This window comes from Amblyomma mixtum, chromosome 4, assembly GCF_055824585.1.
Source record: "Amblyomma mixtum isolate Tamu chromosome 4, ASM5582458v1, whole genome shotgun sequence".
NCBI lineage: Eukaryota > Metazoa > Arthropoda > Arachnida > Ixodida > Ixodidae > Amblyomma > Amblyomma mixtum.
This window is the reverse complement of record NC_143015.1, coordinates 12,484,963-12,557,051: the sequence shown is the minus strand read 5'-3', so window position 1 is coordinate 12,557,051 and position 72,089 is coordinate 12,484,963. Positions and strand designations below refer to the sequence as shown.

Here is a 72,089-nt window from a genome sequence, read left to right as displayed (position 1 = left end):
GTATCTTCTACCCACAGTGAGACAGGACAAAAACACAACAACCGCGATAATCAACCCAAAACACAATCACCCACTATCCCTTCGCGTGCACCGTGATGCACCCGTCAATTACACTTCCATAAAACTGCGCACAAACAAAATCACGACCACCTTAACGGTCACGCTGATGTCACGCCAAAGACCCATATCGCCTGCTCGCCTTAAGAAATCTGGCCAAAAAGGTTATCTCCCTGTCAAGCAAGGCCACAGATGGTGATGCCACACAGGAATCCGAGTCTTTCTTGATTAGGTAAGCCTCCACCATCTCCCTGCATACCTGATCGCTATGTTTGAACAAGACGCTGGTCCTGTTCAAATCAGGGTAGCATTTTTCGCAACCCTTGCAATGCACGGCGAGATTGGAGGAAGCCTTGCTTGACAGGGAGAAAACCTTTTTGGCCAGATTTCTTAAGGCGAGCAGGCGATATGGGTCTTTGGCGTGACATCAGCGTGACCGTTAAGGTTGTCGTGATTTTGTTTGTGCGCAGTTTTATGGAAGTGTAATTGACGCGTGCATCACGGTGCACGCGAATGGATAGTGGGTGATTGTGTTTTGGGTTGATTATCGTGGTTATTATTTATTTATTTATTTATTAATACTGCAATCCCAGGAAGGGATTTTTGCAGGGTGAGCATACAGAAAATAGGTAAGTGCAAATATTAAGAAAAAAAAAGTACAAAGGCCACAAATTAATAATAAGCAACGAAAACACAACAGCAAAAATGAAAGGCTCAATGACCTAACACAGCAAAAAAGTACAATAAGGTTTGGGGCATATAAATACACTACTATCAAGTCATCAGTGAACCTGGTCAACAGGGAATTAATTAAATGAAGAAAGAGCACCAAAACGATCACAATATTAAAATCAGGTCATAAAAAATGGGAAACGGGAATGCATGACAGAGGACATTATTGTGTACTGAGGTTGCCGATGAATGATGTTACAGATAGCTGTAGGACTTCGTCGTTAGTAAGTTGATTCCACTGTTGTGTTTTTGTGCTGTCTCACTGTGGTTAGAAGATACATATATAGGCCTCTTCATTGAATAAAAATTCAGTTGATAGTCTGCGCCCGTGTCGTGCCTTCTCGTTCTGTGTCTTCGTTTTTTGCGCAGTTTTCAGTATGAATTCCTACCAACTACCCCAGTTTACCGTTCTTATTAACGAGACTCTCGGATCTTGAAGTCTCATGCCATAGGTAAAAAAAATGTTCTCGCACAGCGGCTGGTCTGATCTTTCAATCATGTTCCGCTTTGCGCATGCGCTGTTTTACTTGACGTCCTGTGTACAACGCTATGCGCGAATATGCTCCCGAAAATAGAAAGTAAGGCAGCCGGCTCATTAGCTGAATTTGTAGAGCACCACCCGCGGCATACGGAGGTAGTGCGTTTCGATTCAAGTGGCGAGCGCATGGGCGTGTGGTTGCTTTTTCTTCTTCTTTCTAATCAACATATTAGTTCGCCATCTGTTTTCACCGATTTTGAGAGGGATATTTTAGATACGCCGCATAGAAGTGATCATGTGCCTGTCAGTATCAGCCAATCATCCTCACCGTCCGTTCTCGTGACAAAAACTCACTGTTCGAAGTTCCATGCAGCTGACTGTTCACTTTTCAGAGATAGAGCGAGTCTGGAAAAAAATTCTCAGATGATCACAGTATAGACGAACTGAATGAAATGTTCGCAACTTTTATAATCACTGCCGCACAGTTGTCTGTTCCTCAATCCTCGGCAGTGGTGCGACAGATTCATAAAAGAGGGCATAAACAGTAATGTCGGGAAGCCAAAAGAAAGGAAACAAAGCCTGGGGCATTGTTCGTAGATACCCAACACATGAAAAGCTTATAAATTTCAAAAAGCGAGAGTCAGAGCCAGGCATATCCGTAGCTGCGCTAAGACAGGTACATGCCAACACTATACATCTCACACAAAGAGTTCATACACATCGAATAAAGTGTAGAAGCGAGTGTGTAAACTGAATGGTCGTTACTCCCCTTCACAGCATTTTTTCTCAGTGCCCCAGGTACACAAACAACTACTAATGAGCAGGCAGACATACTAGCAGAGCATTTTAGGAGCTCTCCAGGTCTTCACACTATATGCATTAATTTCTAAAGCACAAAAACACAGCTGAAAAACAAATCGTCCTGTCAAGTGCCAGTTCAAACGATCCTTACACCAACTTAATTACACTTGAACAAATACATAGACAACACCGCACCCCGATAATATACATTACGAAATGTTGGCTCACTTCTCCGAGGCTACCGTAAAGTCCCTCTTGAAATTCTCCAACAAAATATGAAAATTAGGAAAATTACCCGACGCATGAAGTAAAGCTCTTATCGTGCCACTAATGAAACCTGTAAAGCCGTCAACCTCTCCTGGTAGTTATAGACGGCTAGCGATAACGAGCTTTTTGGCAAAACCGTTTGAAACTGTCTTGAATATTCGGTTAATGTTATTCCTCGAATGCCGTCAGCTTTTGGACATCCACCAATATGAATTCAGGAAAGCATGCTCTGCAACTAAAACACAGTACGAGAAGCATTAATACACAAACGACAGCCTGGCAGATTTTTTCGACTTGGAAAAGGCGTGTGATACCACCTCGAGGTTTGGGATTCTTCTGGACCTAGCGAACATAGGTATCCGTAGCAGGATGCTTAACTGTTTGAAAAACTTCTTTCGGACCGCTCATTTCACGTACGCCTATATTCTGCCCTTTCGAGAAAATTCATTCAGGAAAAAGGGGTATCGCAGAGGTGCATTGCAAATACCACGCTCTTTATAGTAAGAATGAACTCCATTGCCAAAATAACTCCTAAATTCGTTTATTCCGCATATATGTTTGTGACCTTCAAATAGCATCCACATCCTGCCGCCTGTCAACGTGCCAAAAACCGACATAATTGACTCTAAATACTTGCGGTTTGGGCAGCGAGAAATGAGTTTAAGTTCTCTCCACAAAAAAATAGTCGCTTTGTTTTCTCACTGAAAAAGAGGTTTGCTCATTGATCCCGCCCTGCACCTAAATCAAATTATAATTCCAGTGAAACAAGAACATAGTTTTTTAGCCATAACATTCCACAAAAAACTCATATTCCTACCCCATATAAACACGGTGAAAAAAGAAGCCTCACAACCTCTGAACATACTCAAAGTGCTCTCAACAAAGCATTGGGGATCTGATAGAGCATGCCTGTTGCACATTTATCGCTCTTTGGTACGGTCATCCTTAGATTATGGATGTATTGTGTACGGTTCAGCAAAACAGTCGTACCTAAAAAAAATGAGATCCATTGCACAACTCAGGCCTCCGCCTCTCGTGCGGCGCATGCAGAACATCTCCCATAGTGAGCCTCTATGCAGAGAAAAATGTACCTCCTCTTTAAGTTAGCGGAACAGCTCGGACTTGAAAAGTTTGAAAAGTGCATATATGCTTAAAATGAGGTCTCTACCAAAACACATCCGCTATCCAATTGTAAGGAAGTGTCCTTCCAGATTAATATTCAACTACAAACCGCAAGGTTCCAGGCCACTACTCTTGCAATTTGAAGATATGTGCCAGGTCTCGACGTACTCGACACATTACATAGTGTTGCACAAAAGCGACATCCACTACCTCCATGGTACCATTTTCCTGCAATATGGATGTCACTCTTAAACAGTCCCGCAAAAAAAAAACTCCCCACCGACATATCATACAGGAATTCCTTGCACTCGAAGAAAAATACCGGGGCGTCGCGGACTTTTTACACATGGCTGGAAAACAAATGTTTACGTCGGAAGTGCAGTGGTGCGAATGAATTGGGGGGAAATAGCACGACTTCCGCAGTGTGTGTTCATCTTCACTGTAGAATGTTACGCACTCTCCGTGGCCGTAGAAAAAAAAATAAATGAGAACCTTACAATCAGCATTACTTACACAGATCCCCTAAGCGAACTTACAGCTCTTCATGCATTCCTTTCCATCCAATACTGCTCTTACATGATAATGCCATTGTTAATATACCTTCTATTTTTAACTTTTTAAAAGAAGCAGGCTTACTCGAAAAACTGTAAACATTGAACCACTGGCTCGCTTTATTGCATGATACACCTCAGCCGCTTTCTCATTCCTGAGAAGAAGGCTGAGGCTTTTATTTGATTGGTTGGGATCCTCGACATCCTTGGCCAGCCAAGGATATCCGCTGAGGCTGCCTGACCTTTTTTTTAAAGCTTTTACTATTAGCCGTTTTCAAATCTCGTTTTGTCTGTTATTACTAGGTAGTTAAACTTTTTAGGCCCTTTACACCACATTTTTATTAAATCACACAGAAAACATTCCCTATTACCTTCTGTTTGGCGCATGATGGCCTTAGATGCCTATGTGCCATCAAACCCAACACAACACCACACAACACTAAGAAGGACTAACATTTTAGGCGCTGAGCCACCGATGAATAATCACATTTAAAAAAAAAAAACTCAACAGGCAACTTTTCTCAAACCTTGAGCTTGGCGCATGATGGACTTAAATGCTTATGTGCCATAAAACTCAACAAAACATAAACACACGACTAATCAACATATCTTTTCGGTATAAAATTTTTGCGCTACTGACTTTTAATTCATCAACGCCACAAATAGTAAAACTAAGGATGTTCACCAGGGTGCAACGCGAGATTTAGCGACGGCTGCTGAAGCACTTTTATTCGCCTATATATTGAGGCAATCGAACAGGGAGCGTCATGCATACGTGTACACAGCGCTGTTTCATTATTTTACTGAGCAACATGCAATAGTCCTTTATTCCTCCCTTTCGTGAGGTCTTTTATGTCTTCCCTCTCAAGAATAAAGTGGTCACCGTTTATTAGCGTAAGGATGGCGGAATCGCTTGCCTGTTGAATTACAGACTAGCCAGGGCGTCATTCCTGATGCAGGTACCAACACCGGCGACTTCTGCTGTCCATCGCGGAGCATGGCCTTACTGCCCACTACCGTCAGCGAATGGGAAGCGGCCATTACAGCGTGGCCTACGACGAGGGAAGGGAGCAGTTTCATTTGTACTACGCCATATACCTCGTGGGCTGCGCCCTATCGTGTGCGGCTCTGGCTGGGGAGCTCCTCATACACACGTGCTCTTTCTCGCATCGGCGTCTGGAGATATGCGGTCGAGTACATAGTGAAGGCAAGACTTGAAATGAGACATGAAGCTTTAAAGAGATATGAAGCAACGTTACTCGAGCTAAGAACTAGCGGACACTTACGCATGCTACGCCGCACTAAAAGCATTTGCTAACCGCTGAAAGGCGTACTGGATAGTTTATTTTCACTTGAAAATACTGTTGGCAGCGCGGCTGTTACAGTGGTGGGATGTGATTTGAAAACAGTATTATGAGCGCTTCCAAATGCTGTACAAAAAGTACAAAGTTCACCGCAAACTATAAAAATTATATGTCATGCACCGTAATCCGTGGGGGCTATTTGTAATATTTCTTTGAAGGTAACATTACTAATGAGTCGATCACTTTAAAATTCGACTCCCTTTGGGTCACTGAAAAAGAAATAAAAATAAGAAAGAACGTTTTCCAAGGAGAATTGTCGGCAGCCTGAAGCGCAGCAGGGTGCCTGGTAGAGTCCGTAGCTGATATTTTTGAGGATGGAAATGTCGCTTAAATCAGCTTTCCGAAGAGGACATTTCTGTTTTCAAGACTATGCGAAGAGCACATGTAGAAGTCGCCATCCTGAAATTACACAGCAAGCGTTATACCGATCTTAAGGACGTGTCAGACAGCTTTTACAAAATGAGTTTCTAATTTGCAGTCTACATTTTTTGCATCATTTTATTGCTCCGCGACGTATATTTGCCGAAAAGCATTGCCCCTAACAAAGCTTGTATTAACCTTGGCGGACTTGCAGTATTTTGTCACCTGTCCCTTTCTTTCTTGTGCTGCTAGTTAGCAAGTAAAGGGAACATATATAACGGTGTGAACGAGAGAGATCAACCGTCGCGGCATGGCACTAAACTACCATTTTGCTGTGCGTAGTAGAAAGCAGTCTGAAAGCCAAGGAAAAGTGATAGCAGCTACAGTGCTTCGTTTTCACTGTAGTGCATATAAATACCCCTAAGCCTTTTTGTGCGCGCTCAACCACAAGTAGAGTACGTTTCTGAGCAGAAAGCACATGCTAAAGAATCATCATTGTCTCAGAATGGCTTATGAAAATGTGATCTTTGCCGTTTAATTCACATTCTTTTATGTTTGTGCGGCGGTCTCAACATTGCAGACGACAGCAAGCAGCACTCTAAGAGTGAAACCTTGACGTACACAGATTTCTTGCATTCTCTTATTGGGGAACGCGAAAAGAGGGGGTAGCCTTAAGCTGCACTTGCTTCACTTTGTGGCCATCCCGACCGCGACATAACTAGTTAGCGCGCGTGTCCTACCTCGTCCCCCACCCTTAGCGTCACTATCGACGCGACTCCCGTCCCTTCTGTCTCCTGCCTCCATATTCTGTCTCCCTCTCCAAATCAACGGCAAACACACTACCCTCATTTCCCGCCTTATAAAGCCGTCCACCAGACCGTCCGACTTATCCGCCGGGTCGCTAACCAGCACCACGGCATGCGCGAGCACGACCTCCGTCGTCTCGTGAAGGCCTTGGTCGTCAGTCGCCTTGTCTACTCCCTCCCCTTTCTCCTTGTCTCTCGCGCCCAGGAAGACAAGGTGAACTGCCTCATACGCCAAGTCTACAAGTGGGCTCTCGCGCTCCGCACCTCCACCCCCACTTCTCGTCTGCTGTCGATGTGCGTTCACAATACTCTTTCAGAACTTGCGGAGGCCCCTGGCAGAGCCCTTCTCTCTTCCCAACCACTTGAGACCTACGTCCACTGCCTGTGTCATCCACCCCTTACTCGCCTCTATCTTCTGCATGCTTACTCTCAACCCCCTTGGTGCAAGTATGGCACACAGTCCTATGCTGTGTATGTTGATGCGGTACCATAATTTTCTCACCCTGCTTGTGACCTGGCCACCGTCTCCATACAATTTCCTCCTTCTTCGTCGCCACTTTCCCTGCTCGCACCTCCACTGTCACAGAGAAAGCAGCCATTGCCCTCGCCATTGCTGCCACCCCGTCCTGTTTCATATTAAGCTATCCCAAGACCATGATGAGCAACTTTGCAAAGGGTCGAATCTCTTCCTCTGCGCTCAGCATCCTACAGCAGTCCTCAACCCTTACTCTCCTATCCAACTCCTGTGGGTTCCGGCTAACGCGAGGAACCCTGGAAATGAGGCGGCAAATTCCATCGCTCCCGTGATGACAGACTGAGCTAGCACCCTCCACTCTGGGATGGAGACGCGTGACTCCCTTCTAATCTTCCTTTGCGTCACTATTCATCACCACAATACCACATATATCTCCCTCCTCCTCACAAGTACATGTCTAAGGTCCATCAAAGCACTTGGCACCATTTACAGGCCCACACTTTTCTCTCTCCTGCCCGCTTTGCCCTAACTCACCCTGGCGCCTTCTCTCCCGAATGCACGTTCTGTAGCCATCCCCGAGAAGGCTATGCTCACATTCTTTATTCATGTCCGGCGCTTTCTCGCCCCACCTATTGGCGCCTAAGTAGTCCGCAGCTGTGGGAGGCTGCTTTGGCCAGCCGGGAGCCGTATGTTCAACTGCGGCTTACGACTTGGGCAGCGGAAGTCGCCGCCAGGCATGACACGGAGGCCACGACCAGCAACCGCAAGGCCACAGCGGCGGCATCATAACTTTCTTTTCTTTTTGACCTTCGGTAAATAAAGTTTTCACAACCACCACTACCACCTGACTGAGAAGCGTACGCTATATGGAACGAGAAATCATATGACACTGCTCGCAATGGCGTGCGAGGAACGGTTGCCTCAGAATTTTAATACCAAAATTGATTTTTTGCGGAAAGGAAACGGCGTAGAAACTATCAGACCTCGGTGGATACCTCAACGGTGCCTTAAAAGCAGAGGTAAAGTCTGAGAAGGCACACAATTGAAGGTGCTGCGTTGTCGGTTCGAGCCCCTGTTATAGGCTAGCCTCCAACTGGACTAGAACAGTAAGCTATGTGCAAAGAGTAATCGTTAGTCACCACCGCGAACGCTACAAGACGAACGGTTGTTCAAATTCTGGTACGAATGTAGTTGCGAACACTAGCACAGGGTGAGAGAGAAAAATCAATTTAATGAAAGGGAAGATGGAGACGTCGGCCGGCGGTAAGGTGCCCTGGCCTGCTACTGCAGACTGGGGAAGGGGAAAGGGTAAGTGAAAGGAGAGTGAGGTTGCGAATGGAGGGGGATGATGCCATAATACTATAGAGAATGGAAGGTTTACCTTCTAGCCTCTATAATAATACAATGAACTGCTTGAAGACTGGTCTTGGTTGCAGGAGAGTACGCGCGCGCGCACACGCACGCACACGCACACGCACACGCACACACACACACACACACACACACACGCACACACGCACGCACGCACACACGCACGCACGCACGCACGCACGGTTTCTGAGAAAGGCTATGCACACACTCGCATCCCTGCGCAAACCGGTTTGCACTCAGAGCACGCACAACTGCTACAAAAGCCGCAAGTACACAGGCACGTGTCCCCACACAAACGCGTAAGCAGATGTGTGGTCCGCACTCTGCGCCGTATAGGCACGCACACTCAATGGTACAAGGCTCAAGAGTGGACAACGAACGAGGAACGAACACGGACAAGGCGCTTACTGCAACTGTGGTTTATTGCACAAGCTGGCCTTTTATAGCAATGTGCAAGGGAAAAGGATCTAGGCACTCAAGCACTCGCATGACTCTGCGACAATAGCTGTGTCGCTATCAGTTCATTGCCTCCGCCAAATATACAAGATCTCTTTCTGTCAAAGCTACAGAGGAGGTGCAGACACATACGTCACTTGCTTTTCTGATTAGGAAAGCCTCAACAGTCTCTTGGTGTCCTCCTCATTATGCTTACTAACGGCACGTGCAAAAACATGGGAGTACAATATTGGCACGCTCTTGGCACACACACACAGCACAACACATTTATTTATTTTATTTATTTAAAACATACTGCAGTCATTGAAGACCAAGCAGGAGGGCAATACAGGTCATAAGTAAACGCAATTCAGCGCCACCATTAGCAAGCAATCACAAAAAAAAAACAAAAAAACAAGCAATCATAAGCAATCAACAGGTCAAAGCAATCAAACGCGCAGCATGCAGTGCAAACACAGAAAAAGAAAGAAAAAGAAATGAATCAGCAAAAAGCGAAGAGTAACATCAACCCAGAGCTTTTCGTACTCGTTCTTCGCAAACATTTACATCATGCGCGGAAAAAACTTCTATTGGGAGTGCATTCCATTGTGAGACAGCGCGCGGAAAAAATGAGTTCTTAAACCTGTTAGTACGCGCAAAGATTGGTTCCAGGTTGTAAAGATGGGTGTGCCGAGTTTGACGACCCTCACGTGGATGAATGAACAATTGCACGTTGATACCAAGTTGGTGATTGCAGAGCCGATACAGAAACCGCAGCCTGGAAATCTTTCTTCTGCTTTCTAAGGTCAAAATGTTGTTAGCACTCATTACAGACGATGGAGAATCTAATCTGCGGTAAGAATTGAATATGAAACGAACTGCCTTTCTCTGTACCATTTCTAGTTTATTTACGTCTTTTTTCAAGTGAGGGTCCCATACTGCACAGCCATATTCCAGTTGAGGTCTGATAAGGGTATTCTATGCAAGCAGCTTAACATTGGAAGGGGCCGACCTTATTTTGAAACGAAGAAACCCTAGTTTCCTAAGGGCTGATGTACAGATTTTATTAATGTGGCTGGTCCAGTTCAAGTTTTTAGTTATCGTAACACCTAAGTATTTACACTCGTTGACCTGAACTAATGGATATTCGTTGATTTTGTACAAAAACTGAGCCGGAGATTTCTTGTTAGTTACCCGAAGAAGGACAGATTTTTCTCTGTTTAATTCCATAGACCAAAGATTACACCACTGGTTCACAGCATTAAGCTTATTGTTCAAAACGATTTGGTCATTGGTACAACGGATAGTTTTGAATAGGACACAGTCATCTGCAAACAGCCTTATACTAACGGATGCGGTGTCAACTGAGGCAACGATGTCATAAATGGGGCCAAGGACACTTCCCTGGGGGACCCCAGAGCCAACCGGTAGAATTCCAGATGAGCAGCCATTGACGTGGACGAACTGTTTTCGGTTATTAAGGTAGGCTTGAATCCATTTCACAATCGGTAGAGGAAGACCAGTGTTCTGGAGCTTTAAGATTAGTTTGCTGTGTGAGACGCGGTCAAACGCTTTACTGAAGTCAAGAAATACCATGTCAATTTGCTCGCCCCTATCAAGTGAGTATGCCACTTCGTGAATGGTAGTTACTAGTTGAGTAACAGTTGAAAGACCTCTCCGAAATCCATGCTGGAAACGCGTTAAAACACTGTGCTTTTCAAGAAATGCGATTATGAAATTGGACAAGACATGTTCCATGAGTTTACACGTACTGGAGGTTAATGAAATTGGGCGATAGTTACTAACATAAAGGCAGTCACCTTTTTTGAAGATTGGAATAACTCGGGCTATTCGCCAATCGTCAGGAAGAACACAGTCCCGCAATGATAGCTGGAACAGATGAGTAAGAATATGGGCCAGGGGTTCCGCATAGCGGCGCAGGAATACGTTGGGTACATCATCAGGTCCTACAGAGGTCTTCACTTTAAGGTTGAGTAGCATATTAAAGACACCTTCGTACGTAATGAAATCAGGTGACAGATCCGGGAGGAAAGAATCAAACTGAACGTCGTCGTGAGTCGTGGTGAAAACAGAGTGAAAGTAGTGATTAAAGTGGTTGGCAATAACTGACGCGTCATGTGTAATACAATTATTAACAGATAACTGGTTCGGTTCTTTCTTAGATTCACTGAGGTATCGCCAGAACTTCTCAGGACTGTCCTTTAAAAACTTCGGGAGAGAATGAGTGAAGTATTTTGGTTTTGCGTCGGATAACTGACTGGCTAGCTTAGTTTTAAGGGCTTGATGGGTGCTATTGAAATGACCTCTACGCTTGACACGTTTTAACTTGCGATGGATATGAATAATTTCTCGTGTCATCCATGGGTTCCTTTTGTTAGTTTGGGCACGTCTGCTTGGTACATGATTTTCTAGGCAAAACTGAACAATCTCCTTAAATGACGTCCACAAAGATTTCGCATTATCACATAGATTGTCAGAAAAATGCCACAGGGTGTCCAAAATAGCTTGGTCATTCGCACGTGAAAAATGTTTAAGAACGCGTACAGATTGTTGCTTGCGGCCTTGCCAATTTTCAATGGGAAAAGACAAGTTTACGACATGGTGATCAGAAATACCAGCGTCTACTGATACCGTGTAATCTGACACACTCCTGTTGACAAAGATTAAATCAAGAGTAGAACGGGCATTCCCGATTTCACGAGTATAATCAGTCACAGTTTGCGCAAGATCGCACGCGAGCATGATATCAGTCAAAGGGTTACCAATGACATCAAAGACAGATTTTGGGTTACTCCAATTGATTTCAGGTAGATTAAAATCGCCAGCAAGAATAAGGCGATCTGTGGCATAAGTGACAGGCATAAGTGATCGTAAAGTCTAAACAAATAATCAGGAGAACACGATGGCGGTCTGTAAGCAGCACACACTGTGAATACATGGCCCCAACAATTTACTTGGACAATTAAGCTTTCATGATCTTTGATTTGATTAAGGACTACTGCATTTAGAGGGTTTTTTAATACCACTGCTACACCACCTCCTCGTGTGGGTCGGTCCCGACGAAAGATTTGGACATTCAATGGTCACAGACGGGCACGTAGGGCTATTTCATAGAAAAAGCTGAAAAGAGCCTTCCCTGCACACCAGCCGTCAGTTAGGTTCGGTTCAGGAAAGGGCGTCCCTCCAAGTGTCTGAGAGTATCTTCCAGAGCCCTCCTCGCATTACTGTAGCGAGGGCACTTGGAAATAATCGGATAAGTTGTCTCTGTATGGCTGCTGTTTCAGCTCCCTCCTTGTGTAAGTAGCTCTTAGCGTACTGTACACCGAGCCGCAATCGGTGGAGCAGAGTTCGTTGGCGTCGCATAACATCCATCGTAGGGTGAAGTCGCGAACCATCGTCAAACCGAGAGATGAGGTCCCGCTGGTGGTTCACGTCGTTCCAGTGCATTTGCACGCCAGCCTGGATTGAATGAGCCAGTAAGGCTGCTGCGTCACTCCTTGAGAATGAGACTTGGCGGGAAGTCCGATCACTTTGAGCCAGCTTAGCTACCGCATCAACTCTCTCATTTCACGCTACACCGCAATGGCTGGGCATCCACTAAAGCCTGATGGCGTGGCCGCGTTGGAACGCCTCAGCTAGCATAATTAGTAATTATGCGAATTAATTTTAATGCGATAGCATTCAAGGCCCCGTCACCCAGAAAATCCGGTGTCGGCGTTGTTGACGTCAGCACTGTGAGCGAAAAATCACGGGCATGACTCTGGCAGGTGGTCCCCAGACAGCAACCTAGGAGGCAGGTTGGCCACCTAGGAAACGTGACCTTGTGGCGTCATCACAACCTGCCCAACGAATAGCGAGAAATCTGCCCACCGTGGCAGGTGGAGTTCAATTAATCATTTGTCGCTTGGGAAGAGCAACACATTCCGCACCAGGCCCACCGCTGGGAGCACCTGCTATCGCAGGACAGTGGAGCTTCGATTAACCGTTGCACCACTCCGCTAGGAGAGGTACCACGACTCCCAGGTATCTATGAATGTAAAGTAGAGAAAGGCCTTCTGCATATACGGGAGTTAACCCATTACGCTATAGCCTCATACCCTTAAGGCGGATTTTAAGTCTCCTCGCCAGTTTTGTAGTGCTGTTGACAAGCGCACAATTTTAGAAAAAAGCCCCAGCTTCCGCAATGCAAAAGCGGCTCAATTTAAAAGGAGTGAAATACTCGTAGATACGCTAACTCGCTCGCTGGTGCACCAACTGCACTACGGACATCCTAACGCACGTGTAGATTAAAACGTGTGCTTATATGAGAGGTGTATGCATTATTCACGTGACACTTCGGGAATTAATTTTGTATACTTCACCACTGCAATTTTCGATGAAGGAATGCGGTTTCAACCGGTGACATGCCGAAAACGAACAGTGCGAAAGATATATCATTTAGATGTGAATAATGACTAGGTTCGACTAGGAGGCCAAGTAAGCACCTGTGTTACTGAGCCTTGTACATTCACGGGGTTATTATTCCACACGATTAATTAAAATGAACATAACTAAAGGGAACAAGGTGCTGCCCACCTTCGGCAGCCCATTAAAAGCAGTGGGGCAGGATACGTGATATGATCATATCTTCATATTAATGTCTGTCCAAGCTGTGAAGCTTCCATAATGTTATATCTTTTGTAGCGTCACCTGATTTTAGTTCCCTCGATCAAACGATTCCCTTGGAAAAAAACAGCAAAACAGGCTGTGCACCTACCATATTTGTTAGTGAATAAATTCTTCACATTTCATATATTCTTGTCGCTTGTGAAAAAAGAGAGGAGTTCGAGTAGCTTAAGCGGGATTGCCAATTGTGAGGGTAAGTCGGATATGCTGCATTGCTGGTAGGCGACTGAAGTTACCAAAAGAACAAAACACTGTGCAGAACGCATGAATCAAAAAGACAAAAAGCTTCCTTTTATTAACCACACCCTCCCCTGATTCATGATTACAGTAAATTTTGTGGTTTTACTATGCCTCAGGAAGTAAGCTTTCACCAAAAAGAACAGCGCTGTTTGGAGAGATTATATATTTTTTTCTTTTCGGTTTGGACAGCAACAGTTGTGAGTTCTTAGAAAATTTCAAATCGTACAAATGTGAGTATGAATACTCCGTAATTAAGCACGATTACAACAGAACTTCTGGACGATACATTTATTTCAAAACAAGTATCTGCAACGTAGATATCTCAGGCGTATTTTACTCACGAGGGACGTGCCTACACGCATGCAACGGTAAGTACTTAAATGGTATTCTGAAGCAGTACGTCTACATGGAACTACCGCAGCCTTTGAGTGACTGTAAGAATGATGGTCTGCCTTCTGAAGAAGAGCCTTTACGGGCTACGACAATCTGGAAGGGAGTGGAACCTTGCTTCGGACAAAATGCTCAAGTCAGAAGGGCTGACAAGGTCAAAAGCAGACAAGAAGAACCTCATCGTAGGAGTCTACGTTGATGACTTGCTGATCATCGCAGAAGATGAGAAAGATTGCCGACTTCAAGAGCCGCTTGGGTCAAGTGCTCGATGCAAAATACTTGGGTGAGGCTATCTACATTCTTTCCATAAGACTGAAGAAAGAAATAGATGAAAAACTAACACTGGACCAGATGGCCTACGCTAACGACATATTGGAGACGTTTGGCATGTCAGACGCAAAGGGAGCATCGTCCCCTTTGGATCCTGGAAACAAGTACCAAAGAGGAGACAACAATAACTCAAATGAGGACCTACCTCGCAAGTACTGACAAGCAGTTGGTGCATTGCTTTACCTCGCCGAAGGCGCAAGGCCGGGCTTGGCTTTTGCGACTACTTACATGAGCCAGTTCAATGAACATCCCACAGAAGAACATTGGAATGGGATAAAGCATATTCATCGCTATGTGAAACATACAAATAATAATGCACTAGTCTACCAGAGAACTGGGAAGTGCATACAAGCCTTTTGCGACGCAGACTGGGCTAGTGCTGCGATTTCCTGGAGTAGCAAGAAGCAGCGAAGCACTGCATTGTCAACATTCGAAGCAGAATATGTAGCAATGTGTCATGCTACAAAAGAGGTAATGCGGTTCCAAAATCTCATGAAGGAACTTAATGCACACAAATTCACGCACGAACCACACATTTTAATTACTGACAACCAGGGTGGAATTGCGCTTGCGAAAAGCCAAGTTACTTCAGATTGAAGCAAACACATTGACCTCAAGTATTATTTCCTGTGAGAAAAGGTCGAAGAGGAAAAGTTACAATTCCAGTACGTCGAGTCGTCGAAGAACTGGGCTGACCTCTTCACTAAGCCCTTAAATGGAAGAACGACTCTCAAGCACTGTGAATGTTTGGGCATCAAAAGTGTGGGCGTGTTAGTAGTGTAATGGCCAGTCACGAGATGGCGAAATATATCAGTTGGTGCGCCCTCGCCGTTTCACCTTTCCTTTTCTCTGTATGTGTGAATAAAAAAATGGCAGCTTGACAGTGTGTGTCGTTTCGTTGGCTTCGTGCCAAATCCACTCAATCCGCGACTCCCAACGATCTGGTCACCCTGCGTACTCAACAAAACCAACAGTGTCATCATTATCTGCAATGCTCCTTCGGCATAGCCGCTTCCAAGAGAACGGATGTCTAATACACCTTCCTTCTTTCTTTCTTTCTAATTCTTTCTAATAAACCTTAGTTGCGAGTCAGCGCTTGTAGTGTCTTCCCTCTTTCTGTGTTTTCTGTCTTAGTTTGCGCTGTTTTTTCCACCATGGATGTCTAAAACTTCGAACGAGATCTCGTGTCCAGGAGAACAAGAAGACGACGTTCGATGTTTAGCTCTTCTTCTTTTTCATATGGTGAAGAAGACGAAGAAGAAGCTCGTGAGCCAACCCCTGCCGTTACTCAATCGAAACCCAGCACTCGAGCTCTCCGGTTGCTGTCTCGCCTGATCCTGCTACGACTACCCGTCGGTCTTCTCTCTACCCAGGTGCACCCTTACTTGGCCGAGGTCCACCTACCCATCCTTGCCCCTCCAGTTCTACCCAGCTTAGGACCATCCACTCGACAGCGGCCAGTGCCACCACCACCCCGTCTCGACTTCTACCAGGTAACGGTCTCAGAGAAGGCTTAGGAGCGACAGCTTTAGCGCGTATGAGGTCCTGGTCGCGGATGCCGCTCCCGCACATTATTGGAAGTTAACAACCAGCTCTGTCTTCATGATCGCTAAACCAAGTATTAGCTCGAATTTTATCGAGCCCTCCGCTACACCGTTGTGTTTCATCAGTCCTGTAATTTGAGATTTTAAAGTCCAAAGTAGAATACGTCAACGAACGTGACTTGACGGAAGATGATCAGTCCCTGTAGATGATAGTTGGACGATCCACTGGAGAAGCGCATGTACCAACACCAACCCGGTCTCGACTTCTCCCAGGTAACGGTCTCAGAGAAGGCTTAGCAGCAACAGGTGTACCGCATATGAGGTCTAGTCGCGGACGCCGCTCCCACAGTGGTGAAGGTGGCCTAGTCCTCTGTGCCACAAAGCTGTGTCTGGTATTTGCCGTCTTCGTCGACATTGTTTCTTCCTTAACAGAGTACAGTCGTCCTTCTCGAGTTGCAGTAAGCATCAGTTCACCAGTGTCCTTTGTAACTTCGGCTTTGCCCCCGGCGAACGTCACATGCAAACCTCGCTCTTCAATTCTTCCGACTGATAGTAGGTTGCCATTCAACTCGGGCACATAAAGGACATCTAGCGTGATGAATGACCCACCACACTCTTCAGAGAGTTCAATCTGAACTCTTCCTTTCCCCATGACACTCATGGATTCTTTGTTTGCAGTTTCCACTCCAGACTCGCATGGCTTGAAGTCGGGGATCTTTGACTTGTGCGATGTCATGTGAACTGTAGCACCGCTATCAAGATGCCACACATGAGGAGGCGGTGTTATCACATTTTAGGCACATAAAGCAATCTGTGTTGCAATCTTTGCCTGTGATGAGTTTCTCTTCTTCTGGTCACCCCCTTCATCTTGAAACTGGTGACAATCTTTGGCTATATGAACAATTTTGCCACAAGCAAAGCATCGCACCTTCTTCTTTTGCATACTTGAGGTACACTGACGAACTTTCTCGTCCTTATTGACAGTGAAGAGATGATGCACCTTGTCACTGCGTTGCTTGCTGTCAGTCCTTAATCGAGCTTTAGTGACTAGGGCCTTTGTCTGATTTTCTTCGTCGCTTAACCGATCTTGCTCAGGACGCAGCTTTCTCTTTTCTTCGAGCAGCAGCCTTGTATTCACTGCTTTGGTCGAGAGGGTTTGTTCGTCTTGCTCCAAGTCCAAGTTGCCAAGTTGCCAAAGTTTGAAGGCAGTAGCGTGAAGAAACGGGTTTTCTGACGGATGATCACCATCATCATCAGCCTGACTACGCCCACTGCAGGGTAAAAGCCTCTTTCATATCTGTCGAATTATCCCTGTCCTTTGCCAGTTGTGGCCACCGTAACCCCGCAAACTTCTTAATGTCATCCGCCCACCTATCTTTCTGTCGCCTTCTGCTATGCTTGCCTTCTCTTGGAATCCACTCCGTTACCTTTAACGACCAGCGATTATCTTGCCTTTGCATAACATGCCCTGCCCAAGCCCATTTCTTTCTCTTCATTTCGACCGTTGGAAGCCATTACCCAGCGTTTCGTCTCTCACCCACTCCGCCCGTTTCTGATCTCTTAACTTTACGGCTAGCATTACCAGTGTCGGCAGCACAGACATAAGCTGTGGACTGTAGCATTATCATCACCATTTACAGGCTCGCGCTAAGATTCCGAGCGGCGGCAGCCTCAAGAAGACACGCGGCACGAGCTTCTGGGACAGCTCTGACCTTTTCTGCTGGATTAGCGAGAATGGGACGGCGCCATGCAGGAGATCCCGACGCCCAAGCCCGACGAGTCGACGCTCATCATCGACGTGAATCCGCTGCACAGAGTCCCTCTCGTGTTCCTCAACCTGCTCATGTTTGCCGTGAACTGCATGGTCGTCTTCGTATGCGTGAGTGAACACAAATACGCCTCTGCGTCGCGAAGCCACCGCCGTGGTGGCCTAGTGGCTTGAGCACCCACTTCGCATGCGAGAGTTGCGGAGTGCGAGCCCAGTGCCGAAAGGTTTGGTTTATGTGGGTTTAACGTCTCAAAGTGACTCGGGCTTTGAGGGACGGTGTAGTGAAGGGCTCCGGAAATTTCGATCACCTGGGGTTTTTTAACGTGCACTGACATCGCAGAGTACACGGGCCTCTAGAATTTCGCCTGCGTCGAAATTCAGCCGCCGCGGCCGGGATCGAACCAGCGTCTTTCAGGTCGGTAGCCGAGCACCGTAACCACTGAGGCACCGCGCCGGAGCATCCCAGTGCCGAAAGGTGCCCAGATGTTTCCACTGAGTGCGTGCTTTGTCGCCACAATGTCGCCAAAAGTGGTCGACTTCATTTTTGAGTGGCATTCGGCTATAGCAGTTAATTAGGCTTCCAATTTCTAAGGGGTCCAGAAGTGGAAGGAAAAACAAGGGGCATGCTGGCTACGGAGTGGGAACTCGAGAATGGGTGCCTTGAATGATCATGTAGCCCAGGTGGGCACAAAGGTCAGTGCCTTCAGTGTGGACTGGCAGCATGCATCTATCGAATGAATCCGGAAGCCATGCTAAAAGGAAAGCGAGGAAAAATTGAAGTTTGCTTAGCTGCATGATAGTTTGCCGCCTTCAAGGACAGGGTTAGAAGTAGAGGTATGGGAGAAGCATTTGCTCCGCAGTGGAGGTAGTTAGGCTGGTGATGACTGCGAATGAAAAAGACGCTACTTTTACTGTTAACGGTGGTGATAGAAGCTAGAATAGGTGATGAAAGGAAATACATTTCTCGCGGCGACACCTGCATTTTAAAACAACATCGTTAAGGGTCCCGACAAGCGCAAAACCTGGTGTCATCGGCGTCGGCGAGATGAGGGGAAAATCCCATGAGTAATCCCCAGGAGTGGTCATGTGACGTCATTGCATTTTGCACACCCGAATATGTACAAACTGCCCCGTGGCAGGTGACAGTTAAATTACCGACTTGTCGCCAGAAGTTGCTCGGGAAGAACAATCTGGGTCTCACAAGCCCTAGCGGTGGCTGTATTTGATACAACCACCTGCTGAGGCAGGGGCGCATCGCTTAATCGCTGCACCACTGGGCTAGAAGTGGTATGTGGAGTCCCAGCCATTTAGTACTGTAAATAATGACCAATTCCGCACACAAGTGCATTAACCCATTAACTCTACCACGCCATACCCTTTATACAGACCCTAAGTGTCCCCTCCAAATTATAACACGGAAACCACTGTACGTCAAGACAGTTTCTACAGTGCGAATCCTTGAGGGTAAGCTGCGCCGCTATATTATCTTCCAGACGGTGATTGCGGAGTCTTTTTCTGTCTTGCCATCGCGAGTTTCAATCGAAAGATGGGGTAGTTTTCCACCCATTTTTCTCAGCGATACATGCATCTTTTGCTGTCGGACAAACACCAAAATATGCAGAAATAGCCACAGAAAACAGATATATAGAGAGAACGGAATTTAATGAAGTCGTTCTTAGTGTCCTTATAAGCTAAAAACGGCCGACAAAAGAACGATGACGGACGTGCTCATCGTTGCACAGAGTCTGTCACACGTTCCCTGTGTCACAGGTCGTCTCCATCGTGGATCGTCGAGATGAGATCTCCTTCAGGAATCGCTCCCTGCTCGTCAGCTTCATGGTGAACATCGAGGTGACGGTGCTGTTCGTGTCGGGCATGCTCCTCTTCATCAGCTTCATGGTCTTCATGGGGGCCCTGCGCGAGAGCGTGTACTTCCTCACCTGGTACATCCGGGGCATCCGCGTGCTGGTGATCTTCAACGGGCTCTTCATCCTCGGCGCCTTTCTCATCAACTTCTCCGGCGGCAGTGTAAGCGTAGCTTTGTGCATGTCCGGGATGTCGTAGCGGCTGCATTTCTGTTCAGAAAAAGAATATTAAAATTGGCTTTTTAGGGTACGACACAACGCAGTAACACACATATCTCGGTGGATGCACAATCCAGGTCGTAAAGGAAGGAATAAAGCAGGGAGTGTGAGAAGAAAGAAAGAAAGAAAGAAAGAAAGGGGCGCAATAGTGGACGTTTCCAGAATAATTTCGACCACCTGTGGATCTTTAACGTGCACTTGCAATGCGCAGCGAAGGTTTTTTTTTGTTTTTGAGGAAATGAAACGGCGCAGTATCTGTCTAACACATCTTGGTGGACACCTGATCTGCGCAGTAAGGGAAGTGAGGAAGGTTGGAGTGGAAGAAGAAAGAGAGAAAGAGGTGCCGTTGTGGTCGTATGCGGAATAATTTCGACCACCTGGGAATCTTTAACGTGCACTGACATCGGACAGCACACGGGCGCCTTTTGCGTTTCGCCTCTATCCAAAAAGCTGCCGCCGCGGTCTGGTTCGAACCCGGGTGCTCTGGCTCGATAGACGACCCCCTTAACCACTGAGCCACCGCGGTAAGTCAGCACACGGGCGCCTTTTACGTTTCGCCGGCAGTCAGTCATAATCTGGTTCTTAGTGAAGTGAAAGGAGTTGGAATAAATCCAACTGTTTTTTGCTCTCAGTCTTCGTACGACCTCTCTACCTTCTCTCGTCCTTAACCTTAAGCCAACTATTCGACGATGGACAACCGCGCCGCTTCGAGGAGATAGCTGGTAATGCTTCCCGACTCGGGATTGTTCTCGAGGTACTTTGAAACCGCGGGATATGAGGTGGACTACATGGCTGATCAGTTGGGGAGAGCTGTATAGAAGAACGTTTATTTGCGCGAAATGGTTTGTTGATGGGTTCTGTGGAGTCTAATTCTGGACCCCACTCTCTCTTGTTGCCTTCACTTACAAAAGTTTAGTCTATAGACTGTGTATAGATTTCTGCCCGTGAAGTCCATAGACTGTATAAACAAATCATAGAGAAGAGTCTGCAGGCAATACAAATGCAATGGACAGTCTTTAGATAATCTATAGGTTTATGACCGTGGACTTTTAGCAAACTTTTATTTATAGGTAGTCTATAACATTCATATAGACCATATTTATTTAATTTTATTTCATTTATTTCATCCTTAAAGGTACGAGGGCATTACATAAGGAGGGGCTGCAATTCATATAAAAGAAGCACAAAAAAACACACGCACAATGAACACACACTACAACCTTCAAAAGCTAACTTGAGAAAAAAAAACAAAAAAAAGCATAATGGGTTTACATGTACAGTGAAAGCATGCAAAGAAACAAATTCGCTTGCGGCAGCGAGCACAGATGAAAGTTAGTTATCAATACGTGGTAAAAATGACAAGGAATTCACTTATTCTGAAGATGACGGGCCAGTTCTGTACGAAAGGATTTTGAATCGTTGCATAAAACTATGTCGTTAGGTAGGGCATTCCAGAGTGTTATTGCATTGGGAAAAAATGAACTATTCATTGGTAATGTACGGGTCTTGATTCCGGCTATGGGGAGGCTATGGCTGAGGCGACTGGAAGTTCTTATCGGGGATTTCAGAAGTGGGTGTCTTGAAGCGTGAGGGTGGAAGAAGTGATGAAGCAGGCAAAGACATGAGATTATGCGGCGTGATTCAAGTGATGGCAGGGAAAAAGAGCACTTGAGTGCCGTGATAATAACTTCTTTGGAATATTCTAAGGTGATAAACCTGACGGCGCGATTTTGGATGGCCTCGATTTCGGCGGAAAAGGTATTCTTGAGATGGATGCCGATAGATGATGCGAATTCAAGTTTAGGGCGCACGAATGTTTGATAAGCCAGTTTTTTAACATCAGGAGATGCTGATTTCAGGTTTCGCCGAAGATAACCTAAGACACGAGAGGCATCGGAATATATCGTTTGGACGTGAGTTACACAACAGAGTGACGATGTCAGATGTAAACCAAGGTACTTGTAGGATATTGTTGGAGCAATCGGAACCATGTTAATGCTGTAAGTGTGCTGGATTACAGTGCGCTCGCGAGAGATTGACAAGAATTGGCATTTTTCAAGGTTTAAAGGCATGAGCCATCGGTCGCACCTTGTAGCTATTGCGTCAATGTCTTTTTGCACGAGGTGACTGTCGGTGGGATGACGAATGGGGCTTTGTATGACACAGTCGTCTGCAAACAGTCGTAGCTTGGCATTTATGTTAACTAGAAGATTGTTTATGTAAATTAGGAATAGCAAAGGTGTTAAGCCTGCGCCCTGGGGGACGCCTGATGTAACATTAGTGAGGGGTGAGCGGTAACCATTGTTTGAGGCAAGCTGCATGCGTCCGTTAAGAAATGTCTCAATCCAGGTGATAAGGTTGTCAGGAATGCCTAGGGAAGAAAGGTTTGTGAGCAGGTGTGAGTGGGGAACACGGTCGAAGGCCTTTGAAAAATCTAAAAAGATGGCGTCGATTTGAAGATTGTCGTCCATTAAGTGAAGGATGTCATCGGTGAATTCAGCCAATTGCGTTTCACAGGAGTAGTGTTTACGGAAACCGTGTTGGTGACGATGAAAGAAGTTAACTCAATCCCGATGGTTCATTAGATTGGATGGTTGTGAGGACTCTGAGATTGCAGGTCTTATTTTCAACAAACACCAAAGTACAAACAATAAACGAGGCGGCTTTTAACGGAAAGGAAACCAATTACAATATGAGCGAGAAGAAAGGAAAGGAACAAGAGAACAACGCAACAATACACGGGAAAAACACACGGGGGAACAGAACAAAGTGCTTATGATAAATGCAGGAAAAAGAGTCAAAGAGGAAAGTTCACACTACTTGTCTTATTCGAGCAACGAGCGGGGAGGACTGGCTGGGTGTCGGGCAGTCAAGGAGTCTCTTGGCGTTCCAACGTCGATGAAACGCTACCGCAGCGTCAGCGTTCGTGGGCTCCCGGCACGGTTCCCAGGTCTGGTATCCCGGAAAAGGTCACGTAGGCGCCCGAAGCGGCCTATGTAGAGCAGCTGACGGATGGACGGAGAAGAGTGGCGCCTGGGCCTGGTGGTTGAGGCTCTCGACGATGGATGTCCAGGTCTGGTGGCCCGGACGTCTGCGGCTAAGGCCCAAGCCCGGAACTCGGGGAGCCAGCAGAACTCGTCCACGTCCGTCGCCCACCGCGCTCTTCTCTTCTCTTCACGAACGCCGCTGGGTGGCGCTATCTCCTTACAGAAGGCCCCCTCTTCGGAAGTTTTTTCCAAGGGAAAGAACTCGACTTCAGGAGAGCGACACCAGATGCGTTCGACGATCGCAACACAGAACACCGCACCACAGCGCGCACACTACACACCACACACAATACGAGGGTCGTCAATGTTCGAAGCGTTCACAGACCTTCGCACACACAGCACAGAGAGCACATGGAAAGACAACGTAAAGCGTCCATAGAGGGCGAAGAAACACGGAAAGCATAAAAAATAGATAACCGACACTCAAAAACAAACATGAACAAACAAAAACAATTCCAACAAGAACAGGTGTGGGCTACATTCTTCCGTATTCCATTGTTCACATCAAACCACTTCACCGTCGCGAGAACTTTTCTGGCAAGTACTTCCGTTTTCCTTTGTGAAACCGTTTTCTCCACACCGACCTCGGTTTCCACCATGATTTTACATGTTCCCGTCCTATGATGTTATTCACTCTGTTCTCCCTTGCCTTCGACACAGTCTGCTGACACATATCACACGATCTGAAATAACTCTTAATGTCAGCCTGTACACCGGGCCAGTAAAACTCAGTGAGCACCCTAGCTATTGTTTGCCGTATTCCATGATGGCCGGATAATGCACTCTTATGTGCCAACTTAAGAACTTGCGTGCGTAAGCCCTTCGGTACCACCGCTTGCTCAACGACTTGGCCGGGACACACTTGGTACGACCGGAAAAGAACCCCGTCATCTGTATCAAAGGAGTGGGCGGTCTGTCCCTTGCCATGAAATATTTGCCCCAACTTCCTGCGACACACCTCTAAGCTCGGGTCTTCTTCCTGTTTGAGGCGAAACTCCGGCCGTGACAAGTGGAGTGTGTTCAGAGTGGGGCTTTTACTACTCTCTGAAACCTTTGCTGTCACCATAAGGGAAGGAACATCGACCGCACCCGTCATGGCAAGGGAAACTGCCTGATCAGTGAGAACTGGCGGGTCAACCGGGAATGGAGGTTTAGCCCCGGGGACATTGCCTATTATAATGTCGTATAAGGGTGTAGACAAGCAGCGCGCGATGGCCTTACCCGAGAAGTATGGAGAAGAAATCACCACCTCCGCTTCCGGAACTTCTACACGGGTCCCATTGGCCAAGAATAATGTAGCCTTTTTCCCTGTTAGTGCCGCTGGCGGTACAAGAGACTCACGCACAACAATACCGGTGCTGCCCGTATCCCGTAATACCGAACCAGGCTGGCCGAACACCTCACCGTGCGCCACGGGCATAGCATTTTCCACCGGGTTGGAAGGACAGACCATCTCCCCCAACTGGCCCTCTACGCGCGTTACCACTGCAGTGCTATCGGGATGTGAATATCGAGGTGTCATGCAACAGCCGGACTCCTCACGGTCTCCTGGCCTCTTAGCCTTGCACGACTGGGCATCATGTCCTACCTCGCGGCACCAGGTGCAATACGATTGCTTCGGCTTCGTCCGACAATCCGCCGCCTTGTGCCCAGTCTTCTCGCAAAGAAAACACCGCAGGCGAGATTGTGAACCTGAAACCTCGTCCTTGGCTTTATTCATCGTATGCTCCCCCTGTTCTTTGAAGAACAACAAGTTATTTTGCCGCTGTGCTTCAAGAAAATGATCGGCAGCCTCCGCCAGCTTGGCAACTGTCTTGCCCTCCCGCTCACGTAAGAAAAGGGCTAAACGAGAATGACAGTTGTTCAGAAATTGTTCGCTCACGACCATCTCGCGAACCACCTCAAAAGTGCGGCCTGCTCCCCGCATCTCGACCCAACGGTCAAAGAAGCTAAACAACCTGGCAGCATATTGCGAGGCCGTTTCTCCATCCTGGGGCTTGCTCTGGCGAAACTTCTCTCGGTACCCTTCCGCGGTGAACCTAAACCTCTGAAGCAAGGCAAGCTTCGCTTTGTCATAATCCACGGAATCCTCAGGCGAGAGCCGACCGAAGACCCTAAGTGCTTCGCCGCCAAGGCACAAGCTCAACGCCGTTGCCCACTTTTCTTTTGGCCAACCCTGCCCCGTGGCCACATGCTCAAATCTCTTTAAGTAGGCATCGAGGTCATCCCGCGCTTCATTGAACTGTGGTATGAGGCTGTGCGGGTTAATGGAGCTGGTCGATGAGACGCTACGCTCTCCACGGTCACTCGGAGGATTTGCGCCACCCTCCATGAGCCTTATTTGTAGCTGCAAGTTCCGCGCCTCTAACTCCAAGCGTTCCTTCGCAGCCTCTCGCTCCGTCTCTAAATTCCGTGCTTATAAATCCAATTTCTGCTTCGCAGCTTCACGCTCCGCCTCTAAATTCCGTGCCTCTAATTCCAATTTCTGCTTAGCAGCTTCACGCTCCGCCTCTAAATTCCGTGCCTCTAATTCCAATTTCTGCTTCGCAGCTTCACGCTCCGCGGCTCTCTCTTCCCGTGCCTTACGAAGCTCGTCCTCCACCCACGCTCGTAACTCCGCGCCGCACAAGCCCATGCGCTCGCCCAAAGCAACCAAATCTGACGCGCTCATACTGTGCCTAAATTAACACAACAGGCAAAGAAATAATAACCGACCTCGTCCTGTCGTAGTGGACGCCAAATTTGTGAGGACTCTGAGATTGCAGGTCTTATTTTCAACAAACACCAAAGTACAAACAATAAACGAGGCGGCTTTTAACGGAAAGGAAACCAATTACAATATGAGCGAGAAGAAAGGAAAGGAACAAGAGAACAACGCAACAATACACGGGAAAAACACACGGGGGAACAGAACAAAGTGCTTATGATAAATGCAGGAAAAAGAGTCAAAGAGGAAAGTTCACACTACTTGTCTTATTCGAGCAACGAGCGGGGAGGACTGGCTGGGTGTCGGGCAGTCAAGGTGTCTCTTGTCGTTCCAACGTCGATGAAACGCTACCGCAGCGTCAGCGTTCGTGGGCTCCCGGCACGGTTCCCAGGTCTGGTATCCCGGAAAAGGTCACGTAGGCGCCCGAAGCGGCCTATGTAGAGCAGCTGACGGATGGACGGAGAAGAGTGGCGCCTGGGCCTGGTGGTTGAGGCTCTCGACGATGGATGTCCAGGTCTGGTGGCCCGGACGTCTGCGGCTAAGGCCCAAGCCCGGAACTCGGGGAGCCAGCAGAACTCGTCCACGTCCGTCGCCCACCGCGCTCTTCTCTTCTCTTCACGAACGCCGCTGGGTGGCGCTATCTCCTTACAATGGTATAACATGTTCAAGTAATTTCAAAGGAATGCTCGTTAAAGATAGTTAGAAGGATTTGTGCGGTCACCTTTTTTAAAGATTGGTACGATTTCGGCTATCTTCCAGTCGTCGGGGATTTCTCCGGATTCTAATGATTGTGTAAATATTAGGTGCGGTATCTGGCTTGAGACTAGACTAGTGTTTTTCAGTAGTTTACTGTTTATGTGGTCACAGCCAGATGATGAAATCTTAAGAGAACTGATTAGATTTTCTATTCCCGTCACGGTGACTGTGATTTGAGGCATGGGCATTGTTAATGTGGTAGGGGAAATATTCGGACTGCAACCAGCAGAGGAGAAGACTGAACAAAAATATTTATTATATTTTTAATTCAAGATCAAATTAACTTTATTTCTGGTAGAAAGCAAGTATACATCATGAGCAAGAGAGTTTAAAAGTATTCTACCAAGGAAGACGAGGCAAAAGGCGTTTCATCTACGTCTGGCAAGGCCTCGCCTCCTGGCGAGAAACATTGCACTCTCTATGCTACAAAAGCCGTTGAAAAAATATATTGTGCCGCCGCGGTGGCTAAGTGGCTATGGTGCTCGGCTGCTGACCCAAAAGACGCGGGTTCGATCCCGGCCGCGGCGGCTAGAATTTCTTTGGAGGAGAAATTCTTGAGGCCCGTGTACTGTTTGATGTCAGTGCACGTTAAAGAACCCCAGGTGGTCGAAATTTCCGGAGCCCTTCACTACGGCGTCTCTCATAGCCTTAGTCGCTTTGGGACGTTAAACCCCACAAAACCAAACCAAACCAAATCAAAAAATATATTGCACCTTTCATTACGTGCAGAAAACAGAAGCATTGTGAACAAGCATTATATGAAATTAAAATTTAGAATTGTTCCGTACTCTTTACCGTCTATTGGATCACGATCAGCGTCTAAAAGTTCAATTCGGTTCGTTCGCAATTTAGGGGAAAGAATGCGCCAGAATTTATTCGGGTTGGATTTGAGGATAGATTGTAGATCGGTAGAAAAAAACTTCTTTTTGGCGGAGGCTAATTTTTTCTTATATTCATTCGCGCATTGGTGGTACCGTTCCCACGCTGCGGGCCGGTTATGCAAGTCAGCAGTTCTAAAAAGTCGTTTTTTCCTATTAACAAGCCTTTTCAGTTGTCTGTCAAACCATTCATGGTTAGAATCGATTTTACGCAAAACGACGGACTGTGCTCATTTTTCAACGAAAGGACAGTGGTCTTAAAAAGTTCCCAATTGGTATTAACCGAGCGAGTTTGATAAGCAGTCTGGAAAGAGCTGTAAAATTCAGATAAAGCATGATTGATAGCATCGAAATTAGCTCTTTTGTAGTCGGTGATTACTTTTTTTGATGAGGATCGTTTTATAATGGGTAAAAAGACGGATATGAAGTAGATTGTGATCGCTAATGCCTGGTAGAACGGTTATACCTTTTACGTCGTCGGGGCAAGTTGTCAGGAGTAGGTCAAGAATGTTGTTTCCTCTTGTGGGGCATGTAATGATTTGGTGTAGGTTGAGGTCAAGTGTTAAATCAAGGAATTGTTTTGAATCGTTGGAAGATGACCTACTGAGCACTGAGAGTAAGGGCCAACTAATGTTCCGGAAGTTGAAATCGCCAAATAAAAAGATAGGGGAGTTAGGAAATTTATGTTTGATGTTTAAGGCACGGCCAAGCGTGTCACAGAAGGATGATTCGCTATGCGGTGGCCTGTAGCAAATGCCGAGAACAATTTTCTTTGCCTTGTCGTTCAAGCATACCCACATGAGTTCGAGGCTGTCGTCGGTGCTGATGTGAGACGATGATATGTTCTTAATAGCTATGAGGACGCCACCCCCTTTTCTGTTTTCCTATCGTGCTATAAGGGTTCTCCGCCCGAGTCACCAACATGCGCTTCACTGCTCCGGGAGTCCCATCGAGAGCGCCTGCGATAACCCCGATCGCACATGAAATGTCCCGAGCACTTATCGGAGATGCGTGAGTGCGCGCCCGACCGAGGCTCTCGACGCGAGACTCAGGTGTCATGTGCATGGCATGAATGGCACGTATAAATTTTAAGAAAATGTTCTGCTATCTCAATATAATATGAAAACAGTTTAGGAACTGCTGTACAAACCACCGCCACACATATTTCCCTCTCCCTGGGCCTAGCAATGTAGCGGTGCCTGTACTGTTCGTCGTTTTGTTCGAAGCATCTCGCAGACTACGGATGAGGCGGTGCCTCTCGCCAGGAGAACAGGGCTGCGCTTCAGCCGGACTGGCGCGAAAGTCCTCACGTCATCCAGGAGGAATGAAATCATTGAATGCTCTGCTTGCCAAGTACAACATTCACTTTTGAAAGCCTGAATAATGCAGGTCTCACTCCAAAGGGTCCTTAGACTGATAGTCGACTGCCTTAACAGGGGTGTGCCTCATTGCTACTGCTGAAGGTGGGGACATGCCATCCCGAAGATGTGAGGTCTTTGAATGTTCAGCTCGCACAATACGGCAGTAACTTCGCAGAATGCACCTTGCTGTCATTGTAAACTGAGTTTATTGTGCCGGTGTTCTCAGCGTTGGTTGTGGCTGAGGCAGTGCGCAGCAGTATTACACTAGACTGCTGTGGCGGCACTGTTTTTGAACAAGAGTCCGACCTAATGTCCATACCCTTTCCGGCTTCCCCCTTTTCTCGGGCTACCCTGGGGTCTTCGCAGAAAGCGAGCAGCGTGTTCACCATCGACCTGATCGTGAGCTACCGTGACAGCCCCGACTACGCACGTCTCGTCGATTATGCCCAGGTGAATTTCCCCATGCGGCTCTCATCGATGTTCTTCCTCTGCTTTTACTTGTTGGCGTCCAGTCCGAGACCGGTTACTAATGAGTTTTAACGGTTTCTCGGGTTTGTTTTCATCACATGAGTTTTTGTTTCACTTGCTTCACTTTTCTTTTTGCTTCGTGTTTATATATCATTCAATCCGCACTGACCATGTGCCGTAGTCTGGTTTCATGTCATTGCCATCATGTCAATATTAATGCGGAACGACTCGGGTAACGTACTGACCGTCAATGTGTCCTCACTTCTTTGTCAGTTTTACCGAGAGGTGTGCTGTCAGGTATCCAGGGTGGTCACCTAAGAATTAAAAAAATATTTAAAGATAGGCTTTCTTAGTTAGAAGAACGCTTTTTTCGACATAGCATTGTCAGTGGTGTAGCACACCAAAATGCAGCTGAGACTTGCTAAATAGTAAGCTGGTTAATAGTTAGCTTTCTAACTGTTATTGCTACGGTCCTTGATTACTGAGAGGAGTGTAATCCACCATAAGTAATGTCGATAACAATTCAGAGTTTCAAAAATGCGCTTGCCCTCGGGCTGTGGCCCGACAAATTTTCGCTACATCGCGACAGAATACATGCGCTTTCAAGAAGCCTGCAGGCAAGGTATCCCCCCCAGTGCACGTAACTCGCAGAAATAGCTGAAATTTGTTGGGCCACAGCGCGGAGGGTATCAGGATATTGCGAAATTCCAAAAACTGATATGTTTATTACTAAAGGTGGGCTGGACGCCACTTAATAATTAAGGAGCCTAACAGTAGTAATTAAAAAGTTAACTATCCCCCAATAAATAAAGAGCTTAACTTAATACTTAAACCAACCAGATAGTAAGCAAGCCTTCGCGGTATTCTGATGTGCTACGCCACTACAATGCTTTGCCGAAAAAAGCGCTGTCTCAAAAATCCTATCTTTAAAAATTGTGTACAGTTTTAGGTGAAACACCATGCAGTAAAGTTGATAGTTGGCCCTTGTGGGCGCGTTACCTCTCGTACTCGTCTTTTTTTGCCGTCACTTCATTCTTCGCTTAACATGTGTCACCGACTTGCACAAATCTTTTGGGTGGTGGTGGTGAAAATATTTATTAGAAAGGGACAGAACGTATGTTTGGATCAGCCCGTAAGGGACCGATCCCTACAAGCACTAGGTGGAGGCCCCCTAGTTTGGGACCCCAGTGGCGGCGGCCGCCACCCGGGCGCGGCCGATTAAGGCTGGTTGGGCTTGTAAGTAGTGGCAGCCGAGCAGGGTCGCCTCCTAGACTTCCCGCGTTGGGTTGGGGAAGGGGGCAATAGCCGGATTGGAGGGGCAGGCCCACACCATGTCATGAGTGTCCGAAGACACCGCTCTAGAATCCGGGCAGCTGACGTTAAAGGAGCGGTCAAAATGTTTTAGTGCTGCCGGGCATAGCAATGTATTGGTGAGAAGGCGGAGAAGGAGCCGCTCATCCGCCTTCTTCAGGCCTTTACATGGGCGAGGGTATATGCGATGACTATCTTGATAGTAGGTTGTAACATCTTTGAAGGCATAGACCGGACAGAAATCGGGTTCCTGATCAGGTGAGGAGGAGAAAACAGCCCGGTGAGAGAGCACGCGGGCGGCTGCGTATGCTGCCTCGTTTCCTGCGTACCCATCATGAGCAGGGGCCCATATAAGGTAACGGTGTGCGGGGTCCTTACCCCGTATGCAATTTTGGTAGATTCGATAGGCTAGGAAGGGAAGGCAGCCTTGTTCGACGTTCCGACTGTGTGTGCTGCAATGCGGGCTCTGATGGTGAGGCCGTTAATTGTGTTGCTGCTGTGAACTACCGCGACCGCGTACCATCCCCCGTGGTGAGGGCCGGAGGCGTCGACGTAGTATCCACCTGTTTTGTTGCCATGATGTCGGGCTAGGGCTTCAGCTCGTGCAAGGCGCCAATCAGTATGGTCTTCGTGTGACATGTTGGCTGGAAGAGGTCGCGCGTGGAGGGCGCGTCTCCATTGTTCTGGGAAGTGAAACCTTGCGCACAACAGCAGCTTAAAAAATTACGAGCACAAAGGAAGAAACACCTACGACATGGACAAAGGAGCGTTTGTCCGAGTCGTAGGTGTTTCTTCCTTTGTGCTCGTCATTTTTTACGCTGCACTTATGTGGAAGCAAAGCAACCAACTTGTCCAAAAGCTCGTTTTACTAAAGTGAAAGCTGTCTTCCATGGGAGTGACGCATTGGATATAAAGTCGAGCAAGCAGGCGGCGACCCGACTCCATTTGCTACAAGCGCGTGTACCGGTGTGTAAGGTTCGCCTCCTGGAGCTCCCGGAAAGTATTCACCACCCCAAAGGCCATAAGCTGGCTTTTTGTTTATTTATTTATTTATTTACTACAATACCATCAGGGCCCCAGTGGGGCGTTACAGAAGGGAGTGGATAAAAAAGTAAAGACACTGCAGCATAATGAAAAAATGTAAATGCAAAATGTAATGTAATACAGCAAAGAAAGAAAAAACGTAAGCTTGAACAAATTACAAATCAGATTAGGTAACAAAACAGCCTAGTCAAACACAGTTTTGCGCGGCATTTTTAAATAAACAGTTGTCAGAAATATCGGCAACCAAGGTGGGCAGGTTGTTTCTATCGCTCGCCGTCTTGGGTATGAACGAATTAAAGTATGCATTGCTTCGGCAGTATGGAATGCGTACCTTGTGGCGATGATCCGTGCGAGGTGATATGAATGATGGTTCAGATAGATCCCGTTTTAGCTGATGATTGTGGTAGTAAATCTTGGGAAAAGTTAGCATTCGCGCGAGTTTTCTACGAAGGGAAAGGCTAGGAAGGTTCAAAGTATTTTTAGTTCCACTTACACTAGCAGTGCGGGAAAAGTTAGACAAAATAAATCGGTCGCTACGATTCTGTACTGGCTCTAACTGAGTAGTAAGAGTTTCATGTCCCGGGTCCCACACAGAGCACGCCTATTCTAATTTCGATCTAACTAAGGTTTTATGAAGTAGTAGCTGGAGAAATTACGACGAAATGGAGAAATTACGACGCAAGTAGCCAAGCATGTGGTTAGCATTGTTAACAATATAATCGACATGTGCCTGCCATGAAAGGTTAGCAGTTATATGAACCCGTAAGTATTTATAAGTGGTAACTTGCTCAAGGAGGGAACCTGAAATATTGTAGGGAATAAGATTTTCGTAAGCAGATCGGTGTGAAATACGCATGACCTTACATTGTTATTATCCAGTCTCATGAGCCAACTATTACACCAATTAGATACCTTATTTAGGTCACTTTGAAGTATGGATAAGTCTGAAGCGGATTTGGTTACTCGATAAATAACGCAATTATCTGCGAAACGCCCAATTGTGGAGTTAATAGAAATTGGCAGGTCGTTAATGTATATTAGAAACAGTAGCGGCCCGATTACGGAACCTTGAGGCACGCCGGAGGTAACAGAGCATGGTGAGGAATCAGCGTTATTTGCTGTGAAGAATTGAGTTCTGTTACGCAAAAAACTTTCGATCCATGAAAGAATGTTTGGGTCGATGTTCAGTTTACCGAGCTTAAATTAAAGTAGTAGGTGATTAACAACACCAAATGCTTTCTGGAACTCTAAAAATACGCAGTCAATGAAAAGTCCCTTGTCTAATGCAACAAATAAATCAGGGGTGAAGGAAATGAGTTGCGTTTCACAAGAAAATGACGAAAGCCATGCTGATGGGGGAGAAAGAACGAGTTATCTTCTATAAATTTAACCAGATTAGAAAAAATGGCATGTTCAAACAGTTTGCACAGGACATTCGTTAATGATATGGGTCTGTAATTAAGGGCACAATGAGTATCACCCGACCTTCTGAAGCGGTGATGGGGAGGACAAGGGCAAGCGTAATAATTTTGTGAAGGATGACCTCAAGGGCTTCCTCCTCTTATTTCCGTTGGTAGAGATAAGGAGTCGAATAGAGAATTCGACTGGCTAAGAAGGCGTGTGCCAGCCGCAACGCATCCTTACTTTGTAACGCCCCGCGTTTGTTACAAACCTTTGCGTTTCTTATCATATCATTACAGACGAATTTAAAGTTTTCTCCATTCGCCCTTTATTCCCTGCGAAATTTTCTTTTCTTCACCAAAGTCCTTAAAAAATTCAGGGGGCACTTTGACTGTCTAAAGTGGGTAGAGGCGGAAGCGTTTTCCGCACCACCTTCGCTGTTTCTGTGGCACTGGTGGCGTCACATATAATTGAGTACTAATTACTAAGTGATGACAAATCACTAATTAATGGTTAATTACTGATTAATGCCTGAATACTAATCAACTGCTAATTAATGACGCTTAAGCTTCGCCTTTAGGAGTGGAACGCCACAGCGCTTTGTAGCGCTGCCAGGGAGTCCACGGAACCCCACCACCCGTTTCGGCGGATGCCCTGCACTTTGAACGCAACGCTTTTTGAGGAAAGGAAATGGCGCAGTAATTCTCTGTCATCTCGGTGGACACCTGAACCGCACCGCAGAGGAATGGAGGAAGTGGGAGTGAAAGAAGATAAAGAGGAGCCGTAATGAAGAAAATGAAAATTGTATTTGAGGAAAGAAAATTACGCAGTAACTGTCTCACAAAATTCAGGGGGGCACTTTTTTGACCTAGTGTGTGGTCACTGATGTGTGGTTAAGATGTTAAGCTTCGCCCCTCAGAGTAGAACGCGACATCGTCTTGCAACGCTGCCAAGGAGTCCATAGAACGCCATCGCCCATTCGGTTCTACGCCTCGCTCGTCGGTAAATTGGTTTTTGAGGAAAGGAAATGTATCTGTGTCTCATTTGTCGGTGGACACCTAAACCTCGCCGGAAGAGAATGGAGGAGGATGAGAGTGAGTGAAGACACCGTATTCACTAGACGCGCCTTTGTTCATTCCAAACCATCGAGCTGGCATGGCGGAGTGGATAGCATGCTCGTCTCTCACGCCGAAGACCGGCGTTCGATTCCTGAGCTCGACCAATTTCTTAATCGGTTTTATTTATTTATATGGCCTGACTAGTAAAGCTAATTAGGCTAATTGGGTAATTAAGCAATTAACTAAGCTCAGTCCCACTTACTTGGAGCATCACTATACGATCCCTTCAATTGGTTGCATGGTTACTAGCCAAAGTACAATTGGCCCCATTTGAAATTCCCGCACTGTGCCGTCACGACCGTTTCCACCAATTGAAAAGCGTGACATTTTCTGTCGACAACTGCTGCTTACAACGATGAGAAATTAAAGGCTTCCGCCTTAAGGCTTTCTGTCATTGCTGATCTCACCGATCGCAGCGACTGATCTCCTGGAAATCGCCGAACAAAAATTGGAAATCGGATTTTAAGGAAAGGAGAAATAGGGCAGTATCTGTCTACATCTCGATGGACACCTGAACCACGCCGTAAGAAGGTGTAAAGGAGGGAGTGAGAGAAGAAAGGAAGATGTGCCGTAGTGGAGGGCTCCGGATGACACAGTTTTAAGGGAAGGAAATGAGGCAATAACTGTCTCACTTTTCTGAGTGGACACCCGAACTGCGCAGCAAATGAAGGGGCAAAGAGGGACTGAAAGAACAAAGGAAGAACGAGATGCCGTAGTGGAGCGCTCCGGATGAATATCGACCACCTAGGGAGCTTTAACGTGCACTGACGTGACGCACCACACAGGCACCTTTTGGCAACACGGTGACCATTAGGCGGCAGAAAGGAAACACTGCAGTCAAGATCGGCAGTTGGACGTGATTGGGTGGATTGTGTCCCGCGGCGGTCTTAAAATAGCTGTTGACTGCAAACGGAATGACTGTGGAGGTATTATTGGGGATGATGGCGACGAGACCGGTAGTAGCAGCGACGATGATGATTGTGGTTGTTAGGTTGTTGAAGTTGGTGACGGTAAGTATTACAATTTCGGTGGTTGTACAGGATGATACCCATGGTGATGTTTATGTACGTGCGGTGCAGACTTCCTTCAAGTGTTGCGGCGTGACGAAGGAGCGCTACCGCGACTGGGACTACAACATGTATTTCAACTGCTCCAAGGACAACCCGAGCACGGAGCGGTGCTCAGTTCCGGCCTCGTGCTGCAAGGCGCAGGAAGGGGAACACCTCGATTTTGAGACGAGGCTCAAGCACCGCTTCTGCGGTCGTGGTGTCCTGAGTGTCAGCGAGCAGGAGGCCTGGAAGAAGGTACGCCCTCTCACCGCCAAATAATACCGCCACATCTCTCGGAGACACAATAAGACTGCGGTACCGCTTCCTGTAAAGAAATTCCGCAATTCCAAGACTATAATAGAGAAAGCAGGCCTGACGGAACCACTTATTTCTCGAAATGAATGGTTAGTCAGAGAGGAGACGTACTGTGCCTGTTGGACCTACGGAGTGGGCTTATCGCGATACCGTAAAATTCACTCAGTGATACCAATTGGCACAGTTGTCTTCATCCTGAATAGGGAAGCTGAACATGAAGGTTCCGTCATTTTAAGGGGTACTGGTACTAAGGCATCTTGAGAGCGAATACGAATCTGCCACCCCGCGTTGCGTTCTATTCCAGAAATTTTCCTTTTTTCATAGAATTCGAGGGATGAAATTTGGCGAAAGAATTTCTACTGTTACATATAATTTTAGGAATTCAAATTATGTAGCTTTTTCAAATTGACTGATTTCTCATGATGGTGGAGGGAAAAAGGACCTGAAATAGGCAATTTACCTTGGCGTGTATGTTCAGAAGGCGAGGCCATGCAGAGAGGCATGCAAAAAAATCATTTTGTTGTTCGTCTTCTATACACTTCAAGAATAATGCTATATAAAATCCGGAGGGTAAATTGAGCAGTGTATATTGTGGTAAGCATCTATTGCTCCTCCTGGTAAGAAAGTCTCCATTGCTCCTGACACAAGGCAGCAATGGAAAGGGGGAAAGCAGCGGGTGAGGATCATGTAACGCTAGATTTATTGAAGGACGGAGGGGAGACTGTTACAAGAACTAGTCAGCCTGCATACGCAATGCCTTGTAACCTCGAGGGTACCAGAAGCTTTCAAAAACGGTAAAAGTATCTTAATTCATAAGAAAGGAGACTTCAAGGACTTGAAAAATTAGACCGACTAGCGTACTGTCCTTTCCCTACGAGTTATTTACTAAGGTAATCGCTAATAGAGCCAGGGCAACCTTAGACTTCTATCAACCAAACGATAAGGCAGGCTTTCGTAAAGGCACTTGACAATAGACCACATTCCCGCTATTTATCAGGTGGTAGAGAAATGCGCAGCATATAACCAAACCATATATATATAGCCTTCATTGATTACGAGAAAGCATTTCACTCAGTGGAAACCTCAGCTGACATGCAGGCGTTGCGGAATCAGGGTGTAGAAGAGTCTTATGGGAAAATATTGGAAGATATCTATAACGATTGCACAGCTACCATAGTCCTCCATAAATTCAGCAATAAAATTCCAATAAGAAAGGATGTCAGGTAGGGAGACACGATCTCGCCAATCCTCTTCTCCGCCTGTTTACAGCAGGCATTTAGAGGCCTACATTGGGAACAGTTGGGGATAAGACTTAATAGAGAATACCTAAGTAGTCTGCGATTCGGTGAAGGCACTGCCTTGCTAAGTCACTCAGGACATGAACTACAAAGATTGACCAGTGAGTTAGGCAGAGCAGAACGAGGGGGGGGGGGGGGGGGCTAGAAATTAACTTGCAGAAAACCAAAGCAATATTCAACAGTCTATCAAGGCAACAGCAGTTCGCAATTGATAGTGAGAGTGAGATGCTGGAATTAGTAAGAGAATATGTCGACTTAGTGCAGGTAGTGACCGCTGATCCGGTTCATGACAGCGAAATAAGTAGAAGAATAATAATGGGGTAGAGGTTATATGGAAGGTTGTCTCAGACGATCAATGGCAGTTTACCTATATCCCAGGTGGTCGAAATTTCCGGAGCCCTCCACTGCGGCGTCTCTCATAGCCTGAGTCGCTTTGGGACGTTAAACCTCATAAACCAAACCAAACCTCCTTAGAAAAATATACAAGAGCTGTATCTTACTTGTACTTACCTATGGGGCTCAGCTTAAGGACAACGCAGTCAGTTGTGGACAGAAAAACGATAGGGTGTAACGTTAGGAGATCGGAAGCGGGTAAAGTGGGTGAGGGAACAAACTCGGATTAATGACATCCTAGTCGAAATCAAGAGGAAGAAATGGGCTTGGGCAGAGCATGTAATGCGAAGGCAAGATAACCGCTGGTCCTTAAGGGTAACGGAGTGGATTCCAAGAGACAGGGGAGACAGTTAGGTGAGCGGATGAAATGGTGGCAGCAAAAGGGAAAAAACAGGATTAATTGGAGAGACATGGGAGAGGCCTTTGCCCTGCAGAGGGCATAGTCAGGCTGATGATGATGATAACTACCTCTACAAACAGAGCAGAAGCACTACCGCACTATCACTGCAAATAGATGAAAAACAGTACTGCACTACCACTACAAATGAAGCAAAAGCGATACCGGCCTCTTTGCCACCAGATCCACTTCTGGCACATCTAAAATCTTCAGCCTCCCTCAGGCAGCGTACACGTGCTCTTATTCCCCCGTGTACCTATCCCCTTCCCCCCAACCTCTGACGGGTAAAGGAGATCTCTCTGAGGCGGCTGCGTGTCGGAGTGGCCCTTACTCCTGCAGTTCGCAACCAGTGGCAAAGTGACAAGATTCCTGCGCCGCAAAAATGCCCTCACTGCGAAGCACCCGCTTCCGACACCAATGTCCACCACCTTCTGTGGACATGTCCAGGAACTTTCCTGGTGCGCTCTCGAGTTCTTCAAGAGGCAGGCCTGTCTGCCAACAATGACTACTTTGCACGTGTGGATAACGAAAAACATTTACGCCCGAAGCTTATGTGACTTTTTACACGCAACCGGGCTTCATGCGTTTTTGTAACATATTCTACCGTTAGTCACTAACACCACGTTTTATGCCGCGCGGCGCACTCAGCGTCACAAATAAATAAATAAATACTGCACTACCGCTACAAATAGAGCAAAAGCTCTACCTCACTTCCACTCAAAAAGCAATACCGCACTACCCCCCACAAATACAGCAAAATTACCCCACTACCGCTGCAAATAGACAGTTAAAATGTCCCCTCTATCGGCTGCGCCAGTTGAAATCCTCTCTTAAGATCTCGTAGAGGGGAATTGATGTTGAAGATGATTGTTGTAGGATTCTTGACGTCTTGCAGATTCGAATTGCTCAATCACATTGCAAGAGGACACTTCAGGAGAGGTTAACTTTTTATAACAATTAAAAACATAAAGGAAGATACAAGCAAGGAGAAAAGATATTGATGTGGGTGGACGACGACGATAAAGAGCGATGGCACGAGTGGGAAGAGTAGAAGACGACAACGAAGTTCGGACTGTGTTCTCGGTGCCGCTCGCAGCTGTTCTTGTCTATTTGTAAATATCTGTAAATATATTCTTTCCCGCAACATATTTGGTGGAGGTGCGGATTTCCCCTACGTCTACCGGCGACGGAGCTCCGCAGCGGCCCCCAGTTGCCTTCACTCATCATGACCCAAGACGCCGCCCAGCAAACCTCAGCCCCGGCCATGACATCACTCGTTCTTTCTCTCTCTCGTGACCCTGGAACATTTTCTGGTACCGACAACACTGACGTCGACGACTGGATCAACATGTACGAGCGAGTGAGTACCTACAACCGCTGGGGGATCCGACCCTTATGCTCGCAAATGTAATATTCTATCTAAAAGACACCGCCCTGGTCTGGTATGAGACGCACGAAGACCATCTGACCAGCTGGGACGTGTGCAAAGAGAAACTCCGCGAATTGTTTGAACGGCCGCTCGGCCGAACGCTTGCCGCTAAGACGGACCTCGCCTCCCGAGGTCAAACATCTACGGAGTCCTATGTGTCGTACATTCAAGATGTGCTGGCCGTCTGTCACAAAGTTGACGCCAACATGCCCGAGTCTGACAAAGTCGGCCACGTGTTGAAGGCAATTGCCGACGATGCCTTCAACTTGCTCGTATACAAGAACTACACTACAGTCGACGGAATTATTAAGGAATGTCGACGCTTCGAGGAAGCCAAAAGCAGGCGTATTAGCCAGCCGTACGCACGCCTCCCCAACACGGCTGCAACTTCTTCATGTGAAGACCTGCGACACCGGGAAACTCCAGCGCTCCCAGAAAATGTGACCCGCATCATCCGACACGAGCTCGAAGCTATGTCCCCAGCCCCCCTGCATCTACATGATGGCGACAACCGCTTGCCTACCATCTCTCTGGTGCAAGCTGTCGTCCGCCAAGAGTTTGCAAACCTTGGTTTCCAGCCCGTCAGCCCTGTACGGTCTTAACCACCACCCGAAATCACTGCGATTGCTCCTGGACGACCTTCGTACTTCTCTCCACGTCGCCGAAACCCTAACGATTGGCGGACAACCGACGACAGGCCCATTTGTTTCCATTGCCAACGCATTGGCCACATCTCCCGCCACTGTCGAAATTATTGGTCCCGTCGCAGCACATAACGTCCTCTCAGCTCCCACCGCGACGACGAACAGCCCAGCCACTACACACCCCCTCCAGCCCAGCACAGTGCTACAGTCGACGGCCAGATTCCCCGCTCCAGCCGCTCCCCGTCCCCCCTGCGTCGACAGTCTCGTTCGCGCCAACGCCGTCGCTCCTCTCCTGGCTCCTACGGACGCTCGCAAGCGGAAAACTAGACGCTGCAGTGTCTGGAGGTGATGATGCAGTACAGCCCCAGTCCCAAAATCCTCGATTAGCCCTTCGCGCACACCATAATTTGCTCACCATTCATGTCGATGGAGTGCCTGTGCGGGCCCTGATCGATACAGGCGCGCACGTATCCGTCATGAGTTCAGCCCTACGACGCCGCCTCCGAAAAGTACTGACCCCTGCACCCAAAGCCGTTCTCCGCGTTGCCGACGGCGGAACGCCTCATGTTGTTGGACTATGCACAGCCCGTGTGACCATATCCGGCCGCCATACATCCGTTCTGTTCTCTGTTCTGGACCAGTGCCCTCATGAAGTCATTCTTGGCCTCGACTTCCTGTCGGAGCATTCAGCCCTCATTGACTGCGCCACTAATGTTGTTCAGCTTGACCTTCCTCTTTCTGCTGAGTCGCCGTCCCCAGTTATACACCGTCTTTGTGCTGTCGACTTTGTCCGTCTACCGCCCCAAGCCGCAACTTACATTTCTTTCTCATCTGTTCCCCCTGTACCTGATGGTCACTACGTAGTCACTCCGGAACTTGACGTCGCCCTGACGCGCAGCATTGCGCTTCCACACATTGTATTTACAATGTCGGCCAACCGAGCGTACCTTCCGGACCTGAACTTTGGTTCATCCATCCAACCGCTCCCGCAAGGCATCTCACTCGCCAAGCTGTACCCTGCTGCCGAATGTGTGATATCAGTGGTGGACAGCTGCTTACCTTCCACGCAGCAATGCCGGCTGCCTGCGGCCCCATCAACAGTGAACCCAACGGACGACTACGCCGACATGATCGCTTCTGACCTACCGCCGATGCAAGCTCGCGATCTTAGGTGCCTCTTATCATCTTTCCGCGACATCTTCGACTTTGATAGCCGTGTTTTGGCTGGGACCTCTGTGGTGACGCATCACATAAACACCTGTGATTCCGCTCCTCTCCGCAGACGTCCGCACCGAGTGTCCAGCGCCGAACGCACCGTCATAAATCAAGAGGTGGACAAGATGCTCGCAAAAGACATCATCGAGCCCTCGTCAAGTCCTTGGGCTTCACCAGTCGTCCTGGTGAAAAAGAAGGACGGCAGCTGGCGCTTCTGCGTTGATTATCGGCACCTCAACCGCATCACAAAGAAAGACGTATATCCACTCCCAAGGATCGATGATGCATTAGATTGCCTCCACGGCGCCAAATATTTCTCTTCAATTGATCTCCGATCGGGGTACTGGCAAATTGCCGTTGATGAAAAGGACCGCGAGAAGACCGCCTTCGTGACGCCTGATGGCTTACACCAGTTTAAAGTCATGTCGTTCGGCCTTTGTAACGCCCCGGCTACCTTCGAACGAATGATGGACTCCCTTCTTCGTGGCTTTAAATGGTCCACTTGCCTCTGTTACCTAGACGATGTTGTGGTTTTCTCGCCTACTTTTGCCACGCACGTCGAGCGCCTCTCCAATATTCTGACAGTGTTTCGTAACGCCGGACTTCAGCTGAACTCATCAAAATGCAAGTTCGGTCGTCGCCAACTCACTATTCTCGGACACCTCGTTGACGCTTCTGGTGTACGCCCAGATCCCATCAAAATTCAAGCTGTGAAGGACTTTCCTCTTCCAAGGTCGTCGAAAGATGTGCGCAGCTTTGTCGGCTTGTGCTCGTATTTTCGCCGTTTTATCAAAGATTTCGCCGGCATCGCTCGTCCCCTCACCGATCTTCTGAAGAACGACACCCCCTTTACCTGGGGTCCTGCTCAAGAGAACTCATTTTCATCCGTCGTCCATTTGCTGACCACTCCGCCCATCTTAGCACATTTTGACCCGTCGTCTCCCACAGAGGTTCGCACGGACGCCTCCGGATATGGCATCGGCGCCGTCCTAGCCCAACGTCAACAGGGTCAAGATCGAGTCATCGCTTATGCCAGCCGCCTACTTTCAGCCGAAGAGCAAAATTACACCATTACTGAGCGCGAGTGTCTTGCCCTTGTCTGGGCTGTAGCTAAATTCAGACCCTACCTGTTCGGCCGTTCATTCGCTGTTGTCACTGATCACCACGCTCTCTGTTGGCTGTCTTCACTAAAAGATCCCACCGGTCGCCTTGGTCGCTGGGCATTGCGTCTCCAAGAATACTCATACTCCGTCGTGTACAAGTCAGAGCGCCATTACCAGGACGCTGACTGTTTATCCCGATACCCTGTGGAACCACCTGACCTAGAGGACGCTGAGACCCTGCCCTGCCTCTTAGCTATCTCCGATCTTGCCGATATTGCCAACGAACAGCGCCACGACTCATCTTTACGTCCTATCTTTGATGGCATCCGTTCTGTAAACCGATCTCCGTCTCTGAACCTTTATGTGCTCCAGAACGGCATATTGTATCGCCGAAACCTACGCTCCGGTGGCCCTCCGCTCCTGCTCGTGATACCCCAACGTCTACGCTCTTCTGTCCTTGAAGAACTGCACGATCTGCCGACAGACGGTCACCTTGGTGTGTCCCGCACGTACGCTCGGGTGCGGCATCGCTTCTTTTGGCCTGGTCTCTATCGTTCCGTCAAGCGTTACGTGGCCGCTTGCGACCTGTGTCAACGTCGGAAAAGGCCCTCCACTTTGCCTGCCGGTCTTCTGCAACCCATCGACATACCTCCGGAACCTTTTCACCGTGTTGGCCTCGACCTTCTTGGCCCTTTTCCGACGTCCCTCTCCGGCAACAAGTGGATCGCTGTCGCAACTGATTATACGACTCGGTACGCCATCACTCGTGCTTTGCCGTCCAGCTGCGCTACCGATGTTGCCGATTTTCTTCTGCAAGACGTCATCCTTCACCACGGCGCCCCTCGTCAACTGCTCACCGACCGCGGTCGTTATTTTCTATCCAGAGTAGTTCACGACATTCTTCGTTCGTGTGACACGCAGCACCAGCTTACGACAGCTTACCACCCACAAACCAATGGGCTTACGGAAAGGTTCAACCGCACGCTCACCGACATGTTAGCCATGTACGTATCACCAGACCACCGAAATTGGGACGCAGCCTTGCCTTATGTGACATTTGCATATAACTCTTCCCTTCATGACAGAACAGGCTATTCTCCTTTCTACCTTTTGTTTGGTAGGCATCCCAACTTGCCTTTGGACACACTCTTGCCGCCTTCTTCAGCCCCCACCACTGCTTGCGCTCGGGACGCCATCTACCAGGCCGCGCTGGCGCGCCAAATAGCACGTAGTAGGCTCCAAGCCTCTCAAGTTTCCCAGAAGTCAGCCTACGACCGCCGTCACCAGGCCGTCGAATTTACCCCAGGATCACTCGTCCTTCTATGGACGCCCTCTCGCAGCGTCGGTCTCTCCGAGAAGCTCCTTTCGCACTACCGTGGCCCTTACCGTGTCGTGCGCCGTGTTACCGACGTGAACTATGAAATTGCTCCCCTTGAAACCTCGCCATCGGCCTCTGGCGCCACCACCGACATCGTCCACGTCTGTCGCCTTAAACCTTATCACGACGCTCATACGTCGCCGCCCTAACGCCGAGACGGCGTTTCAGCAGCCGGGGGTCCTGATGCGGATGGACGACGACGACAAAGAGCGATGGCACGAGTGGGAAGAGTAGAAGACGACAACGAAGTTCGGACTGTGTTCTCGGTGCCGCTCGCAGCTGTCCTTGTCTATTTGTAAATATCTGTAAATATATTCTTTCCCGCAACAATATTTACACTTGACTGGCTTGTACTTCTACGTGACGAAACCAGCCCTCGGTCCTGCCGAAGCAGCGGGTTTTAAATCCTATGTCCCCGCCCTCGGTGAGAGAATAACCAATCCGGTACAGTACAAACATCCACCCAATAACTTATTGGGGAAAGGAAAATACAACCAATGAATGATTGGGGAAAGAAGGTAGTCCCTCGCGACACCGTACACATATCGTATGTACACTTTCCACCATCACGATTTTGCTTTCCTGCAGCGAGCTTCGCGAACACTCTCATTTTCCCATGATGCAGATTACTTCAACGTCCGGTCGACCCAAGTTCCAGGAAAGTCACTTCAACTCATCCGTTAAGCATTGCCGCTCCTCATGCCTGCAGCTAGCGTGACAATATGTCAAAGCACGCCGCTGCAGACATGGCACAAAAGCCCACGCACTGCGATGCGGCCTAACGACTCCGTCCATGAGGGGAGTTTGACGTCTCCCGTAATCCCCAGCTGTCCGGCGCCCCTTTTCTCCCGCTGGGTTGACTGACCCCTTTCTGTGCGGTTGTGCGGAGGGCCCAAGAAAAGGAAGTAATGGGCATTCCACCATCGCGAACCGGATGCGGCAAACAAAATACAGCACCGCAAACTTCACTTAGACCAAAGCAAAAGCACTACCACACTACCACTACAAATAGGGATTCCGCACTACCACACTACCACTACAAATAGGGATTCCGCACTACCACTAAAAACACAGCAAAAGCGACACCGCACTACCAATACCAGTATAGAGTGAGTATTATCTTTCTGGTTAGGAGATGGCAGCTTGCCCCCCTTTCATTTCGTCGACTGGCGCAGATCCATACACGCAACTGCGTGGACTCCATGGTCTCCTACCTGCGCTCCAACACTATCGCGATGGCCGTCGTGGGCATCGTGCTTAGCGTGGCGCTGAATGTGCTGCGCAAGATGGCCACCACGGTGCACGACGAGGTGATCTCGCTGACGCGACTCTACGACCGCTACTACCAGCGCATGGCGAGCGGCTGCCGGCCGTCGCTAGCGCGCCGAGAGGCGATGTATGAGGTGGCCGCAGCTAGAAGCCGCCTCGTCACCAGGGAGGCCAAGCCGGGGTGAGTACGGGAGGCAAAGCTTTCGGGACGCCTCAGTCGTTCTCATATCAGACGATAAGGATAGGAATGGAGGAGCGAAGTAGGGCGGATTCTACCCTTCCATCATAAATCAGCAGAAGCGAGATTGGCTACTGCTTATCCCTCTTATCACCAGCCGCAGCGATAGCTCAGTTGTTATGGCGCTGGACTCAAGACCAGAAAGACGCGGGTTCAATCCCGCCCGCGGCGGTCGCATTTCGATGAAGGTTAAATGCTAAAGGCCCATGTGCTCCATGATGTCAGTGCATGTCAAGGAACCCCAGGTGGTCTAAATTATCCGGATGCCTCCGCTACGGCGTCCCTGACAGCCTGATTCGCTTTGGGACGTTGATCTCCATAAACCGTAAACCCTTTGATCACCAATACTTTAAGCCCGTGCTGCGCCAGCCGCAGTCAACCCCTGCCCCGGAAAATTTCCTTATCTCCCTTTCTTACGCTGTCTTTTTTCGTACTACGTTCTCTCTTTTTGGATCCAGCTCTGCTATGAATACGGATCGGGGGTAATTGTTTCTCTACGTTACATCTCTCACTTTGCTCTCGTGGTCGGAACATTTCAGTGCTTGTCTCTTCTCAAAAGCAAGTGTACGCAAGTGAATATCACAAAAGTACTCAATTAGTAAAACCGCGCCGATAATACCCATCCACAGCCATCATCAGCAGGTGCATTACCCAGGCTACGGCTACGTCCCCTATGGGTTCAAGGCCTTTCAAATTTACCTTGCAATGTCTCAGTCGGTCGTCAGCCGCGGCTGTCCTATCCCATCGGGTTTCCTAATATCATCTCCTTACCTAATACCATTGTGCACTTTCCTTTCTTTCGAATCTATTCTGCTACCCTAAGAGACCAGCATTTATCTCTTCACCGAATAGCATTTTCACTTTAGCTCTTCCCACTCTGGACCGCTCCCCGGTTGACCACTTCCTACTATAAGGGGAACACCTTGAGCTGGAATTAAGAATGTCCAGTAGTCGAAGCAGGTTTTGGAACGTGGTCATGCAGTGGGCCCTATTCTCCCTGACGTCAGGAGGTTTACTGAGTGGGATGTGAGCATTCATGCTGCCTCACTTCCTTTTGCCGATTTCTTAATTATTACGCGACCGCGTGTGCAGCTCGTTCGATCCCAAAGCCGTCAGCGTAGTAATAGTCGGCACCGCGTGTCGGAAATAGTGGGGAGCAGCGTAAAACAAACCGTATCATGGTAACCTGTGGTTCTAGTTGTTGATGATTTATTGCTGTGGGTTAGGCGATGACGAGTTAGTGAAATCATTGAAACGAAACTGATTAAACAAACAAATGAAGAATTGGAAATGGGGGGTTCAAAGGTATCAGAAAGCTCATGAGAAGCCAATGCTTGATGATGGTAGTTAAGAGAATTTAGAGTGTGTGATTGATAATTTTAAATGACACAATAAAAATGAAAAATGCCTTCATTTAGACGGCCACCACCTGGAACACGCCGTCGCATTTCACTCTTAAAGAGGAAGCATATGTGTCCTCCATTTTTTTTGTTTGCTTTATTATTGCAATTTTGTAATTTTTCCGTGACATCTCGGTTGCCAGTTTTTTGCATCGTAATGAGGAGTAAGGTGGGTCTCGAAAGGATATTCTGGATCGACCAGTGGGTAATTCAGAGTCCAATTTATTCTCACACCTGTTTCGGTGCTTAACAAAGCGCTGGTGCTATTTTTCAAGCGTGGTGTAGCATCCTAGGCCTACTTTATTACTGGTGTCAGGGTCCCATTAACTCCAACACTGCACTTTTAGCTTTGACAAGCGCTGCTTTTCTAGCGAAATCTTAGTAGATGGGAGGCCATGCATTTCGCCTGCATCTATTGTAGTCAGCTCCGAACCGACGATCTCGCACTCATCGGATGCAGAGCAACACAGCCGCTTAGCGTCCTGACGAGGAGGCGACCAGGAAACAAAAAAGAGCAAAATGCTGCGGCAGCGTATGAGTATCGAGCGTTAGAAATATCGAACGAATATTGCGTCATTAGCCATCGTCTCTACAACCGGTACCAAATTTTCTTTATATCCAGATATCTACTGTTTTGGTGTCAACGTATGCAGCCCGGGAACCCAACTCGTTTGACACCACTTCTAATGTCCTACGTCGATGAGTTTGGCCTAATCGACTTTTGAAGCTTCAAGAAGTCATGGTTTTGGGAACGAGCTGTATACTGTGGCGTAAAAAATCTCGTACTGTGGAATATGGTGTTATCTGTGCAAGTCTAGAAGCGCGCCGATTTCTCCCGCTAATGATGTTTGCCCTCGGCCGACGCCGTACAGGGCCGAGTACCCGGCTAACAGGCAGTCTCCGGAGGCCACGTGGAGGCCGTCGCCCGAATACGACCACATGGTGGGGCGGCCATCCATTGACGCCGGGCCTCCGCCGGACAAAAGTCCCGCAGTCACCACCGCAGCTGACCCCAACGCCGGGGATCAACAAAAGCCGGCTCCTGGGCCAACTGCTCCCTAGGCTGGCTACAGCATGGCCCTCGCTCCGCTAACCATAGTGGAGTATTCTTGTGGTCTTCGCTGGCACCATCCAGCTTTTTTAAAGGATGCACAGTTTTCGAAGCCGACACAAAGGCTGAGAGATTGAATGCGAGAACAATGATCGCGCAGAAAATAAAATATCGTCTGTGAAAGAGCACAGCTGAAAATGTGAGTAGTGTACAAATAAATGGAGTAAAAAATTGGCAGAGGCTCAACTTGGTTAAGCCCGGAAATTGCGAAAGCAACTTCATGCGTTTCTTCAGCCCGCCGTCGTTTCCTAGCTTGAGCGAATCGTTGCAGCCTTGCCTTGTGCATGTCAGACGACATTGCCTGGCTGAGCGTGGTTACGCCGGGACGACTGCGACGAGCCGGGTTGGAGCCCGATATATCTCCGTCTGGCGTGACGTCATCATAGCGAGGGCCTGCTCGCGGCAGCGGCGCGCAGCTGTTGCTCTGCGGACCGTGGATACGCTGGGACAACCGCGACGAGACGAGTTGGGGCTCTGTTTTAAACTCGGTTTTTCAGCGCAGCGGCCCACAGCCAAAGAAAAGAAGCAGGAAGAGAAAAAAGACGAACACAGCACTGTGTTCGTCTCTGTCTCTCTTCGTCACGTCATCACAGCGAGCGCTTCCTCGCGGTAGCGCCGCGCAGCTGCTGCTCGGCGCACCGTCGTTACGCTGGGACGACCTCGACGAGACGAGTTGGGGCTCTGTCTCTCTTCGTCTGGCGTGACGTCATCACAGCGAGCGCCTCCTCGCGGTAGCGCCGCGCAGCTGCTGCTCGGCGCACCGTGGTAACGCTGGGACGACCGCGACGAGACGAGTTGGGGCTCTGTCTCTTCGTCTGGCGTGACGTCATCACAGCGAGCGCCTCCTCGCGGTTGCGTCGCGCAGCTGCTGCTCGGCGCACCGTGGTTATGCTGGGACGACCGCGACGAGACGAGTTGGGGCTCTGTCTCTCTCCGTCTGCGTGACGTCACAGCGGAGTTCATGCTAAAGGTCAAACGTGGTTACACCACCGGGACGACGCTGAAGGGCTCAAACTGCGAGCAGTATTGCTTTCGATATAAAAAAACTGAGCTTTTTGACCACAAGCCCAAGCATAAGTTTCCCACCATAACCGGGTGCTTTTCAGCCGAAATCGCCGTTTAGACCGATCTCTCAAGATATATTTTTCTCCCGCCTTTATTTTTCCGGTCCAGAGAATTATTTTCGCGCAAACCAATGCGCAAACAAATCTATTTTCAATGTCACAATAATTTGCTTATCACGCATTGAATATATTTACTGGGAGTGCGGCACGACGCATAAACTAAATGTGAACCATTTGGTACGAGGCAAGTTTAGTATATTAAATTCCACTTTGTGCAACTAACGTGGTGTTGGTTCTTAAGCATAAATTAAAAATTATTCTGTAAAATATGTTGCTAGTGTCTTCATGCAGACTGTGTTTCACAAAATTCGGTGTTATTTAATCATTTTTGTTTTTGTTCTGTGATGGCCAAAATTAAACTTGTTAAAAAAGAAAAGAAAAATTAAAGAAATTTGTTTGAATGCAGTCCAGCAGCCCTCTTGCAAGTGGAGTGCAACGATTACTCCGGATATGACTGATCAGTTCACTGGAGGACAGCTCCGTTGAGCACTTTATGGGTGCCTTAGCCGTACCACAGCAGCTTGCCGAACTTAGTTGTACAACCTGATCGGCACGCACCAAACTTGAAAATAAATTATTTTCCCACAGCCTCTGCAACCATGCTCTTAGGCCCCCTTTCTTTACTCCCCAGGGTGGTTGGTCGTAGCGCAAGCCATCCTGTGTGCGCTAGAAGCGTGATTCTTGTAACTCAAAGCATTAAACGGGTCTTTTTTCTGGAATTATTTGACACTCTCATTTATGAATATTTGCTCGGTAGAATTGTACAGTCGCCGTCAATACTAAAAGGAAGGCGACTTTGTCAAAAAAAATTTAATTTCTTTAAATCTAAAGCATAATGGTCCATGTTTGTTGGTGCACAGTGCAAGTCGCATGATCACAATTAGTCTGCACGTATGTATTCAAGGATGCATGAATTGAGCGGGCAGTGATTAAAATTTTTCGTTAATAATCCCATCCGTTTACTTTTGACGGCACCTGGACGGTACGTCGAAAGCAGGATAACATTAGAAAGCTGGATACCATTATTCGAAAGTTGGATTCCAGTTTGAGACTTTTACTGGCCCATGCTGCAGAACGAACGCCGGGCCTGCGATGGCCACTCGATCGGCCGAACGTTGGCCCTAAATTGGCATGAATGTAGGGCCAATGTGTGGAAAGGTTAGAGCTCGGCCCAAATGCCAATGTAGGACCGACGTTCGTGCCAGCTTTTGCCAATAATTGCCCGACATTCGGCCAGTGGTGTTGTGCTGCCTGGTTTTTTGCATGCTGTTGGGCAAACGATCCGGTTTAAACTCTATTCTTTTTCATTTGTTTACTCCAGTTTACTCATGTTACTTCACCCGTTAGCCGCGTTTTCGTTGACGTGCATGATCATTTCCTGTGATATCATCACATTTTTATTCCGTGACTGAATCTTTATCACCCAGACTATAATTTCCTTTTACGGTTGTCATATTTTACTGATTTTAGCTTACATTATATTCTATGGTTTTATTCCCCACGCTTTATTGTATTGGTTTTCACCCAGCAACTCATTCCTTTTATTGTCTTCGCGTTTCACTACTTTCATGTTACATCATCTTTTGTAGATTTAGCTGCCATGTATTCTTGTCTTTGGTTCATTTCTTTGCTTCCAGCTGCATTTCTTCACCGTGATGTCAAGTCTTGAACTGGGTTTCTTTTTGGCAAGCTGTAACATGGCAAGCTACAACGATTACAGATGTCGGCACGGAAGTGACTAAACAACGAACAGATACGGGGCGTCCATGATGAACAATGCTGGTGGCGAAAGGGAAGTGGTCCAAGACAAGTGCATCTCTGAATCGTTCGGCGCTTCTGCGAAGTCAACTGCAGAAGTACTTTTCCTTTGTATGACCTGGACTGCATGACCACGGCACGGTCAGGTACTACAAAATACTTCATGCTTACATCTATTCTCAAATCCAAACAACAGTCTTATAAAGCGGGCAATTTTCTGACAGATGGGTTCCGAAAGAAATACTTGGGTACATTTTTTCCTAGACGGTGCTTACTCAGGGAACCTTTTTTCCACGGACCTTTTTTCTGGGGATGCACGTTCCGGGGACGTTTTTTCCGGGGACGTTTCTTACTACACCCCTCGCCTACAGACCGGTCATCCACATTGGGGTGACGGTCTCGTCAACCACACCGGCGGCCTATATTTCTGGATCGTTCAGCGATTTCGCACCCTTGATGTTTCCCAGGATGAGGTCATACAGCAGGCACTCCAAGCATAGCTCTGGCACTACTCCGGGGAAATACGGAGTCTTCACATGCACTCTCGCTTCATGGAACAGCTCATCTCTCCAGTAAGCTCTTCATCGGAAACCAATTCACTTTTGAAGAAAACTCCTGTGCTTCCTGTGGTTCTCAGAAAGGAAACCGATTTTCCTAGAACTTTACCATTGAGAACTGACATTCCCTCAGTTAGAGACCCTGGTCTGACGTAGGTAACTGTGCATAACACTGGAGGTTTCTCCCGATACGCGGTTCTACACGGTTGGCCCTAAAGACTTGCTCCTCGCCCCCGTACGAAAAGCCACAGGGTTGCGATACCTGTCAGACTGGCTTTTCAAGACTTGAGAAAACCGATGCTTTGTGTCCCTTGCCTCCACGCTTGAAAAAACCAAGCATTTTCCTGCTCACTAAGTGGCTAAGGCAATCCGAGGCGTAGGGGCCTGTCTTCCTGCACTGGTAGCATTTCGGCGAGGGCTCCGGCACTCTTTCACTCTTGTCCCTTCCTTTGCTAAGAGCTGCGAGCTCAAGCTCGCACTTATTCCCTACTTAATCCTTCATGAGAATCTCATTCTGTCGTTGAGGGGTTTCTTGTTTCATTTCGAATTTCACTACCTCTCTTCGGGCACTTTCCCTGTCTCCCTGCGCTTCTTGTCGCACTCTCTTAGTGGCTGTTCGAGCCTTTTCTTTTTCTCTCGTGGCGGCTTCTTTAGCCATCTCTCTTTGCCTCTTTTTGTTTTGTTTTCGTTCTCTCTCTCTTCCTTCTATTTCGTGGTTCACCCGATCCTCAATCTCGTCTTCTTCCAGGCCCAGCTGACGACCCAACTTGAAGACATCTCTAATATCATCTTTGGAGTCCCAGCTGCTCAAGCCTCGGGCATAGCTTAACTCGGCAAATCGTATCCAACCCCCTCTGCGTGGCACCTCACAATATCGCTATGTTGCAAACACTCGTTTACGGCCTCTTAGTAAACTCCTTCCGACTCTTTTTTCGTTCTCTGCGCTTACAAACAAACGTCCTGTCATGGACGCCAGAATAAGTGTCGCCACTTAGCACACTTTAGTGTGCATTCACACACACCTTAGAACATGTGGGGGTAGCAGTCTCAGTCACAAAGGAGGTGCCCTCGACTCAGCATAGCAGGCTCAGCCAGAGACCAGCTACCAAGTGGCGAGGGGTTTGGTCTTTTGGTACCCAGCTTTCTCCGATTGCAAGCCAGAAAATGGTTCGAGCCAAACAGGTCACAAACGAAACAAACTTTATACAGCAAAGAGACGATACAGAGGATTTCACAATCACTCGTACGAGCACATACAAAGCGTTTTACAAGCAATGCAGTTCGGGCAAAATCACACTCGAGAGGGATTAAAATACAAATGAATTGTTACACCTAAGCTGCACTAACACAAGAGAGAGGGAAAGAAACAAAACACAATTTGTTCACCCGGCACTGCGACAGCCCGACGACCACAGGTTCACGACAGTGTCGTCTTGCAGTCTGCCGCGTGCTGCTTCGTTGGGTAGTGGCTGGGCGAGTTGTGTTGTCCCGGTAGTCGAGCGGGCGCGCATCTACGAAGCTTGAACGGCGGCTCGGGCGGACAGACAGCGGTCAGCGCCCTTCATATATGGGTACCCTTTCTGTTTGTTCGTTCTGCATGCCAAGGCTGTCGTGCACATACATACAGCATCAGCTGGGCCATTCCCTTCTGCTTCTTGCGCCGGGCGCGCGTTCCCATTGGTCAGGAGCTGAGCCTGACTTCGAGGTGCTTCGAGACCTTTCTTGCGTGGCGCCGCCGCCGACACGCCCACACTTAGCACACTCAAGCCAATGCTTTCCCGCGTCGCGGTGCATTTCTATAAATATGCTTAATTTCATGACAAGCATTTGGCAGGAAAACTGAGTATCTGTCAGCGCAATGTAAAAAGGGTGCACAAAGAACCTTGGTGTGGGGAAAGGCGGCACAAGGCGCGAGGAGAAAGGCGGTGTGTCTGTGCCTTTTTCGACGACCACAGTAGCGGCAGAAGCATAGGCTGCGTCCAAGGGAGCATCAATCTTTGGCAGTGATTAAAGCTGAGACAGGGTGCAGTCGATAACAGTGTGATGGGTGCAGAGAAAGTGATAAGACGTCAGCGCGCTGTAGCGCTTGGCGACTATCACTTTTCCCTTCTCCCCATCTTCCTTTGACTGCAGTTTCTACATGAATTGAAGAGATTTCAAAAGTTCTGTTTAGTTCTGAGACACTGGAGCTTGAAGAGCAGTAAAATATTAAACCAAGCAGCTTGGGTTTGAGCTGATCGGATCCCTTCAAAAAAGTTCGTTTTAAGCCATACATAGCATTAGCATACCCCAGCTTAGTTTGTGCTGGAGTTTCGAAATAGAGAAATTTCGCAGGTTATAGTGAATAAATTTTAAACAGTAAATATCCTAGACCGTGGGCATAAAAAAAAAGTCATTGAAGCTAAGGAAAGCATAGGGCAATATTTCCTTTTTTTTAAATCTAATATTCCCCCATGCTCTTCTCGGCTTCAGTGATTGTTGCTTTATTGTGACACGAGCCACACAATCAATTAATACGGTCTATATTGTGCTCATACCATGTTAGAGGGTCACATAAATCACTGAATATTTTAACAAGTATATAAGTATCCCTTTTTTGGCAAGGCCTTATGTGTAGGCAAAATGCTGAGAGTAAAACTATTAATGCCGTCTTAATAACATTGGAAAATAGGCCATTCTCGAGCATGCAGATGGTTGGTTTGGAGCGTTGGACAGCTAGTTTGGTTGTAGGATGGCGGACCACACAATAATAAAGTAAAATATTTAAATGTAGTACTGAAAGGAAGCCCATTAATGAATGTGAAAAAAGGAAGGCCCAAGGGCAATACCGTTGGGGTTGCCTGATATTGCAAATCAAAAAGTCAGTATCATAATGCGTTAGCATGAGCCAACTGCTGAAAAGAGGCTTGGATGACATGGATTCAGTTCAGGTAGGATGCAAGTTAAAACGTGATGCAAAAAGCTATCTTGTTGAATTTTATTTCTAGTACTACGGGCTGTGCTACGTACAATAACCCTCTCCGTAATGACCCGGCTGTCTTGGCCTCGCTGGTTGCGGTGTGTGTGTGCAAAGCTATCCTGTTAAAACGTGAGCACTTCAGCATTGTTATGTGAGGTATTTTATCGCATGCTTCTGCAAAGAAAGCAAGGCGCTAGTTCATGTCAAGAAGAATGACTGTTTGTCTTTGACAGGAATGCTTTTCAAAAATTGCGCCGCATTGATAGGAACAATTCAATGGGCCACAAAAATTTAGCAGTGCGATAGTAGATAACATTTTTTCACGATTAGGAACACAAGCTAGTCATACCAATGAAGAAATAGTTGCTATAGTCGAGGGTTGGACGGAAACCCGTCTGGTCGGGGGTATACATGAAGAAGAAGGCAGAACACCGACCAAAAAACAATGAACACTTTAAACGACGTTTCGGCTCCCACACGGGAGCCTTGTTCACAAAAAGGTACAGACGTGAAAGGCTGGCTATTTATGCTTTAAAATGTGCCCTAGGCAGCGGGCGTATGCACTATGAAGTGCCCCGTCAGTGCGATTAAGAGTGTGGTCGGTTGTCTGAATGATTAATGATTCCAGATATAGGCGGCTTTTGAGATTCTTTTCGGTTTTTAAAATGCGCGCATTGCTCCAATCTATGTCATGCTGCCTGCTTTCGGAATGTTCGGCGAGTGCATTTGACGAAGCTTTCTTGTTTTCAACATCATACTGGTGTTGTTTCAATCTTTTAACAAAGTTTCCACTTTCACCCACATACACATGGTGACAGTCTACACGGTATACTGTACACTACGCCCGGAAACTTTTCCTTTGGCAGGCAGTCTTTCACGTTCACGAGAGTTTGCCGCAACTTCTTCGCCGGCACATGTGACACCTCGACGTCGTAAGAACGCAGGATGCGCGCCAAGGTTTCGCTGATCCCGGGCACATATGGCACAGGTGCACGTTTTTTGGCGGCTGGGCCACTGTCAGATCGCGGGGGTCGCAACAGTTTGCGTTCCACAGCGTTGACGAAAGGCAACGGGTAGCCACATTCTGAGAGGTCCTTGCGAACTCTTTGACGGTCGGCTTTGGCGTCCTCTGGCTCTGTGCAGATGCGGTCTGCTCGACGAAAAAGCGAGGCAACCACTGATCTCTTGTGAGAGGCTGGGTGAAGGGAGTTAAAGTGAAGATAGCGGCCAGTATGAGTGCTCTTTCTGTACACTTTGAATGAGAGTGCGGTTTGGCTTCGTTTCACTAAGACGTCCAAAAATGGAAGCTGTCCATTCTCTTCTTGTTCGACTGTGAACTGGATGGCTCCTTCGATGCTGTTAAGATGCGCTGTGAAATCAAGTAAAGCATCCTTCTTGATAATAGAAAAACAGTCATCGACGTACCGCACAAAAATCTTTGGTTGTGGGCTGAATGAATCTAGTGCGTGGCTTTTCAGCCATTCCATTGTTAGGTTTGCAGCGGTAACAGAAACTGAAGCGCCCATGGCTGTGCCGTGAACTTGTTTGTAAAACACATGGTCGAAAGTAAAATAAGTGTTACTCAGGCAGAAATGCAGGAGTCGCCTGAGATCCGGTACATCGATTGGCGACCTGCCAGGCAAAGTGGCATCAGATTCCAGGGCTGCCGCGCAAACCTCGACTGCTAAGTCAATTGGAACGCTCGTGAAGAGCGACTTGACATCAAAAGAGACCATCATGTCACAGTCGTCAAGACGCACGTTTCGAACTTTTTCTATAAAGTCAGCAGAATGACGCACATTGGTGGGGGTTCTTCCGACGAGCGGAGCAAGTATGCGATGCAGGAAGCCAGAGAGCTTGTAGAGGGGTGAACGGGTGAAATCTACGATAGGCCTCATTGGAACATCGGTTTTGTGTATCTTAGGAAGGCCATACAACGCCGGAGCTGAGCCATTGTGACATAGTAGCGCGAAGTAGAGGGACTTGTGCTGGGGTGGCACCACTCGAAAGACGTCCGATAGAAGCTTTTGCAACTGTGTCTGTATCTTTGCCGTTGGGTCCTTCTTGAGACGCACGTAAGTGCTCTGGTCATTCAGCAGGGCCAGCATTTTGCTCTTGTAGTCGACCTTGTCGAGAAGAACAGTGCAATTTCCTTTGTCAGCTGGTAGAATGACCAAATCTACATTAGCCTGGAGTTGCTTGATTGCGTTGCGCTGAGCTGAAGAGAGTGTCGAGGAGGCCTGAAGCGGACGCAACCTCGAAAGAGCGCCGATCGCGCGAGTACGGGCTTCTTCGCGGCGGAATGGTTCCACCTTGCTGATTGCATTCTCCACCACGCGTACAATTTTTCTTTTGTCTGGCGCCGGCGCCACATTGAAGTTTAGGCCCAAGTTAAGTACGGACATTTCAGCCGGATTAGGCTTATACGAGGACAGGTTGTGAACTGTTGACAAAGTGACGTTGCTGCTTGCAGGCCTATCCTGATGTGCAAGCCTGTTGAGTTTGTTTTCGTGAGACTGTTCTGCTCTGGCTGCAGTTAATTTGGCCTGAAAATTGGCGTGTAGCTGCACGCTTGGGAAAACTGCTGAGTACTGGTGCTCTAGCTGGCGTCGTGCAAAGCTCAGCGCAACGCAATCAAGCAACTCCAGGCTAATGTAGATTTGGTCATTCTACCAGCTGACAAAGGAAATTCCACTGTTCTTCTCGACAAGGTCGACTACAAGAGCAAAATGCTGGCCCTGCTGAATGACCAGAGCACTTACGTGCGTCTCAAGAAGGACCCAAAGGCAAAGATACAGACACAGTTGCAAAAGCTTCTATCGGACGTCTTTCGAGTGGTGCCACCCCAGCACAAGTCCCTCTACTTCGCGCTACTATGTCACAATGGCTCAGCTCCGGCGTTGTATGGCCTTCCTAAGATACACAAAACCGATGTTCCAATGAGGCCTACCGTAGATTTCACCCGTTCACCCCTCTACAAGCTCTCTGGCTTCCTGCATCGCATACTTGCTCCGCTCGTCGGAAGAACCCCCACCAATGTGCGTCATTCTGCTGACTTTATAGAAAAAGTTCGAAACGTGCGTCTTGACGACTGTGACATGATGGTCTCTTTTGATGTCAAGTCGCTCTTCACGAGCGTTCCAATTGACTTAGCAGTCGAGGTTTGCGCGGCAGCCCTGGAATCTGATGCCACTTTGCCTGGCAGGTCGCCAATCGATGTACCGGATCTCAGGCGACTCCTGCATTTCTGCCTGAGTAACACTTATTTTACTTTCGACCATGTGTTTTACAAACAAGTTCACGGCACAGCCATGGGCGCTTCAGTTTCTGTTACCGCTGCAAACCTAACAATGGAATGGCTGGAAAGCCACGCACTAGATTCATTCAGCCCACAACCAAAGATTTTTGTGCGGTACGTCGATGACTGTTTTTCTATTATCAAGAAGGATGCTTTACTTGATTTCACAGCGCATCTTAACAGCATCGAAGGAGCCATCCAGTTCACAGTCGAACAAGAAGAGAATGGACAGCTTCCATTTTTGGACGTCTTAGTGAAACGAAGCCAAACCGCACTCTCATTCAAAGTGTACAGAAAGAGCACTCATACTGGCCGCTATCTTCACTTTAACTCCCTTCACCCAGCCTCTCACAAGAGATCAGTGGTTGCCTCGCTTTTTCGTCGAGCAGACCGCATCTGCACAGAGCCAGAGGACGCCAAAGCCGACAGTCAAAGAGTTCGCAAGGACCTCTCAGAATGTGGCTACCCGTTGCCTTTCGTCAACGCTGTGGAACGCAAACTGTTGCGACCCCCGCGATCTGACAGTGGCCCAGCCGCCAAAAAACGTGCACCTGTGCCATATGTGCCCGGGATCAGCGAAACCTTGGCGCGCATCCTGCGTTCTTACGACGTCGAGGTGTCACATGTGCCGGCGAAGAAGTTGCGGCAAACTCTCGTGAACGTGAAAGACTGCCTGCCAAAGGAAAAGTTTCCGGGCGTAGTGTACAGTATACCGTGTAGAGACTGTCACCATGTGTATGTGGGTGAAAGTGGAAACTTTGTTAAAAGATTGAAACAACACCAGTATGATGTTGAAAACAAGAAAGCTTCGTCAAATGCACTCGCCGAACATTCCGAAAGCAGGCAGCATGACATAGATTGGAGCAATGCGCGCATTTTAAAAACCGAAAAGAATCTCAAAAGCCGCCTATATCTGGAATCATTAATCATTCAGACAACCGACCACACTCTTAATCGCACTGACGGGGCACTTCATAGTGCATACGCCCGCTGCCTAGGGCACATTTTAAAGCATAAATAGCCAGCCTTTCACGTCTGTACCTTTTTGTGAACAAGGCTCCCGTGTGGGAGCCGAAACGTCGTTTAAAGTGTTCATTGTTTTTTGGTCGGTGTTCTGCCTTCTTCTTCAAATAGTTGCTATGTGATGACTGGCAAGAGGCTGGTGAGCGCTGGAGACTTTTTTCACATTCAGCACGAATCAGCGCGTGCAGGATTCATCGACTTTGTAGCGGAAGGCGTGAGACCGTTCTTGGATTTCTCCTGCGGCATGTGCTTATTCAAAACGAAGCAGAGTCGCCGGAGGCTTCCTCAGCGTCCTATGCTTGCCCTTTTATACCCTCCTTGAGGCTTGTTGAGGGCAGATGAGATTAAGAAGGCTGCGGGGATAGGGTGGCCACAGCTGGCAAAGGACAGGGTTAATTGGAGAGACCTGCGAGGGGCCTTTCCCCTGCAGCGGGCCTTATCAGGCTGATGGTGATGAGGGTCGTCATTCTCCTCTCTCTTCCACCGGCCGGCGTGAATCTGTCCAAGTGGTAGTTTCTCTCCCCGTACCGCCAGCATGAATCTGTGGATGTGGAAGTTTCCCTCTAACACCAGCTTCGTAGCCCTGCCGTGACGTGGCAAATGCTGACGTAGCAATCCCTACGGCCGTCCCGGAATGCGGGTAGGCCCCGCAAACGAATTTTTCGCGCACACGCAGGTTGTGCTGGCCCGGCTGTGGCCCCAAACACGGCGTATACATTAAGTCGGTTACGCATGTCACAATAGTTTAAAAACAGCCAGTCGGATTTCATAGTACCGTTGTTTTGGGTGCTGCAGGGCATCGTGCTTGCCCCAATTCTTAAACTTGATGTCATGAATAATCTTAGCAACAATTCTGATGCACCACTACGCATGTTCGGGGTCGATTGCATGATCTACAAAGAAATTAATAGCCGTCGCGACCAAATACGGCTAAACAACTCGCTCCAGAACATGTGAAAATAATGTAACTCGCCAATAACCCTGAACCTAGAAAAAGTGTCTGCACTATACACAATCATCCACAAAACTGGTGTTATCAAATTACACAGAAAAGAGTTATCAATGTAGAAGACTTCAAGCACCCTTGGTGTTCAATGTAAAGATTTCAGGCACCTTGATGTTCAATGTAAAACTTCAATCACCTTGGTGTTATAATTGCTCGGAGTACAATTGAATAAACACGTGACGTACGTTACTACAAAGTGAATTCCACTCTTTACACGATAAAACGTTCCCTTTGTCTTGCTGCATGACAAACGAAACCTGTGGTGCAAACTTCACTACTGGTTCCTTGATAGGATAGACAAATATACCAAACAATACATTCACACATGATATAGTGTGCAGCAAAAAGCTGTCAGATTAATTTCCAATAAATACAGCCTTCAAAAATCACCTACACTGCTTGTGCAAAAAAGCCTGCCTCGCAGTGATCGACATAATACAGAATCAATGAGCAGGTATTTATGTTGCATGTAACCTAACCTTGGGAGTTTTCACCAGCGTCGCCCTCGTCCATAGAGGCGGACGAAGTAGCCCTGTATTAGCGCAAGTGTCACTTGGAACCCGATCATATGGCGAGGGCGATAGCACTTTAAGCTTGCTATGTAATAAAGACTACCGGAACCGAGGCCCTCGTTAAGGTATTGAGTAGACAGAAGGGTAGGTAAACGGAACCCAAAAAGCCTCGAAAGTAAAACACAGAACAGCTGCTGCCGTAGACTCACTGGCAGAGCACCGTACCTGAACGAAATTTGTAGTTCATGTGTTCTGGTCGCATTGACTTCAAGTTTGTTTGTTTTACTTTCTAATCAAACATTTCTGATTCATAAAATAGTTACTCGACCTATTTTCCATTCATACCCATCACAAACGAAAAACAGAAGGATTCCTCTGTGCTTTCCCTGCTTTCGCCGACTGTTCGCTTCCTTCATAGCTAGGCCGTTTATAGGTTCACCTGTGCAGAGTCCTTCGCCGTGTCGACAGTGTAGGCGAGCAGCTTCAAATACTCACCCTGCAGCGTTATTTCTTCCCGTACGGCGTGGCTGAACAACGGTAGCCGACGCGGCGGACGGCGGCAAGGGCGGTACGGTCGGTCGGCTTCTCTCCACCGTCTCTAGCGGATAGTCGGACGGCGTGGTGGACGAAGAAGCGGCACTCGGCTCCGTCGACTGTGTTGAAGTTGAAGTTGAAAGTTTATTGAGTAATACAATAAAATTTACAATTCTATACAGCGAGAGGTCCCATGGTACAAGACCGCGGGCGGGACCTCCCATGAAAATAAATTTCAATAAGCAACATAATATAAAATACACAACACATTAATTAGCGACGAAACAGAATAAATATAGGCACATAGTGTAATATTAGTTACTAAAATATTTAAATACAAACAATGTAATGCACGATAATGTAAAATAAAACACTCACAGATGCCGCGATACATAGAATCAATAACATAACAAAAAAATCACAAATTAAGAAGGAAAAGCTTTAGTTTGACCTTGAATAAAGAAAGCGTATTAGTTTGTTTGATGTCTATGTTCAAAGAATTCCAAAATGATACGGATGAAAAATGAAGGCATTGTTTCCCGTAGTTAGTTCTGACCTTAGGTAGTAAAAAGTTATTACGCAGCGCAAAACGAGTGACGGTGTTGCTCATGATCGTGCCGGGAGAAAATATGCTTAGCGGGACATAATGATGAAGAATCTTAAAGAATAGGATACCAAGGTTGTAAAAATAAAGGGCCGAGATAGGTAGAACGTTTAAATCTATGAACAAAACGCGGGAGGGTGACATTCGAGGGGAATTGGTTATGATGCGCATGGCTTGCTTTTGCAGTTTTATTAAAGGCCAGAGATGAATATGATAGGCGTTACCCCAAGATGAGATACCGTAGTTTAAGTGGCTGTGGATGAATGCGTAGTAAAGAGATAATAAAGTTTGGACTGGAAAATAGCTTCGGGCTTTAATTAGTGCGCGTAATCCATAAGAAGTTTTCTTGCACGTTTCAGCTACATGATGATGGAATTTTAAGTGAGGGTCAATGATAACACCAAGAAAAGAAACTCGATCTTGCGGTGAAATAGCAGCAGAATTGAGGTATAGAAGTGGTGTGATGGGCAATGACTTCTGAGGGGGATGGAAAATCTGAAAACAAGTTTTAGTGACGTTCACGGACCGGCGGTTAATGTGGCACCAACGCTCAAGAGAATTAAGATCATTCTGTAGGTTAAGAATCAGCTGATTAATGTTCTGGTGCGATGATAGCATGGTAGAGTCATCTGCGTATAGTATACTATTGCAATTCTTTAAACAGGATGGTAAATCATTAATGTAGAGTAAAAACAATACAGGGCCAAGAATTGAGCCCTGTGGAACACCCTTGTTAATTAGAGCTATGTTAAATGTATGGTCATTAATAGAGACTATGTGCTGTCGGTCACAGAGAAAGCTCTTCAAGAGCATTAGGGGAGGTCCAGTGATACCATAAGATTCCAATTTGTGAAACAAGATGGAGTGATCAATGGAATCAAATGCTTTGCTAAAATCTATGTAAACTGCTCCTGAGAACATTCCTTTATCAATTGTTAGCCTAACGTAATTTATGAGAGACGCTATTGCAGTATCTGTAGATAGTCCGCGCCGAAAGCCGTGTTGACTATCTGTCAATATGTTGAATTTTTCAATATAACTAGACAACCTTACTTCAATTAGTTTTTCTAAAATTTTGTCAAAAAAAGGAAGAATTGCAATCGGACGATAATTATTTGGCAAAGCTGGATCGCCTTTTTTGAAGACCGGTATTATTTTCGCTATCTTGAGCTGCTTGTTGAATGAGAACAGAACATTCGGAAGTATTAACACTTAATGTGGTGCTGTTAATAAAAATGCGCATTCCGCTGCCGTAAGAGAAACATCTCGAAACTGAACACAATATTTAAAACCAGCCGTTGTGAGGGCGCTGTATGAATACGCAGCATTGACATTCCAGAGAACGCGCACAGTTTTCCCTTTGGTTCCTCCGAAATGAAGCCGAAGAAGCAGGAATTTAGTCCCCCATTAAGGGGCTCATCAGGCGAATGCCAAAGCCTCGCTAGCGGGATATAAAAGGATCCCAGGCACGGTCACGAGAGTTTACCAGTACAGGCGACAGCACGACGTTTCATACGTGGATCGATTGGAGAGAGAGTGGAGCATTCGAAGTTCTGCCAATGATTGAATTCAGTTGCAAGTTTTCTTTTGTTGTATACACAACTAAGAAGAGTTTCATGCCAATAAGTTTTATTGATTAAGCGTCGGAGTTCAGAGTATCTGTTCCGTACCGCAGCATGTTTAAATTAGTTCATTGGTACTTGAGGAAAGGAAATGGCGCAGTATTCGTCTCACATGTCGTGGTAGACACAAGAACGACGCTTTAAGGGAAGGGAGGAAGGTGGAGTGAAGGAAAGAGAAATGTAATCCGTAGTGGAGGCCTTATGCGTTCACCTCCATCAAAACGCTGCCGCTGCGATCGGGGTCGAACCCGGTTACTCCGGCTCGGTAGACGAGCGCCTTAAGCATTTAGCCACGGCGGCGGGCGGGTGCAGCAGCAGCACATTTCCCTCGAACAGGAAATGACAGGAAGGCTCCAGACATTTCCATCCCCTCGGCTTCCTGAATGTTTTCCGCGCTACCTCTGAGCGTGTAGCAAATTGCAAAGCACTGGCGTGACTTTTTTTAAGTATCCGATTGTTGTTGTGAGCTGCTGACTGCATTTTGAACTTCGATCTGAGTGCCAGCTGGTAGGAAGGTGTCAGGAAGGTGTTGCACACTCCAACCCACCATCATGTGGTAAACAATATGTTGGAGAAGGAGGAAGGGGATCAATTGATGCCTGAGGCAGCATCATAGCAATGTACAGTTTTTTTCAAACTTATACAGCCCAAGGGTTTTGCTTTCAAGTCGCTTAGTGGGGCTTGCTATCGTATTTGACAGTCCTAAGCTTGGGAGGGTTGAGGAGTTATCTGCTCCGGCCTTCATGAGATTAGGTTCGGTTTGGTTTGGTTTGGTTTATGGGGTTTAACGTCCCAAAGCGACTGAGGCTATGAGAGACGCCGTAGTGGAGGGCTCCAGAAATTTCGACCACCTGGGGTTCTTTAACGTGCACTGACATCGCACAGTACACGGGCCTCGAATTTCTAATCCAAAGAAATTCAACCGCCGCGGCCGGGATCGAACCCGCGTCTTTCGGGCCAGCAGCTGAGCACCATAGCCACTGAGCCACCGCGGCGGCTCTTGAGATTAGGTTCCCTGAATATGCCCGAGGAGTTATACTGCAGGGCTCAGAATCAGACACCTTGGGCTGTGTAGTTTTTACAAAGATTGTACGTAAAAAGATGAAAGGGCACCCTAACATAGAGAGCAGGGATTGCGACAGTAAATATGCCGGCCATAATTTGAGGGCAGAAAGTGATAAGAATAGCTAACAATCAGCTGTCTCGCGAAATTCTTGAAGCTTCAGAAATCGCAAGGGCAGAGGAAGTATCTGCTAGCAGCCACAACTGAGTGACGCCGCAGTTGTCAGTAAGGATTGTCTCTTGTGATTGTCCACATATTTTCTTTTATTGATTGGGCCTGTTGTATAAATTTTCTTTGTGTTCTTATTTCCTTGTATAAGAAACTGAAGGGTCCCAGACAAAGGGTGCTTCCTTGCACATGACTGGGTCCGGAAACATTGCCGAGAACGTTACCGAAAAACACAAATAATGACGGCGAGGTTAATAGCTGAATAAACATACCAAATTTCACATTCGCATATCGGCATATCACTAGCAGGTGTTTAAGTGGAAGCATTAAGTTGTTCTAAAAAATACGTATTTTGAGGTAAAAACACGGCATTTTCAGCACAGTATTAACTGTGCTGGATGACACAAGAAAATCAATCAATCGTCTTAAGTAGTCAGGTGGTTAACTAATGTTTAATAATTCACTTTTTGATGATTAGAGTTAGCTCCTCGCTGCAAACCGAGGTTAACAGCCGGTCGTTAGTAATAGCCAGTGTATAGAATTTCGAGAACGCGATTATCCTTCACGCTCTGGCTCGCCAAAATTTCGCTTTTGGACTAGACTCATGGACTAAAAAGGTTGCTTTGCCTGCATTCTTTCCAAAAGTGGATGTATTTTGCTCAATGCAGGCCGATTTTTTCGAGCCATAGCACCGATGATAATCGCGTTTTCGCAATTCCAAAAACTGATATGACTGCTAGTAACGGCCGGCCACAATTCCCTAATTGCATCCCGTTGCCTAGCTGCGATAATTGAAAAGTTAATTATCTGAAATTAGTTGCCCATCTTACTACGTAAAAGAATTCACCAGTTTTCAGGTCTCCACCAACACTGGTAATACCATACCACGAAAGCAATAGTTTAACCCAAAAAGCCTTTTTTTTTTAAAGAAAGTTAGTTAAAATATGCCATGAAACACCTGGTATATTGAGATATGGTACTGTTGCCACGATGAAAGAGTACTGACATTTTCTTAGCGAAGTGCAGCTGTTTCCTGCATCAAGGTTCAAACTGCTAAAAGTTACGCAGCCCTCTCTTAATAGGCGGATACTGGAGCAGATATTATTACGGGGGTTAGCTCAGCAGCAGGCACGACAGGCACAGTTAGAAGGCAGACAAAAACGAAGTCACCCGGGCATAAGCTGCGGCGTCCTTACCGTCGTAAACAGCACAGTGACTGGGCAAAGTCCTCTTCGTCTCGCGACTGTGCACCCCTCCCTCCCTGCGACCTGTGGATTGAAGCCTGTGGAAGTAAGTAGGTCTTAAGACGGGCGACGTGCACTAGCTGTGTGGATGGGGTCCCGGAAGGACATTTGGGATACAGGGGAGTGATTCCATAGGTCACATTGCTCATTTGCCTCGAGACGCGGTAAGGACCCACGAAACGAGGCAGTAGCTTCTCACACAGACCCACACGGAGCGCAGAGAGTCATAGGAGTGCGAGGGAGCCGGGAGGGTAGTGGGCGTCACTGTGACGCAGATTGTAACGAGGGTTTTCAGTGGTCTGAAAAGCGTCGAGACGATCCCGACCGATTTGTCGGACGGCATCAGCAGACGCAATGGCGTCACAAGCACAACTGCGGGTAGAAGGGCCATGCGGCAGAAAGCTGTAAAATGGTAGCAACGGGTCGCGGTCGAAGAGTAGGTAGAACCCCGGCACCACAGCTAATCGGCCCAAAATTGACAATGTACTGGCAAACACTGGTCCTATAAAGGACCAGAGTGATGAAATCCATTTCCGATATTGGGCCGATTACCTGTGCTGCTTGGGAATGGGGAGTACCCGGTAGTATCATGGCGTGAGGAATTGCAGGCGAACGTCAAGAAAGGTAAACTGACGTCTCAGTCACGATGATCGTCTGGCACATACATACAGGACATCATGTCCCTCAGGGTGCGGTTCAGGCGTTTAGTGCGGCCGCCTGTTTGTGAAATGGAAGGACGTCGCGAGCTTATGATGGGTGGACCATGAGCGCAGCAGGCCGTGGACCAGTTTAGAACGAAAGCAGGGGCCTCATCCCGTAAGTCGTTGACGAGTATCGCCACGAACCAGGACGAAGTCATAGAGTATAATGTCGGCGACATGGGCGGCACAGCTGGTCGGGACAGCGCGCATTTCAGCGTACCGGGTAGTGTTTTCGGTCGCGACGGCAATCCAGTTGTTCCCGGAAGTTGATGTGTGAAAAGGTCCACGCAGGTCAAGATCAACAAGAAAAAATGACTCAGTCTGAATGTAAATGGGTTGATACTCGCCACTAGGTGGAAACGAGGGCGTTTTCTGGCACTGACACTGATGGAAAGCAGCAACGTAGCATCGGACGGAGCGGTAAATGCCAGGCCAGAAGAGCCGCCTGCGCACGCTGTCGTACCTGCGTGACACCCCAAAGTGCCCGGGAGTAGGAACGTCAAGAAGTTTGGCAAGTGCAGTGGAGCAGATGGATCGGGACCATGAGCGAGAGGCTAGCGCCAGCTCGGTCCATATTGCACAAGTACAGAGTATCGTGATGCAGCACGAACAGGCTCAAAGTAGGATCGGAATGGTCACTGCACAGGCGGTCGATTCGATTTTGGGGCACAGAGATGGCTAACCGCGTGGCGTACCTCCGATGGCACCATGAGGAAGGGAGGGGGGGAGGTCATTGTAACGTATAGTGTAGCGTCGAGTGGCAGGCGAGCAAATTCAGCGCCACGTAAGCGGCGCTGCTTGTTATTGGGTTTAGAGGTGACAGCGGCAGGTGGAAACCAAGAAGGCCAGCGGAGCAATCAATTAGCACCGCGTGGGTCGTTAAAAAGTCGGCGCCGATGAACACATCATGAGGGAGTAGTCGAGGACAGTGAACAGAACAGGTGCACTACCAGTGGCGATGCAAACACACGCGGTGCACATTCCAACGACGGCAGCAGAACTGCCGTCGGTGGCACGAACGGCTCAGTAAACGGCGGGTGTGACAACCTTCTTCAGACGGCAGCAAAAGGAGGAGCTCATAACAGATATTTGGGCGCCAATGTCAATCAGACCGGCAACTGGTCCACCGTCCACGCAGATATCGAGAAGTTTGCGGCGAGGAGCGAGGGTCAGGAGACGATTTTCAGACCAGGTCGTCATTACAGCGTTACCTGCAGGAGCTGTACTCGTTAGTTTTCCGAGTGCGAGCCAGGAAAGGGTGGAGTGAACGGGCGTTGAACTTGCGGCGAACAGGAGCGGCAGAGATGAGGTGAAGTGTAGCGGCTGGATCTGCGTGGCGTCGGAGTGTCGAATGCGTGTGAGAATTCAGCACAGAAATGCGTCTCGTGCGGTCCGTAGTCAGCACGACTATCGTAGTTAGAGCTAGGCCCGTTGTAGAAACTACGATCCTTATTGGAGCTAGGTTGCGTTGCCGAAGACCAACGGCTGCGGCAGGGGTGGGAAATGTCCCGACACGCGAACAGGTGAAGCTGATTGGTCGGTTGTCCGAGGTGCGCCAATCCGCAGGATTCCGGTAGCGGTAACGCGGCTGGATGGTCGGATTCGGTGAAGCAGCAGCAGGCAGTGAAGTAGTGGTTGACGAACATGGCGACGCAGAGGGCAGGCAAAAATTGTGGCTCACTTTCGCGAACTCCGGGCGAACGACGGCCTGGATATGGGCAATTGTAGCGCCGGCCGGCTGATTGGCGATGGCGACGGGAGTCATAGACTGCAGTTCTCTGTGCACAATCCAAGTCAAACTGGCAGGATCGGATGGCTGTTGCTGTGTTGGCACGTCTTTCCAAGAGAATCTTTCTTGGGATGGCGTTGCGCACACGAACAAACATACACAGGAAAAGGCAGAAGACAGAAAGAGCGCAAAGTGCGCTCTTTCTGTCTTCTGCCTCTTTCTGTGTATGTTTGCTCGTGTCCGCAACGCCATCCCAAGAAAGCTATGCACGAACTCGCCCAGCAAGAAGTTCTTCTACATTGCAAGAGAATGTCGCCGCCGTGTTCAGAAGGCGGTCGAAAAGGGGAACAAAACGCCGTTGCTTAGCTTGCTCAAACTGCCGGGAAACCTGGAGGACGGATTCGACCGCTGCGCAGTGTTTGCAGAAGAGAATGCTGAAAGGTCGTCAGCGATGTCTTTTAGGATGTGGGACAATTTGTCCGTCTCTGACATGTGACTGCCTACACCATGGTACAGAACTAGGACGTCATCGATGTAAGAGTGGTATAAGTCGGTGGACGACTGACCTCGAGAAGCAAGGTCTTTTTAACGTCGAGCTTACGTCCAACTGGCTTGCCAAATAAGTCCCGGAGCTTTGTTTGCTGGTGTCCTAAGAGGTAAGGCCTTCCTCATGCGTATAGAACCAGACACGCGCCGTGCCCACCAAGTAGAAGATCACTTTAGCGAACATGCGGGTCGCGTCTCAATGGTTGGTGTGCTTACTGACCGCTTATACATAGCGAGCCAGTCTTCGACACAGACGTCTTATGCGCCACAATAGGTGCCCTTGTAGCGAGGCTGCGCCACGACAACGGTCGCTGCTGGCGGTGACGCACAGCCGGAGGTGTGTCGGACGGCGCAGTGGTGGATGAAAGCTGACGACCTCTACGGTGGTTCTGGTGTAGTGCCCAGCACAACCACCACCAAATATTGCGAGGGTTAGCTCAGCAGCAGGCGCGACGAGCCGCAGTCTGAAGGCACGCAAAAACAAGCCACCCGAGCGCTACCTGAACCGTACTCGTCGTCGTCAACAGCACTGCCACCGAACAAAGTCCTGTTCACCTCGCAACAGTATACCGTAGCAATGTTGTTAGGAACGTCATTTTTTGCAGGTGCCTTTAGTGTGGAACGATTTGGGGAGCTTCAGCTGTGGTTTCCTGAGGAACTCAGCCACCTATCCGGGTAGTAAAACATTGGTGATGTATCACTAGGAATAATATGTCCACCTTTCATTGCTTGGTAGTAACCTTTTGTGTCCCTTTAAAACATGACGATGATGTTGTTTGTTGCAGTGGGAGTGGTTTATATTAGAATAAACTAACGCAGTTTGTTCTTAAAGAGCAAACTTAGTTCCTACGGTATGCTTTGAAAGTTGTCAAGGAGCCTGATGGAAATTTCCTCAAGTGCCTTGTTAATTGATAGAGCGATATGGTTTTCATATTTCTTGCTGATGCGAAACTTGGTAGTCGAAAGAAGCATGCAAAATAGAATGATCGCTAAGCCCTGGCAAGTGCACAGGTCTATCTTACCGAGGTGAGAAGTAAGAATAAGGTCGTGTACGCTAAAAGTACTACGGCGACGCGTTGGGTTTGACATGACTTCGGTCTTCCTAAGCCGCCCCGGTGGCTGAGTGGTTACTGTGTGCTCCGCTGCTTACTTTAAAGACAAGGGCTCCATTCTGGCCTCGGCGATCTAATTTCGACGGACTAGAAATGGGAGAGTCCGTGTACCTTGTAGTCAGTGCAGAATAAATAATCCTAAGTGGTCGAAATAATTCGAAGCCCTCCACTTAACCTAACTTCATAGCCTGATTCCCTTTGGGACGTTAAACGTAATCAAACACTCAACCTTTTGTGTCATCCAAATTTTGGGCCTACATTCAGAATGTCACCTTCTATATTGTTAATGCGAATGCATTATACGGCTGAATCGAGAACGAAACCCTATTTTCAGAGAACGTGACTGTTTAAAGCCCCGTCACCTGAGAAAGAACAATGAAATTTCTTCTGAAGGTGAGAAGAATTGAACATAAGGCTCCAGTCTGTCAGGCAAGCACTCTACCAATAGGCCCAAAAACGCTTCATTTTTCTATCTTGCCTGAATTGGCATTGTTAAACAGAGATGTTAGATATATCATAATGGCTGCCATGTCTCTTCACAGACAACAGCGTCTCAAACTTTGATCTGAAATAATTGTCAAACGTATCTAGGCCAACATCATCACACCCTTGCTGTCTCAATACATACCTCCCTTTACACTTTCAACAAAGGGAATGCACACCGATCTCGCATCCAAATCACAATTCCGATCGCGCAAAGTAAAATGATCACGTCGTACTGGTTATTCGCAATTACAGCCGTTAGGTACCCAATCCCACATGCTGCCAAAGCTAAATATTTACCTTATGCCTCAAACCTGCACTGCGCCTTGGAGAACAAAGGAGCACCAATCGTATGCATTGCCTCAAGATCCTATGCTAAGGAGTAAGTGGGTAATTGAAAAACAAGCAAGTAATCAAATTGCTGAAAACAAGAGAGGAATAAAAAACAAAAATAAGTTTTCGCATTCGAAGGACAAATGTGGTGTTAATTTTCCTGCGTAATTTTTTTCTGCAAGGTTTAGGCTAGATTGGAGCCGGTTATTAGATTGGAGCAGGAAGTCACCTAATATTAGTAGCCTAGGTGAATGGTGACATATGTTGCCTACGGAAAGAAATAATGCACGAAATTTGGCAGCAAAAGAAGCATCAGCGTCGGAATGGTAGTGATTAGACCTATATGTTTTGGTGGACAGTAGGCGTTAAAGCGATTATGATGTCGAAGAGTGATGAAATTTTAAATTCAGTGCACTGATGACTTCAATGGGCTTCTATTAGTACGCCCTACTCCTATTGCTGGTTCGATCGCCAAGAAAGCCTTACATCAGACGAAAGCGAAATAATGTAAACGTGTGTGATTGACGAATGAAGCCTGGTTTGGGTAAGAATGATCGGAAATGGATTCTCTGGCATTGAGTGCACTGCGAAGAGCATAAAGCTTGGGCAAATTGCTTATGGAATTAGGGAAAATGAACGATAAGTTGCATCGGCTGGAATGCGAGTGGTTAGCACCGCCAGTGGCACCTGCTTACCGAAGAAGGGACAGGTGTCGCTGAAACAAAGCACCCAGAGCATAGTGTAATTTTTCCACAAACGATGCAAAGTCAGCGTCTACTTACACTATGTACAAAAGCAAACATACTGTCGTTAATGCAACGTTAACCAAGCACAACACGAGCCTACCCCTGTGTGGCACAAACATGTTTTCGCCGTGGTTTTACCGTTGCTTGACGAATAGGTCACTGCTCGTAAGTTTGATACTGATCTGCGAGAATAATTTGTGTTGCTCTCACATGTTTAGAGCCAAAAAATACCAAAAGTACCACAGCAACAGCCGCATTTCGAGCACTTGATTGGCACATTTTAGTATGGCAGGTATTAGTACCGTAATTTCTTCAGTAGACACCGCGGCATTTATATAATTAAATGTGACAATTTAGCGCTTCGCGCATTGTTTCTAGCAGCGCACATACAATGTGTTTTTCAGTATAAATATGCCTAGTGTGAAAGTCACAACATGGTTCTGTCCTGCTTTGTTATACTGGTGATGTGATTCTGTTCTCAATGCTTGGCTATCTCTAGTTCCTGGAACATTAGACTATAAACAAGTATGCAAATGGTGGTGGAATCATGGAAAGTGATCTCTTGTGAAGTTGGTCAAGGGCTTGGAATATGTCGGCCTACATACATCTACACACCATGTAAACCCTGAAAATTACCAACACAATGACCAGTCTTCAGTCGCCGTGGAAACGACGGACATTTCTTTGCTTCCATGCAAATTGATTAAGCGTGCGGACTGCACACCATCCCCTGCGGACTATGTACTGATCTAAAAAAATTGAGAAAGCAAAATTAGACGATAAGTGCGATTCCTGTGGCGGTGTATGCTCAAGGAATCAGTTAGGAGCCGGATGTGGATCTAGCAGACTTGCCCGCATTCACCTTCCGGTAGTGTTGTATATGCCGATATTTTTTACACTCGCAACATCGTCGGCGCTCTGCCCGACAGGACAGGGGCGGGGTTCCCTAACATCATCGAACCTTTTACGCCGACGGAACATGGATGGAATGCGGAAATCAGCAACCATAAATGCCGATTAATAGTTATAAACGTCTCTCCTTCACACGGAAAGCGACTTCATCGACAGAGGCCCACCAATCTGCATAGATAAACGGGAACCATGTGCCCACAAGCTTGTGTATTTAAAACCGCGGCACATTGGCTATGCGCAATTTGGAGCCGGTGCGCTTGCCGAGGTGCACCTCACGCTACGTGTTGCAAAATCAGGTTCACTACCATAATCATTGCAACATACGCGTACTTCTGCATGTCTTGCGTGCTCCAACTACACCAGGTGCGTTTTGTTTGTCGTAGCAGACGAGTGCGTGACCCGTGTGTCGAAAGAATTTTCTGTTGATTTCAAATCGTGTGTTGTGTCTGATGGTCCTACTGCTTCTTTTCGGAGACATTGAACTCAATCCTGGCCCTCTGAGTGCATCTGAATCTGTGTAGAATAACTGAAGAGTTCGCAAAGCGGTCAGGCAGCTATCAAGGCTAAGCTGGATAACGTTGCCACAAGGATCGCCAAGCATGAAAGTATCTTAGGAAATAACCCATTGGACAGGTTGAAGCTGAAAATTTCATAGGATATGACATATTGGACTGGTTGAAGCTGTCAAAAAATTGGTGATTGAACAGGGGTATGTTATTAAACACTTATTGCAAGATTCGAAGCAAGTGCAGACCAGGAATACGCGTCTTGAAAGTCGATGGCGTCGGCAAAACCTTCTTTCTGTAGACAACAACCAATCAGAGACATGGGAACTATCTGAGACCCGCAGAAAAGGCACCTGTC

General features: G+C 47.6%; 2 protein-coding genes across 2 annotated transcripts; both read left to right on the top strand.

The window, feature by feature from the left end:
- The first annotated feature begins 17,870 nt into the window (after positions 1 to 17,870).
- LOC149345723 (tetraspanin-33-like) lies at positions 17,871 to 47,142 on the top strand. The gene is made up of 6 exons (XM_089585279.1): positions 17,871 to 17,888; positions 19,548 to 19,805; positions 28,977 to 29,060; positions 35,032 to 35,256; positions 44,349 to 44,623; positions 46,953 to 47,142. Exons 1-6 carry the CDS (start codon positions 17,871 to 17,873, stop codon positions 47,140 to 47,142), a joined length of 1,050 nt encoding a protein of 349 aa, XP_089441405.1.
- Positions 47,143 to 56,318: 9,176 nt separating this feature from the next.
- On the top strand, positions 56,319 to 57,908 carry LOC149345722 (uncharacterized). The gene has a single exon (XM_089541186.1). The coding sequence runs from the start codon at positions 56,319 to 56,321 to the stop codon at positions 57,906 to 57,908; it is 1,590 nt and encodes a 529-aa protein (XP_089397312.1).
- The last annotated feature ends 14,181 nt before the right edge of the window (positions 57,909 to 72,089 follow it).

Excerpts from the sequence above, each read along its gene's own strand:
- LOC149345723 (XM_089585279.1), top strand. Across the intron at positions 19,806-28,976 it reads TCAACTTCTCCGGCGGCAGT|AAAGCGAGCAGCGTGTTCAC; the intron begins GTAAGCGTAGCT and ends GGGTCTTCGCAG. Across the intron at positions 29,061-35,031 it reads GTCTCGTCGATTATGCCCAG|ACTTCCTTCAAGTGTTGCGG; the intron begins GTGAATTTCCCC and ends CGTGCGGTGCAG.
- LOC149345722 (XM_089541186.1), top strand. The coding sequence starts at position 56,319 with ATGCTGGCCCTGCTGAATGACCAGAGCACTTACGTGCGTCTCAAGAAG.